The 72,089-nt window shown below is 34.9% G+C and overlaps 3 protein-coding genes and 1 long non-coding RNA gene across 9 annotated transcripts in view; 2 read left to right on the top strand and 2 right to left on the bottom strand.

Moving 5' to 3' along the window:
* Positions 1–5,612, top strand: part of LOC145086250 (DNA glycosylase/AP lyase ROS1-like) — an 11,224-nt gene extending 5,612 nt beyond the window's left edge. For 3 of the 4 annotated variants that reach the window (XM_079023997.1, XM_079023998.1, XM_079023999.1), the window contains exons 7-18: positions 310–394; positions 480–571; positions 770–838; positions 942–1,061; positions 1,792–2,217; positions 3,139–3,175; positions 3,258–3,315; positions 3,475–3,614; positions 4,018–4,083; positions 4,195–4,309; positions 4,475–4,513; positions 5,307–5,612. In XM_079023997.1, the coding sequence (XP_078880123.1) occupies positions 310–394; positions 480–571; positions 770–838; positions 942–1,061; positions 1,792–2,217; positions 3,139–3,175; positions 3,258–3,315; positions 3,475–3,614; positions 4,018–4,083; positions 4,195–4,309; positions 4,475–4,513; positions 5,307–5,425 (1,366 nt within the window). In that variant the 3' untranslated portion in view covers positions 5,426–5,612. The remainder of the gene's footprint in view (positions 1–309; positions 395–479; positions 572–769; positions 839–941; positions 1,062–1,791; positions 2,218–3,138; positions 3,176–3,257; positions 3,316–3,474; positions 3,615–4,017; positions 4,084–4,194; positions 4,310–4,474; positions 4,514–5,306) is intronic. The other variant, XM_079024000.1, reaches the window with a different exon arrangement.
* A 9,377-nt stretch (positions 5,613–14,989) lies between these two features.
* Positions 14,990–26,892, bottom strand: LOC145086249 (serine/threonine-protein kinase CTR1-like). 2 transcript variants are annotated; one of them, XM_079023995.1, is made up of 16 exons: positions 26,102–26,892; positions 22,969–23,270; positions 21,674–21,818; positions 20,723–20,826; positions 20,422–20,630; positions 19,247–19,627; positions 17,485–17,525; positions 17,277–17,345; positions 17,067–17,167; positions 16,901–16,985; positions 16,705–16,803; positions 16,555–16,623; positions 16,326–16,457; positions 16,137–16,231; positions 15,931–16,056; positions 14,990–15,257 (listed from the first exon to the last, which is right to left on the bottom strand). In XM_079023995.1, the coding sequence occupies exons 1-15, from the start codon at positions 26,756–26,758 to the stop codon at positions 15,948–15,950; spliced, it is 2,598 nt and encodes an 865-aa protein (XP_078880121.1). In that variant the 5' UTR covers positions 26,759–26,892; the 3' UTR covers positions 14,990–15,257; positions 15,931–15,947. The 2 variants fall into 2 exon arrangements, with proteins under 2 accessions (XP_078880121.1, XP_078880122.1); XM_079023996.1 differs by having other exon boundaries at positions 19,247–19,615; positions 26,102–26,890.
* A 23,566-nt stretch (positions 26,893–50,458) lies between these two features.
* LOC145086248 (polyadenylation and cleavage factor homolog 4-like) lies at positions 50,459–54,747 on the top strand. The gene is made up of 6 exons (XM_079023994.1): positions 50,459–51,249; positions 51,899–52,000; positions 52,319–52,597; positions 52,765–52,860; positions 52,939–54,171; positions 54,257–54,747. The coding sequence occupies exons 1-6, from the start codon at positions 50,824–50,826 to the stop codon at positions 54,266–54,268; spliced, it is 2,148 nt and encodes a 715-aa protein (XP_078880120.1). The 5' UTR covers positions 50,459–50,823; the 3' UTR covers positions 54,269–54,747.
* Positions 54,748–58,905: 4,158 nt separating this feature from the next.
* Positions 58,906–61,450, bottom strand: LOC145086247 (uncharacterized). Of its 2 annotated transcripts, none has more exons than XR_013700356.1 (3): positions 61,044–61,450; positions 60,837–60,972; positions 58,906–60,748 (listed from the first exon to the last, which is right to left on the bottom strand). It is a non-coding gene; the product is annotated as an uncharacterized LOC145086247 (long non-coding RNA). The 2 variants fall into 2 exon arrangements; XR_013700355.1 differs by having other exon boundaries at positions 58,906–60,734; positions 61,044–61,449.
* Between the last annotated feature and the right edge of the window lie 10,639 nt (positions 61,451–72,089).

Raw genomic sequence — 72,089 nt, 5'->3', positions numbered from 1 at the left:
TTGCCCTTGATTTTTTAAATAAACACACTTCCACCTCACCCTACCTACCTCATTCTATTTAAATAAATTAAAAAATCAATGGCAAAATAGTCTTTTAAGGTAAGACAGGACCAAACACGCAACAAAAACAAACTGTAGGGACCTTCCAAGTTAAAAAAATAAGTTAGGGACCAAATGTGCAAATTACCACAAACCATAGGGACCATTCATGTAATTTACTCTTTTTTTTTTTTTTCTAAATCTATTATGAATTACTGATATGTGACATAAGAAAATTAATGATATGAATTTATATTGTTTTGGTGTTAGGGAGTATCTACTGAGCTTTAGAGGTTTGGGGTTGAAAAGTGTGGAGTGTGTACGCCTACTTACACTTCATCATCTTGCTTTTCCGGTAAGAACTAAATAAATAAATAAAATCTATTTTTTTAAATTATTGTATTTTTCTAAAAATAAAAATTCTGCATGTGTTTAATTAGGTTGACACAAATGTGGGGCGTATAGCTGTAAGACTTGGATGGGTACCCTTACAACCACTTCCCGAGTCTCTTCAGTTGCATCTTTTAGAATTGTAAGCTTTTTAAAGCTATATTTGATGATGAGGATTAGGAGGGCATTTACGTCTTTTGCACAAACGAGTCCCGTTACTTTTTATTAGAGACAAAAAGTTGTAATTTTTGTCTTACTGCATGTCAAACACAGTACAAGTCTGTTTATAAAAACATTTGGGATTATGAACAAAAATTATAATGTTTATATTTTTTTACAGGTATCCGGTTTTGGAGTCTATACAAAAATATTTGTGGCCACGACTTTGTAAATTAGATCAAAGAACTTTGTAAGACAATTTACATATATTATAAAAAAACATATTTACATATATTATATAAAAAAAAAAAAATCATTACGTTTTTGGTAATCTTTTATGGCATGATTGATAGGTATGAATTACATTACCAGATGATTACTTTTGGGAAGGTTTTTTGTACAAAGAATAAACCGAATTGTAATGCATGTCCAATGAGAGGAGAATGCAGACATTTTGCAAGTGCATTTGCAAGGTTTAAGTTCATCCAACATCTCTCTTTTCTAATTCAAATATCCAACATTTTTCTTTTTTACAAAAAATTATTATGATGAGTCTTTTCACAACTTGCATAAACATAAAGGTCAAAACACCATTAAAAGACGTAAATGCCCTCCTCATCATCATTATTGAAAAATTGCAATTTTTGGTTTCACCCAAAAAGGTAGCACATGGATCTTGATATTTGTCTATGTAAAAGACATAAATGCCCTCCGCATCCTCATTATCGAAAAATTGCAATTTTTGGTTTCACCTAAAAAGGTAGGACATGGATCTCGATCTCTCGTCTATGTAAAAGACATAAATGCCCTCCTCATCCTCATCCGCATCATCAAAATTAGCCCTAGAAAGGTGGGACAGGATTAATTTCATTGGAACAAAAATTCAACTTTTTGTTTTTCCTAAAAAGGTGGGACATGGATCTTGATCTCTTATTTGTGTAAAAGACGCAAATGCCCTCCTCATCAAAAATAGCCCTAGAAAGGTGGAACAAGGTGGGATAGGGATATTAACGTTCATTGGACTTGGACTAATTTATCTTGTCTCTTTAAAAGACAAAAATGCCCTCCTCATCCTCCAAAAAGATGCCATAACCCATAACAGGATCTACTATAACATTATTAACCAAAAATCATATTTTTATGAGTTTCCCATGTTTTTTTTTGGTTCTCAAAATCTATCACTAATAAAAAAATTTACTACAGTGCAAGGCTTTCCCTACCAGCCCCAGATGAAAAAAGTATAGTAACAGCAACCGAAAACAAACCACCCACCGGAATCATCACCCACCACCACCTACTGCCACCACCAAACCACCACCTGCCGCCAGACTCTGACATCCAAAACCACCACCCTATAATTGAAGAACCAACAACACCAGAGACAGAAAAAATGGAAGAATTTGATATGGAGGATTTCTGTGAAGAAGAAGAAGAAGATTCTGAAGAAATCCCAACAATTAGACTTAATATGGAAGAGTTTACACAGAATTTGCAGACTTATATGGAAAATAATATGGAACTTGAAGAAGGTGACATGTCAAGGGCATTAGTGTCATTAACATCAGAGGCTGCTTCTATTCCCACACCTAAGCTTAAAAATGTCAGCCAGCTAAGAACAGAGCATCAAGTGTAAGTGTATACATGCTTTATCCTAATTGGAAAAAAAATATGTATTTACAAAAAAGGACAAACATACTTTCACCTTTTTTTTTATCGATTTAGTCATAACTATTTACTATAGTTATTAAACCATTAATGCCTTTTGACATTGGAAAGAAAGTTAAAATACAGAAAAACGCACTTTTATGATTTCACAGTTTATCATATTGTTTTTTGGGTTAATCTCATAAAAGACTTTATATTTTGTGTTTTTTCCCGATTAAGCCTCAAATTTAATTTTTTACTGAAAAAGACCTTGTGTTTTTTTTTTCATTTTTCCGAAAAAACCCTCAACTTTGTCTTTTTTTTTTTTTAAAAAAAACCCTCAACATTTTTTTTGAAAAAAAAATGACTAAAAGGGCCAGATCAGAAAAAAATAAAAGGTCTTTTTTCAGTCAAAAAATAAATTTGAGGCTTACTTTGGAAAAAACACAAAATATAAGGTCTTTTATGAGATTAACTGCTTCCAAATAAACCCTAGACTTTTTTAGATTTTCTCGAAAAAGCCCTCACATTTTAGAATTTTTTTTGGAAAAAAAAATGACTAAAAGAGCCAGATTAGAAAAAAATGAAAAAATACAAGGTCTTTTTCAGTCAAAAAATATATTTGAGATTTAATCAAGAAAAAACACACAATATAAGGTCTTTTATGAGATTACCCCTTATTTTTTTCCAATCAAACCATAAAAGTTTCAAACACATTTTCCAAATTAACCATTTTGACATGATATAACAGAGGTCAAAATTACTAACTTGGAAAATTTTCTGAAACTTTTATGGTTTGATTAGAAAAAATAAAGTATATAAGTGGTTACTTTTATTTATTTATTTATTTTTTAATTTACTGTTTATAATAACAACATATTTCTAACCTTTATATCAATGTTACAGATATGAGCTTCCAGATTCACATCCTCTCTTGGAAGGGGTAAGCATACATTTTGGAAAACACAATTTTTATTTTCATTAAATTATTTTTATTTTCAAACAAATGTTTTTCTAAATTCCAGCTGGACAAACGAGAGCCTGATGATCCTTGCTCATACCTCCTTGCAATTTGGACACCTGGTAAACTCCTACTATTTTACTTTCAATATTTTTCCTTATTTTGTATTTAAATGACAATGTTATAATTAAATAGATTTTTCAAAGTACAATGTTGTAATATGAAGAAATTAAAATTGCTATTTCTTCCATTTTAATTTTTTTTTTTTTTTTAAATAATAGGTGAAACTGCTGAATCGATTCAGCCACCAGGAGGACAATGTAGCTCTCAAGAATCTGGTAACTTATGTCATAAAGAAACATGTTTTTCATGCAACAGCATACGAGAAGCAAATTCCCAAACTGTTAGAGGAACACTCTTGGTAAATTACACTTTTACCCCTATGCTATAATTGTCATGTTTCCTAAAATTAACTGATCAAGGACTAAAAACATTAAGGAACAGTGAAATAGGGATGAAAATTGAAAAAAAAGAAAAAGCAAAAGGATTCCTTTTTGGACAATATTCGAATAATTCGATATGGCTCAGGGACCAAAAAAGTGAATTTATATCTGATTTATTTTTGTCCCTGTGCTATAATCGTTCGTATTTCCTAAAATTAACGGATCAAGGACTAAAAAAGTTAAGAAACAGTGAAATAAGGATGTAAATTGAAAAATGCAAAAGGATTCCTTTTTGGAGAATATTTGAATAATTCGATATAACTCAGGGACCAAATATGTAATTTATATCTGATTTGGATCTTATATGTATACAATGAATAGATTCCCTGTCGAACTGCAATGAGGGGGAGCTTCCCACTCAATGGGACATACTTTCAAGTTAATGAGGTAATTAATATCAATGTACTTTAAAAAAACACAATATGTCTTTGATAAATAAGATAAGTAAATAAAAATAAAATTTTGAATTTTTTTTTTTTTTTTTTTTGAAATGTGTAGGTGTTTGCAGATCATGACTCTAGCCTTAACCCAATTGATGTCCCAAGATCTTGGTTATGGAATTTACCAAGAAGAACAGTTTACTTTGGAACTTCCATACCAACAATATTTAAAGGTAAAAATGCATAATAGGATAAATAAATCATACAGAAAACGAATCAAAGTAAAAGTGTTTTTCTGTATTTTTTTTAATTCTTACAGAATATCAATGTAAAAAGTTGATATTAAAGAATTCTACCTATACTGACTGTGTATTTATATATCAATTTTTATTTACTAGGCTTGACAACAGAAGGTATTCAATACTGCTTCTGGAGAGGTATGTAGAGAGAGATAGTTTCTAATTTATATAGTTTAATAAAAATCTTTGACTAATAACAAAATGCCTAAATTACCCCTTAGTAAGATACATTCTTGATACGATAAAGTCCCAATATTTTGGGTTAGTTTACGGTTTAATCCCAACGTTTATATTTTGAACAGAAAAGTCCCGATTATCTAATTTTATAGAGTAAATTACACGAATGGTCCCTATGGTTTGGGGTAATTTGCACGTTTGGTCCCTAACTTATTTTTTAACTCGGAAGGTCCCTACAGTTTGTTTTTGTTGCACGTTTGGTCCCTTTCATACCTAAAAAGACTATTTTCCCTTGATTTTTTAATTTATTTAAATAAGGTGGGATAGGTAAGGTGAGGTGGAAGTGAGGTTGGGGTGTATTTATTTAAATAAATTAAAAAATCAATGGCAAAATAGTCTTTTTAGGTAAGATAGGGACCAAACGTGCAAATTACCCTAAACCATAGGGACCATTCGTGTAATTTACTCAATTTTATATAATAATCCATATTTTTTGCTGAAAAAAATAAGATTGTTTCGTTGATTTAGGCAAAATATAAAATAATCGGGTATTTTCTGTTTAAAAAAATAAAAGTTGGGATTAAACCGTAAAACTAACCCAAAATATTAAGATTTTATGGGAGATTCCTCCATTCGTGAACAACCAATCTCAAAAAAAAAAAAAAAAAAAAAGGTCCTTGATGCAGAAAAAAAATGCGTCATTATTAATTTATTTTAAAGAATAAATATTAAAACATATTGTGTCATCTTTTAGGGTTTGTTTGCGTGAGGGGATTTGATCAGAAGACACGGGCCCCACGTCCCCTAATGGCCAGACTACACTTCCCAGCTAGCAAATTAAAAAGATCAAGAGGAAGAAATGATGAAAATTAGATATAAATGGAAGGATGCACATACATTTGGTGATTAAAAAAAAATTTAAAAGGCTGACTAATGACATGGTTTATGGTTTAGAGATGATAGAGGCACATGACTAATTTGTAATAATAAAAAGATGGATAGTGTGTTTCTCCATTTGTAATTACTTTTAGTGATGTTAATGAGTTTTTTCTTCAAAGAACCTACTACAAAAACATAAAAGCATATTAGGGAAAATAGTAAAACATATTTTGCTTTGTTTTTTTTTTAACCCAAATAGGCGATTTACTTTAATTAAAGGCAATATACATAAAAACCATTATATTTCAGTTTGATTAATGAAAGTCATCCAATTTGGACAATTTTTTTTACTTCGGCCATAATGACATGCCAGCTATATAGTAAGTTATAGTGGTTATACTAGAAAAAAAATGGCAAAGTTTAGTCTAAGAGTTTTTTGTTGTGATCTGTTGTATAAATAATAGTCTACATGGAAAAAATTGTTAAACTTTGGCTTTCACTAACCAAATAAAGTCATGTTTGTTTACCTCTTATTATTGTCTTTTAATAAGGCACATGTCCGATTAAGAGCATTTGTGTACCTCTTCTTTGATCTCATTAGTTTCGTCGTCCATCAAAACTACATACTCTTCTTTCTCGCTATCTAATCGTTAGTATATCCTGAATCCAGAAGTTAGACTCCAACTTTCACTATCTCTGAGTTAATTAGTTGTTAGCGTTAAAATTGATAGGAGTTACATTGAATGTGTAACTAGATTAACTAATGGAAATTACATTTTTAGTACATGTTTATTGTCACTTTGATTTTTACTTTATTAGTCCGTATGAGGTCAAATTGTAGATCAGAATCATATCTGCATGCCTATGTTCTTGTTAAATGTTGCAAAAGATAAATGTTTGTAGTTTTGCTTGGATAACCTCGAAAATTCTGCTTCAAAGGACCTTGTTTCATGTTCAAAAATTTTGTTTATGTTCATTGCTCTTGTGATATTTTTGTTCTAGTTGTTGAGTATTTGTTTTGGTATGGTATTGATCTTATTTGTTTGACATTGAGGTAAGGTTTTTATGTTTAAGAAAAATCGATATTCTTGTTGTGCTCGAAATCTGCCATAAAACCTTCTTTTTGGCAGCAAAAATATCATTTTTTCTCAAACATAAAAACATTACATCAATGTCAAGCAGATAATATCAAAATCATACCAAAGCAAAAACTCAACAACTACAACAAAAATATCACAAGAGTATGAGCGTAAACAACATTTTTTAGCATGAAACATAGTCATTTAAAGCTGGATTTTCAAGGATATCCAAGCAAAACTTTAAACATTTACCGCTTGCAATATACAATAAGAACATAGACATATAGATGCATTCCAATCTACAATTTGACCCCATGTGGACTAACAAAGTAAAAATCAAAGTGACAATAAACATGTACTGAAAATGTAATTTCCATTAATCAATCTAGTTACACTTTCAAGGTAACTCCTATCAATATTAATGATAACAACTAATTAACTCAAATATAGTGAAAATTGAAGTATAAAGATGCAGGATAAACTAACTATCAAGAGCGAGAAAGAAAAGTATAAAGCTTATATTAGGGTCATTGGCACACCAGAAGGGTGAATCGGAACAGAAATCCAAAATTAAGCAACAATTCATAACACACACAGAGAGTACACAAAAGAAATGGTAAGAAAATCAACCATAGGTTGCATTTACTTGTACATTAAACTAGGATATAAAAAATACATTAAATATCAACCAAGGTTTGATCATCAACAATTACACAACCACTGAATTAAGATAAATAAACAAACAACTGGTATTCTAAGCATCAATTGACAATATTAGATCCTAAGCATCAATACACAATGATTAACAATATGTCAATATCAGTTTCTAAACATCAATAAACAATGATTTCAAACATTAATATCAACCATGAGTTTAATTTGACAACCACTTGACAATGGATCCACACACACAAAAGTATTTTAAGAAATTTCGATATTCATGTACATAGATGATAGAATGCTAGCGGAATTAAAGTTTAGCGAGAATTAATCGGATCTGAACATTGATCTATGATCATAAGATAAATTCATAAAAGGTTGAACTTACCTTTTTCAAATTAATAGGCCTGTAAGGCTGCAACGTACACGTAGATAGAAATATGTCGACGATTTCAGCTGAATACGGTGGCGGAGCCGGCGACGGTGGTGGCAAAAACAAAAGTGTGTGGTGGAGATTTGAGAGTTTTACCGCCAAATTGGTTTTCGACTTTTCGGTTGAATGTAAGCTTTATATAAAATTGGGAAGATAACACTTTCCCCCTAACAATTTTGAACAAACATAAGTTACCCCACTCCCTTCAACAAACTTTTGCATTTGTATTCTATAAATTATGAATTTGCTTTCAATTGGGTGCTGTTTTTTTTAGTAACGAAGTTAATAGCGATAACCCTTGAAAATAAATCCCTTAGAAAATAGAGAGAATTACGTATTAAACATAAAAACATTATACATCCAAAATAATTTTTAAATATCATATTATTCTTTATAAAATTTTAAAATATTATATTTGTCTAAATTTTTTTTTTAATATTTTAAAATCCTTATTTTTTTCTAATTGAATATTATACTTTCTTATAAACCTAAGTTTAAATATCTTATATATCCTTCATAACTTTCAAAATATCATATTTATCCAACTTATTAATTTAATAATTTTCAATAAGTTAAAATTTTTAAATAACTAAGTTAAAAACTATAAATAATAGAGCAATTTTGTTTTCTCGCCACTTCTATTTTTATTATGAAGTTTGAAAAATGTAAATATAAAAAAAATTATTTATTATCAATTTCGGACCACATGGTAATTAAGGCACCCTTTTGTTTATTTATGTGCACGCAATCTTTTTATTCCAGTAAACTAATAACTAAATAAATATGGTTGTGAATGTTGAACACAGACTTTTTATATGGGAAACAATAATACTTTTATTAAGATACTTAAGAAGAGCTTATACTTTGTGAGACTACTACACACTTTGCTTTCTTTGAGGCTTTATTGGATGGTTTGGAGCAAATAGGCTCTACACCTATATATAGGCCTCCTAGGAAGGTTCCTGATACTAGTATACACTTACTACATACTAGATAACTCTAGAACTATCTAACATACTCTATAAGCTTCCATATGTTTCTAGAACGTTCTACCATGTTCTGGAGAGGTCTAGGTTGCCCCAGTGTCTTTTAAAATGATCCATAACCTTCCAGAATCTTCTATGTCGTTCTAGAGTATTCTAGACTCTTCCGGTATATTCCGGAGTCTTCCATAGTCATCCATAATGTTCTAGAATCTTCTAGAGCATTCTAGAACAAGCTAAATTCTTCTAGATAATATTTGTTCTATTGGGCTAGTGATGATCTTTAACATGGTTATGAACTAGGGGTGAGCAAAAACCGAACCGACTAAAGAAAAACCGACAAAACCACAATAAACCGCAACCGGAAAACCGAAACCGATTCAAAAACCAATGGTGAGGATTTAATTTTTGCAAAAACCGAAGGTCAGCGGTGCGGTGCGGTTTCTATCCTAAAAACCGGTCCACCAAAACCGAACTGCACCGCAAGCGTGTATAATAATAAATCAATTTAATGTATATTATATACATGTTATTTAAAATAGTTATAAACGATAGTATATTTATTATATGTTTATTTTGTGTTTGTATAAGACTATATGATGTGCAAAAAAAATGTTCTATTGTTAGCCAAACGTACTAATCGATTACATGTAATAAGCTTGTAACAAATTAAGTCAAAATCAACCAACCTTCAATTATTAATTAGTTTGTGAGAGTGGTCACAAATTGTATTTTAAGCGACTTACAATTTTTGATTATGTAATTTTGTTTTGAGCTGAAAATGAATGTATTAAAAAAACAGCACAATATAAGCTTTATATGCACATGTTTTTCAGTTCTTACAGTTTTAAAAAACCGCACCAAAAAACATAAAAAAACTGCACCAAATTCTTAACACGGTTTAAAAACCGAAACCGCACCGATACAAACCAAAACCGCATTTAAAAACCGAAAAACCGAACCATTGCAAAACCGCACCCAACGGTTTTAAGAATGCAAAAACCGCACCATGCGGTTTGCGGTTCGGTTTGGTCTGAAAACCGCACCAAACCGCATCATGCTCACCCCTATTATGAACAGCTCAAATGACATATTTCTTGTCGACATTGTATTTTGAAGAAAAAAAAATGTTATAACCAACAAAAAAAAACATATAAAAATGACCGATTGTTTTCACGGGCTTCTTTCATAAACTCCCAAATACTTTACCATGAGACTTTGTATTTTTTCCATATATCCTAAAATAAATAAAAATATTATTATCATGGCATAAGTATTGATATCTTTTTATGAAATAAAACAAAGAAAATGAAGAGTTAAGTAACATTTTAAAGGTGGATGTTTCACTTGAATCCAAACTTTCACATGTGGAATTCTTATGTCTTTCATAAACTCTTAAATACATGAGACTGTATTTTTTTTCACATGTCCTAAAATAAATAAATTATTATTATCATGCATAAGTATTAATATCTTTTTATGAAATAAATAAAGGAAATTAAGAATTAAGTAACATTTTAAAGGTGGATGTTTCACTTGAATCCAAACCTTGACATGTGGAATTCTTGCATGTCGTATGATGTCCATATACTCACCACAATGTGGATACTTGTGCATCTTTTAAAGAATCACATGCTTTTGAAATTGCTTTGATGTGATGAGGGGATTAGGGGTGCAAACGAGCCGAGCCGAGTTCGAGCCTGGTCTGGCTCGGCTCGGGCTCGTTTAAGTTATGCGAGGCTCGAGCTCGAGCTCGGCTCGATTCGAGCTTCTTGTACTGAGCTCGGCTCGAGCTCGTAAATAATTATACAAGCTCGATTTAGGCTCGGGCTCGGCTCATTTTTTGTCTGACGTACCTAAATAAGCTTAAGCTCGGCTCGAGCTCTTTAAGAAGCTCGTTTACTAATACCCTAAATCTCTAATCCCGAAATATGTTTTTATTTTAATATAAAATAATAATAATAAATTATTTTATATAAAGGCTCGTTTAGGCTCGCGAGCCTAATCGAGCTTAGTGACATAGGCTCGAGCTCGAGCTTGTTTAATAAATGAGCTTAATATTAAGCTCGAGCTCGGCTTGGGCTCGTTTAAAATCGGTATCGAGTCAAGCTTTTATCGATCTGATCCCGTGTAGCTCACGAGTAGCTTGGCTCGTTTGCACCCTTAGAGGGGATCAATAAATGCCAAATGATTGGGAGAAAATATATCCGTTTATTAGAAAACGTTTGTTTGGACGACAAAAACTAGAATTAAACCATTAGATGTCTAAAAGAATACACAAGTAATTGTGATGTGGGTGAGCATGGACACCATGGAAATACATGCAAGAATATGAATCCAAATCAAACATCCACCTCTAAAATGTTACTCAATTTTTCATTTGATTTATTTTATTTCACAAAAGGATATTAATACTTATACAATTCTAATAATATATTTATTTATTTTAAAATACGTGTAAATAATACAAAATATCGTGGTAGCTTGGTTGTATTGGGTCTATGTAAAAAATCTCATGAAAATAGTTGGTTATTTTTATATGTTTTTTTTGTTGGTTAACTATTATTATTATTATTATTATTATTATTATTATTATTATTATTATTATTATTTGAAATACAATGCCCATTGAATGTGTTTTGTATGTTTTTCTTTATTAGCGAATACAAAAATTTTGGTTTATTTCTGTAACACCCAACAAAACTTATATTTATTTAAAATCAATATTAAAGAAACGATAATGTTATCCTTTATTAAAAAATTCCAAAGTAAAGTGTTAGAATGAAATAAAAGGTTCTTCAAAACAAATGAGAGTCTCAAACCTATGTTACATAGTCATAAAAGTCACAAATAAAAACAATTGAAAACTAAATGAATGTGAATGTCAACTGCAGTGATGTTGTTTTCTTTCCCTTATTCAATTGGATTAGGTGTTTAAGCCTATAACTATAATTAGTATGTACTTGATTTGATAGTAGCATGGTCATTTTGGATTGCATTCACCATAGCAACTTGACGGGATGACTTTTAAAGAGACAGATTATGTAATGCTTTATTAATATGTTATAAGAATAATATATTAATTAGAAATCATATTATTTAATTAGTATTTAATCATAAATTAATTTGGTATTAGTTTTGGGATTACAGGAACTGATTAAAAGTATGGAGACTGGTTTTGCAAATCATTGATAGTTGCAAACTGGGCTGTTGGACTCCTTTGGAATGGGGTGGACGAAATCTATAGGAGGCCTATAGAAATCGTCCAAGGCCTTCCAGAAGGGATGTCCATGGAATGCTTGGAGCCTAAGCAAGGATTAGGGTTTCCACCTGAAAACATGTGCACATAACTATCATATGCTGACATACATATATAACAATCAAACCTATCTAACATATCATATAGCATAGCAACATCCTATAATCAGGACGCCGACCTAACCAGGTCACTAAGCATAAATATAACATCATCCTAACTACCAGGATGCAAACCAATAAACATATCATGTCATAACCAGATACAATCCATAAAGGATCGGCCTTAGTGCCTTAGACCCTATTGATATAATGAGGATAACTCACCTCGCAAGTAGTGATGAAATACTGTAAATCTATGACTTTTGTCTCGCCAGGAATCCCAAACTATTATACAATAACACCAAGTTAATACCCAAAATAACCTTCTTGACTAAATGTCCACATCATTCATCAAGTACATTCTCTTTATTGGGCCAAGGCCCAAATACCTAGTCCTTGACTTAGAAGTCCACATATAAAGCCCATTCTCGGCCCAATTTACTAAATTGGGCCCAAATTCCTAATTGGGCCTCACCACATGATCTATTATCACTACTGGGCCCAAAATATCTCATTTACAAAGTCCAGCAAAGGCCCAATTCCATTTAGTCCATAAACAGCCTAAAATCCGAAGCCCATTTAACAAAGGCCCAACAAAGGATGTACGCGGGGTGTACTCCTCTGGTATGCGGGGCGTACTTGTCCAGATGTTGACCACCATCGGGGTGGTTGACCCAATACGTTGGGCGTACTGGATTTATGTTGGGCGTACTCAACAATTTGCCAAAACCTTATTAAGTGCTTAATGGCTTAAGCACTTAAGCCCAAACTTAAGATCCAGAGACCTAACATGCCTAGGATCCATAAAGTCATGAACTTTATCACTTTAGACGTCCATATAGTTCTTAATGCTTGGTCTTAATCCATTAAGACCTTATTTCTCCATGCATGATACACATACAGCTAATGGGACCTCATTTTTATCACTCAATGTCCCTTCAAGAGTCTAGAAGGACAGCCATTTTCGTCTGAATCACAACATGCACCACCTTATGGCTTTTGGGACAAGTAATGCTTCTAATAAAGTAAAATGATGAGATCTATGCATATATGCATAAAGTTTGGAACTTTATACCTTCTGGAGCTTTTTAAGCACAAGCTAACTTCAGATCTACAAGCTTGATCTTCTTCTCCAACACTTTGATGCAATACCTTCCTCTTAAAGCACTCATGAACCCACCAAATAAGCTTAAACACACAAAGGAAAGGCTAGGGTTTGGGGAGGACGAATGCAATTTGTAGAGGCTGAGGTAAGGGAGGTTTTGATGCTCATAATGTTGCTTATATAGGCCCCAAACCCTAAATATTAGGGTTTCACCCTGACATTAGTACGCCCAGCGTACTAAGGCGTACTCTTATGTACGCGCAGCGTACTCCCTCTTAGCCCAAGTTTGCAAACTTGTCCCTTAAACTTATCTTGACTCTTCACTTCCTACCCCAAAGACTATAAATGACAAGGAATGATAGAAAAGGGTTCGGGAATACCTGCCAAATCTTCTTCCTTTAACCAAATTGTTTTTTTTCAAGAATGAAGGTCCAAAATGCAAGTTCTATGAATGGGTGGATTCTGAAACCCAGGAAATGAATTTAGTTCCACAAAAACAAGTGAAATGGAACCGTGTAAACTTACCCTTTTCTACATTAGAAAACGAGATCAACATATGCAAGATGAAGATGAAACAAGAAAATTTTGTTGTTAGACAAAAGTTTGACAAACTGAAATGGAAGTTATGTACTTATAAAGTTGTGATGTATGTGTTGTTTGTATTGTTTGTGTTTAACAAGTAGTTAGATGTATTACAAAAACTGTATTCACAGCTGTATTTTGAGTAAATGTTGCATTTTGTTTGATGTATTAAGACTAAATCGTGTTGATTAGTGAAAGTTTGATGTTTTGACTAGTTTGAACAATTGTTAACGTGTTAAATAGGTTAGTGAATTGAAAATGATCCAGATTAACCACAACAACAAACATTTGTTAATATGTTAAAAGAGGGGTAAAATGGTCTAAATTAACGACCGCAGCAGCAAACATGTAAAATCCAAGATAAAGAACCAAAAACCAACATATGATCTAGATAAAAGACAAAGTTTTAAGATTCCATTAGCATGTGCAACGTTACAAAAGTTGTGCCTACATTTGTCCTAATATGTCAAAAGATGTGTCATTGACAATTACATAATTAAAAGACTAAAGGTTTGTCTTCCTCTTCAACCCTAACTTGGTAATTCTTTCTAAGTATTTCCTTATCCTCTTCACAGTTGCAACGGCAGGAACCTCATCTACTTAAATTACATCCTCCACTTGAATTGCTTCCTCATGAACCTCTTTCACCTGAACATCCGTCCACTGGATCTTCCAGTTAAACCTCCACTTAAACCTCCTTCACAAATACTTACTTGGTGACAAATCTGAGGCCATCTTCTTCACAAATAAAAGTCACATTCAACAATTGTCTTCAATTTCATAACCCTAATCTTCTATTGACATTACGTGGTGTAGAATCAAGGGTTGAGGTGTTTGTAATCATGATTGTGGAACCCTAGTTTAAGGAGAAAGAGGGTTGAAGTGTATATTAATTCCACGTAATACATGTTATCAATAATTAAACGATGTCATTGAAGGAAACTGGCAAAACAGGTGAGGTATAGGTTACCACGTACAAGCTAGAGGGTTTGTTGACTACCAAAAAAGAAGAATAAAAAAAGAGACCAAAAGTGAACAAAATCGATAGTTGATTACCCACTCCAAAGGATAATTTAGACCTAAAGACCAAAAAGCAAAAACAAAAACAGCCAATACGTGGCTCATTAACAATATTTTACAAACTTACAAAATTTCAATATATCCTTGAAAGAAAAACCAGTAAATAAGAATATATAGGGAAAGAATTATTGTTTTAAAAAATTTCCAAATGTGTATAAAAGTACCAAAGACAAATCATTAAAAAGAGAAGTAAAAAACTAGCAATTAAATACCTCACAGATTTCATACACTTTCGGCTTTGTTTTCTTTAAATCATGGTGCTATATATATAGATGTCGATTTTCGAAAAGGATGTAATTAAAAAAGAAAAAAAAAATCAATTCCTATAAGCTGTGATTATATTATTTCATTACAACAAACAATACAAAATTATGACCAGACAAGCAAAGACAAGACAAGACAAGACGCCTTCTACATATCATTAAACAAACAAACAGACCAACAAATTTCTTCTCCTGTAGAAAAACCCATTTATGTCTTTCTTGGATTCCAATTAAACGAAAATTAAAATTTAATTTTCCAAAAAAACATATGTACACCAATCAGCCTGCAACACATCACACATTAAATCACCCATCAGAATCTCACTTTACCAAACACAAGTACACAACATAACAAAACTGGTTGTTCTACGTTCGACTCGACTGGCATGCATTGGACTAGGACTGATGTAAGACGAAACATAATAATTTTAATTTTATATCCCATCCGAAATAGTGGGACATGCACTCGCTCTTGATCACTGATATATGTAAAAAGACGTAAATGCCCTCCTCGTCCCAACTGAAGGGCGATTTTTGATGATGAGTGCAAGAAGGGCATTTACGTCTTTTTACATATATCAGTGATCAAGAGCGAGTGCATGTCCCACCATTTCGGATGGGATATAAAATTGAAATTATTAATGTTTCGTCTTACATCGGTCTTGGTCCTAGCATGTCTCTCATCTGTGTAAAAAGACGTAAATGTCCTCCTCGACCTTGTATCAAAAACTTCCCTAGAAAGCTTGTTCAGTTGGTTGTGTCCGTGTCCGGTCCTAGTCGGATCTTGTCCACTACATACACAAGCCTTCTTCTAGGGCTATTTTTTTACGAGGATGAGGAGGGCATTTACGTCATTTTACACAGATGAGTGCATGTCAAACACAGTACAACCTGTTATATCTATCTGGTATATATAATAAGATAAGATAAGATAAGATATAGTAATAAAAGTTTCACCATATATTGTGAAAAGTTTATGCAAGTAGTGAAACGTCTGTTTGACTTGTTTGTGGAGTAGGAGGTTTTGTCAAGGGTCTCAATGTATCCATGATGGCTGAAAACGAAGGTCGTTTCCATGGCTCACTGCATCAAAAATTTTATTAATTAATTAATTAAGAAAATTTAAAACATAAAAGAATAGTTTATATAAGCTTTGAACTGACTTTGCCCAACAGGCTTCAATCAATGCTGCCACTTGAGGGTTCACATCACGAGGAATCTCAAGCCTCTTGCATTTAAACCCAACAGCTGCCACAACCTAAGAAAAAAAAAACAGATTATATAATTTTTTTATATAATAAACATGTATTTGTGTAATTTTGGAATCGTAGTAATAAATATGAAAATCGAACCTGTGCAGGATTTAGGTTACCCCAGGGTTGTTGCAAAGTAGCAAGCTCCCATAAAATCACACCAAAACTGTAAACATCTGATTTCTCATTTGAAGGTTCATCACGAAGAACTTCAGGTGCCATCCATTCAGGCTATATATATTTATATTTTAATATATCTTCAATTATTTATAATTATAAATAAAAAAATAGAATAAAGAGGAAGGAAGGAAGGAAGGAAGGAACTCACTGTTCCTGCTGCAGTCTTGGATGAAAGAAACGTGTTTGCTTTTAACCTCGAAAGCCCAAAATCACACACCTGATAAATTAAAATAAGTTATATAAATTTTTTTTTTTACAAAAAAAAAAAAAAAATGTTGTTAATAATTCTGTGGTTTACCTTTACTGTGTATTTCCTGTCTACTAAAAGATTTGGAGATTTCAAATCTCTGTGAACAATAGGAGGATTGCGTCTGTGGAGATAATTCATTCCTTTTGCCTATACCAAAAAAGAACCCATTCATATTCATATAATAATTGACAAAAGAAAAAAAAAAAAAAAAAAAAAAGAGTAGTAAAAGGTTAAAGGTGGATACCACATCATATGCCATACTCAGCCTTCTCCTCTCATCCAATGCCTCTTTTGCTCCAGGTTTATGCAACAGCCTATACAAACTACCCCTGCACTTGAAAAATATTACAAAATTAGCCCACCATACAAATATAATAACATCAAGCTCCAAAAATGTAGAGGGACTAAACCTGGACAAATATTCTGTCACTATTGACAGGTTTGGAGGCTGAGTAACTGCTCCCATAAAAAGAACAATATTTGGATGCCTTAATCGTCTCATTATTGCAACCTAAATCAAAAGTAACAATTAGAATAATGATCAAATTAATAATATAATATTTTAATATATATATATTAAAAATTAGATTAAATTTAATCTAAATTACACTAGGACTCACCTCCTGCAAGAATTCGTTCAACCTCTCTGGATGAAAATCTTGTTCTAAAAGAATTTTCACAGCAACATCCTGGAAAGCAGTGGAGTTTGTGAAGTTTTAAATGAAAAGACCAAAATACCCTCATTACATATATATATATATATATATATATATATATATATATATATATATATATAAAATAAAAACAAGAAAAAGGTGTATTACTTACAGAGCCATTCCAATCAGCACGATGAACAATACCAAAAGAACCTGAAAATAAAATGCAATTTTTATAAATCTTGTAAGTTCAATGCATTTTTTGTAATTTAAAAAATCTTGAACAGTTCGTTTGTTTATTTATTTATTTTCAATCAATAAATTTACAAAGACAAAACGCTGCATCCTACTTTCATTTATTTCTATTACAGCAACTCACTTTCAATTATTTTCTTATTAAAGCACTCAACTTTCAAAAGTTTTTATAAAAGCATCATACTTTGAAAAAATTATCCAAAAATTGGTTCAGATTTGAATCTAGGGTTAATCTCATAAAAGACCTTATATTTTTTGTTTTTTCCGGATTAAACCTCAACTTTATTCTTTTTCCTGAAAAAGCTCTTGCATTTTTCAAATTTTCCGATCTGGCCCTTTTAATCGTTTTTTCCGGAAAAACTTGGAAAATGCGAGGGTTTTTCGAGAAAAACAAAAGAAGTTGAGGGTTTATTTGGAAACAATTAGAAGGTTGAGGGTTTTCTTTGGATTAAAAAAAAAAAGACAATGTTAAGGGTTTTTTCATGAAAATTAAAAAAATACAAGGTCTTTTTCAGGAAAGAAAAAAATAAAGATGAGGTTTAATCTGGGAAAAAACACAAAATATAAGGTCTTTTATGAGATTAACCTATTGCAATAATTGGGTAGCATTTTTCAAAGTAGGATGCTATAAGTATAACAAAGGGTTAATCTCAAAAAATGACCTTATATTTTGTGTTTTTTGGGGGTTAATCTCATAAAAGACCTAATATTTTGTGTTTTTTCCGGATTAAAACTCTAACTTCATTTTTTGCCTGAAAAAGACCTTGTATTTTTACATTTTTTCCAAAAAAAACCCTCAACGTTGTCATTTTTTTCCGAAAAAACCCCTCAACCTTCTAACTACTTCCAAAGAAACCCTCAACTTTTTTAGTTTTAATCGAAAAAAAACCCTCACATTTTACTACTTTTGGGAAAAAAAAACGACTAAAAGGGCCAGATGAGAAAAAATGAAAAAATACAAGGTTTTTTTCAGGCAAAAAATAAATTTGAGATTTCATCTGGAAAAAAACAAAAAAAATATAAGGTCTTTTATGAGATTAATCCTTTTTCCAATTAAACCTCAATTTTATTTTTTGCCTGAAAAAAACCTTGTCTTTTTTCATTTTTTCCAAAAAAGCCCTTAACTTTGTATTTTTTTTTTCGAAAAAAACGCTCAACCTTCTAACTGCTTCCAAATAAACCCTCAATTTTTTTGTTTTTCTCGAAAAAAACCCTCACATTTTACAATTTTTTTGGAGGTTAATCTCATAAAAGACCTTATATTTTATGTTTTTCCATGATTAAACCTCAAATGTATTTTTCGCCTAAAAAAGACCTTGTAGTTTTTCATTTTTTCCAAAAAAAAAAAAAAAGTCAGATCAGATAAAATGAAAACATACAATGTCTTTCTCAAGCAAAAAATAATATTGAGGTTTAATCATGAAAAAACACAAAATATAAGGTCTTCTATGAGATTAACCCTATAAGTCTATAACAAACAAATCAACTATAAGTACATTGTTATAGGTAAGGTTTAATCCCAACTTTTATTTTTTGCACAGAAAAGTCTCGATTGTGACAGATTAACGTATAACATTAGATAATCGGGACTTTTATGTTCAAAAAACAAATGTTTGGGTTAAAACCGTAAACTGACCCAAAATACTGGGACCTTATTTCAGAGATTTGTGGATTTTTACCTGCTCCAATTCTTTCTTTCAAAACAAGATCACTCCAAGGAATGTCCAAATCTTCAACATCCATGGTGAAATTGCCTCTGTCTTTATGGGGTTGACTTTGACCACTATTTTCAAATCTCTGAATCTGATTACTAGGCACTTCCATTCGTGTATCAGAAGACACGACATATGATTGGGAGGTGCCCATGATGTTCTGGGCATATACTTTGGGCAGATGTGAGCTTCTGTCATGACCTTTCGGGCGGAGGGCAGCTTTTGAAGGAGGTAAACGGGACCCATCATTGCTGTTGCTTGGACTATTACGAATTATATCAACATGACTTTTTTCAGATTGTTTTGGGTAGATTGCATCAACAATATCTCCATCACCTGAAATCATTCCTATATTTTATTATTAATCACATATACATATCATAATTACTGTGTTTAGGAAAAGAAACCTTTTTGTAAAATAGATGAAATTACATTTTTAGTCCCTAAGTTTGGGGTTTGTTTTTTAAAGAAACCTTCTTGCAAATTTGCTCCTTATTTGAGGGTTGCATAACGATTTTGCTCCAAGTCTCAATTGAAAAAGACGATTTTTTATTTTTTTTTTTAAAAGAAAAAAAAAACTCCTGAAAAGCTAGTCCAAGTAGCTTTTAAGCTAGTGTTTCATTAATTTAACCAAACTCAGAAAATATAATGGTTTTAATAGAACAATAAAGTAATGAGTTTTTTAAGCATTGGGGGATAATATGTTGGGTTTTTTTTAACAAATACCTTTTTATTATTTAGCTTATATTTATATTATTATTACATTTGGGTGGGTCCCACCACAGCATAGAAAGACCTCGATTTTTATTCCTTTTCAAATATGACTCATCAATTGTTTGTTTATTATGAATTATTATTACTTATACTGATTTAGGGTCACATAAAATCTGATTTTAATAGTTAACGTTTGATTAGCTAACTAGGAGAATGTTAATTATTGTTATTGTTTGTTGAAAATCAATTTGTTTATTGTTAATTGTTACATGTTAGTATTTTGTTAAACTTTGTTGAAAACCATAGTTTTATTCTTTGGGTTTGTTGATTGGAAGAAGGTTTGCTTATTGCTATTTATTGTTTTATTAATATTAATATTACATATGATATGTATATATGTAGAAAGATTAAATTATTAAGAAACATACCAATAGATGGATCTTCAAATACAAGATTCAAAGATTCACAATCAGCAAAATACTGTTTAGCAAGTGATCTGAAATCAACCATGGGTTCAACTTGTCTAAAACGTGGGAACCTCAATGGGGAAGAAATTGAGATTGTTGAAGGACCATTTAATAAAGAATCTGGCTCACACAGGCATCCTGGATTCCCTACTAAATCAACAAGAAGTTCCCTGCATAACAAAAAAAATAAATAAATAAATTTATAAACTATCTGTGTATATGTATATATAATGATTTTGAAGGCATCATATATATAATTAACCTGTCAACACCAAAACGAACAAGGCAAGAAGAAGCATCATCTCTTTTACAATATTTGCAGCCCTTGGCGATTCGACATGGTAAATCAATTGTATCTGCTAAAATCTGTTGAAGTTTTTAATTAAAAAATATAAATACCCTTTAAAGGGTTTTTGTTGTTAAAAATATCAAACCACTAAAGAAACAAGCAATATAGTAAAAAAAGAGTGGATTACAAATCTGGTCATTGTGATTTTACCTGTTTTCTCTGGTTTAGGTGCAAAATAAAATCAAAAACCTTTTTGCAATTTTGGTCCTTATTTCACATGGTTTTGTGAACACTTTTGGTATCTGGGTCGTTTGAGTTAACAATCGAGGTATTATATTTTCTAAAATGACCATTCTGCCCTCACATTGATTTTTTTTTTATTAATTATTGTAGGGTCGAGCGGTGGAAAGATGGTTTTTGGATAATATTAATAATAAGAGTAAGTTACAAAAATGGTCCATGTGCTTTCTGACTTCTCCATGTTTAGACCAAAATTTAAAAAAAAAATCGATTTTGGTCCCTTATTTCAAGGCTTCACATCGATTTTGGTCCCTAGAACTTTGAAATAAGGACCAAAATCGATATGAAACCTTGAGAAATAAGCACCAAAACTGAACAATCTTTCAATTTTGGACTAAACACAAAAAGAAATCAAAAAACACAAGGTCCATTTATGTAATTTAATCTAAAAACAATGATAATAATAATAATAAATGGTCATTTTCACAGATCTAACAGATGAGGTGGGTTGTTAATTTAAACAACCTAATAAAAAACAGTGAAATGAGAACCAGAATTGCAAAAAAGATTTCTTTTTGGACATAAATTAAAGAACAGCTAAACATAGGGACCATATTTGTAACTTACTCTGCATATTAAGGTTATTATTCCAATAATAAAATAAAATATACATCTAAAACTTACTTTAAATAGTAAGGCCCGATGTCTGCAAAGGCCAACAGAGAGGCTACCCATTGGAAGCACAACAGATCCTAAACAATCTTTCAGATCCTCACTGCATTCCTTCCACATTGAAACTAACTCATCTTCACCACTTAAAGTTGTGCCCCTTGTAATACGATAATAAAAAAATAAATCATAAGATAAAATAAAAAGATGCAGAAATTTCTCAAAGTGTAGTGTTTGGTAGTGTTATGATGGAACTGGAGAAGGAATGGAATGGAATCATACATTACATTGGAATGGTCTATTCCATTGTTCATTCCTTAGCTAGACATGTATTTTTTTCATTGCATCATGGAATGGGATAGAAAATTGCAATATAATCCAGTTTTATTTATATGTTAATATTATTGCCATGACTTTGTTGATATTTTCACAATTTTTATTAGATTGCAATTTTATTTTCTAGAAAATAGTAATGAGTTTATATTTTGTTTAAAGTTTTGGGTTAATCTCATAAAAGACCTTATATTTTGTGTTTTTTCCGGATTAAACCTCAACTTTTTTCCTGAAAAACACCTTGTATTTTTTTCATTTTTTCCGGTCTTTTAGTCTTTTTTTTTTCGAAAAAACTTGTAAATTGTGAGTGTTTTTACGGAAAAAACTAAAAAAGTTTAGGTTTTTTTCGAAAAAAAAAAGACAAAAGTTGAGGGTTTTTTGGAAAAAAGTGAAAACATACAAGGTCTTTTTTGGGAAAAAAAATAAAGCTGAGGTGTAATCCGGAAAAACCCCAAAATATAAGGTCTTTTATGAGATTAACCCTAAAAAAATTTATAAATAAAAATTTGTTAATTGTAATTAAATAATGTATGATTACTTTTACCAACAACAGGTGCATAAAAACCTTGAATATTTTTTTTTTTTTGCAAAATGACATCGTCATTTTGCAAAATTCATTACATTTCCCAATATAATTTCAAAATATGATTCTTTTTTTTTTGTTTTTCATTTTGGGGAGCATTCATAAAGAAATTTTGCAATGCACAATTGACCCCATTGAACAATTGATGATCATTTTCTTTTAAGGGTAAAAAGGCGACCACTTTGGTCATTTTCATGTTTATCCCTCTAAAGCTATGCATTACACTTTCACATGATATTATGAAAACTCATTCTATTCCTATAGGCTATAGGCCAACCTAACATGACAATGGAATGTAATGACTCATTCCATTCCATTCTTTTGTGATTCTATTCCATTTCCATCCAACCAAACAAAACCTTACACAATAATAAACCAAAACACAAACACTCACCCCATTCGATTGCATACAAGCTTTGCAAGTTGATCAACAACTTCTAATGTAGTAATGCTATTACATGAAATGCTATGAATCCGATTTTGTAGTTCCCTGAGGCTGGGATCATTACGCCTATCAATCAAGATCACTTCAATGGAAGATTCATTTGCAATATCAATGGCCTTCAACAACTCAAGTGATGGAATTCTTCCACTCTCTTGTAGATCACAGCACATCATCCATACGTATGGATCCATTCCATATATCAAGTAAAACCCATCAGGGACTTTGTCAAAGTATGACAAACACCCGTTTGCCTAATACAATGTAACCCTTAGAAGTTGGAATAAGTCAAGATGGATAGTTCAAGCTTATAAAGGTCAAAATTGTCATTTTGAAAATTTTAACAAGTGAATGGTGAAGATTTAATTTAACAACTAGGGGCCAAAACCATAGAAAAATGAAACTTGGACAAAAAATATAAAAACCCTGGCAAAATCGTATGTATAAGAATATAAATACCTAGGCAACTCTATTTGGGATAGTAATTGATTCATAGAGAAACAGTCATTTGCCTAATACAACCTAACCCTTAGAGTTGGAATATACATAACAAAGTTACAAAGGTCAAAATGGTCATTTTCAAAAAAAAAAAAAATAACTGGAACAATTAGATTTAACGACCCATGGACCAAAACCTAAACAAAATGAAGCCAGTGTCAAATTTGCAACAAAAAATAGAACTTGGACCAAACCAGCAAAATGTGGTATAGCAGTAAAGCATAGGGACCAAAATTGTAATTTACTCTAGAAAGAAAGCATACACACAAATATAAACACCCAAGCAACTATATTTGGGAGAATAATTGATTCATATGGTGCTCAAGGATGAGCTAAAGTGAGAAAGTGTGTGTGTGTGTGTGTGTTTATTATAAGGACGAAGGAAAAAAGAAGCAGAAAAAAAAGTAACATTTTCAGGGTTTTATTGAAAGAAGAAAGAATTAGATTGTTCATTGGAGTCAACCATGAAAGTGATGATGAGAATGATGATTTGTTCCATTTGAGGTAAAATCTTTTTAAACCTTTATTAGTTTATTTATTTATGACTATGTGTTAAAGATTGTGAAAGATTTTATAGGATTAGCTTTTGATCCCAGATGCATGTAGTTAACAGCAAAAGATGAACATTTTGATAGAAAAAATTGCCAAATTTGGTGTTATACTATTCACTTACACCAAAATGATGTAACATTTTCATGTGTCATTTTCAGTCCCTCGTCTTTCATGTTTATTCTATTCTAGTTTATAATGTATGAATAGGTATATCCTAAATATAATAATTATTCATTATAATATTATGTTATATACTAAATTGACATTAATTAATCATAGATATATAAAAATGTAACTCGAATTAATAATATACAAATAATTAAATTGGTTAAAACTTTGTAATAATTCAATTTATAAAGTTTTTACACTAAAAAAGATATAAATAAATAAGTAAAAAGAAAATAAGCTGAAGAGTGTTTTTGTCAATCTATATAAATTTATAAAGAGAATATACTTTTTGGTGAATGGTGTAGGGTTGAAATGTAATAATTATTACTTGTAATATTATGTTATACTAGTATTATATATGAAACTGATTTTAATTAATCATATTTAATTAATTTAATATATATGTTTCGATATTATTTTCTTTTCATTTAATAAATGTTGCTTTAACAATATAACACCTAATTCAAATTAATTATATATGAATAACTTATTTGGTTATAATAGTGTAAAAATAATACACTTATTAAAATATTGTAACCAAAAAGGATGCAAGGAAAACTTATAAACAGCTAATAAAATATTTTGAAATCTATAAAAGTTACAAAATAAAGAATCATGGAATATACTTTTGGTGTAAGAAGTTAAAACATGAAGAGTTGAATCCACAATCTTATGAAACCTAAGCTTTTATACCATGTTAAGTTACAAACCCTCTAAATATTCAACTCCTTTTTAAGTTAATAGACACAGAAGGGATGAAGCAAAAGTATGATCCTAGTAGACATTTGTACATTGGCAAGAAAATCTTATGTTATCTCTCATGGATACCTACACATGTAAAAATTGACATAAGAAGTTTTTTGTAACTAATATGAGCCAAAAATATATGTATCATTAATGTCAGATTATCTATCAAACCAAAAGAAATCATCATAGGGACCTCTCTCACACTCTCCATCTATCTTAAGTATCTTATTTTTACTTGGATATGTGTGTATATGCAAGTAAAACTAAGATCTTCTCTAATTACTTTTATATATATACTTTAAAACAATTGTAAACATCTCAAATTTATAAATGTTGTGCTTCTTGTACTTAGCAAGCATTTGTTCTTCGCAATTAGGAAAACCCTTAGTTGTTTTGAGTTTGAGGCGAAAAAATACTTGATATGATTACAATGTCAAGGTGAACTACATTTTAGGAAAGAAAAAGGGTAGTGCATTGGGACATTTTTTTCATTAATTTTGTTCCTCACCCATCATTCATTTCAAACAAAAAAAGGAAGAAAAAAAGGCATGCTAGCATACGAGATCAACATTTCTCCAATGTGAAATTAGATTACCAATTAACAATATCTCAGGCAAGATAGGCCATATATTTCTCTTAGAGGCATCAAAATTGTAGGTACAGGTTCACTGTTTTGCAAATATTGGTCTATAAAGAAAGTCGTTCTCATGTCACATTAAAGCATTGTTAACCCCTTTATTCTACAGTAGCATATTTTTCAAAATATCTATCCATGCTTATTTAAGTTGAGTTCACAGTAATAATGTGTTGCACTTTCTTTTATAATATGCATTATAATACGCCATGAAACCAAGAATCTTCACAAGAAAACGTGATCTCAAAAAAAAACCTCCATGAATGACAAATATGCTATGCAAATTTCTGTCCTCAAACCTCCTAGGATCCAACCGACAAACATGAGGAGTTCGTTCCATAAAGTCTAGTTGTACTCATAGCGGTTCGTTCATGTATTTCAAGCAAGAATATATAACCAATTACCAAACCCAAACATAATGCTACGGGATTTGCAGTTAATATGTTTGCAAACTCAAACACACAGAGAGATAGCAGAACCACATACCCAGAATCGATGTGATAAACCTTCTGCAGATGTCGTAGAACCGGATGACCTCGACCCTGCGGTTTCTTCCGTCACAGGATCCAGTAAATTAGGATCATCAGCACACATAGCTTCAGACGAAAGCCGTAGCGCCAAAGCCAACTGCAATTGATAACTCTCCTCCGTTTGCTGTGCCCAACTTTTCGATGAATAAGACCCTCCCCCACCACCACCACCAGCAGTCTCCGAGGATTTCAACCTCAACACCTCACCACCACCTCCATCCGGCAAGTGAGCATAAGCATCGGGATCACCACCTCCACTGTTCACCGCCGCCGACAAAGACGGAAGAAAGTAATCACCCGAAATAGAACTCTCTCCGTAACTACTCCCGCTCGATTGTCTCTGCAATCCACCGATCGAGGCCGGAAAGGCCGTTTGGCGAGGTTGCTGCATCCTCTGATCAGTTGTCATGTTCATCAAATCCCAATCAAATCCAGCTCTTTCGTTCCTCTTTTTTTCTCCGGAGTGAGAGTGGTGAGATGAGTCGTATGCGCCGCCGCTTCCGGTGCCGCCGGAGAAGATCGACGGAGGAGGAGGTTGCGGTGGCTGGAGGTGATCGTCGTCGGGAATCTGAGTCAACAAGGTGTAATTGGTACGTCTACCAGGCATTGCCATCTAGAACTAACAAAGTTAAATCGAATTAAGTTGTGTGATTCTCTTCGGTAATTAACCCTACAAACCACCAATTCAGTGTGTGGGGTCACGCGGATAAAAGGGGATGTTTCGGGTTTTCGCGGTGGCGTAATCCCATGGGGAAATTATCATCCGCATCCCATGGTTTCCGTAATCCTAGGTACATTACTTTTAAGAGGAAATTAAACTATAATAAACTAATGATTTTTCATTTTCATAACATAATCAAATTAGACGTTTTCACAAAATAATCACAAATCATAAATAAAGGAGGCTCATCTGTGGTTTCCTCAAGTTCGTCTTAGGTTTTGTCATAACCGGCCATAACATGGCTTTGGTTTCGTACAATGTTTTAATCAGAGATGTTCGTTTGGACCGAATATCTAAATCGAAACCGAAACCTGGACCAGATCGACCTGAATTAGTTATTTGGGTCGGTTCTAAGGTATCTATTTTTGCTCAATTTAGGTTTCGGGTTATTCGGTCCAGATTACCCGAATAAATGTTGAATCGGACCAAAAAGACCGACCTGAAAAATGAATAGTCATTTGAACCATCGAAAACCCCAAATATAGAATTTTCTTATTTGGGTTATTCGGACCATTTCGGTTTATTTGGGTTCTTCGAGTCATTTCGATTTATTTGGGTTATTTGGTTCAAAAGCATAGTGTAAATGTTTATTTGGGTTATTTCGGTCCTTTCGGGTTAATAACCGAATCGAAATTTGTATTTACCCGAACCGAACGGATCATGTATTAGTATAGTCGGTTCGGGTTTCGGTTCCCACTTTTCATCCAATTTGGGTTTCCCGTTATTCAGGTTCAGGTCGGTTCCGGCCCGAAGCACATCCCTAGTGTTAAAAGTCGGTTTGAACTGGTCGGCCAAATCGTTTGGACCGGGAACCGGAAAACGGAGCGGTTCAACTATCACCGGTTATATGCCTATTTTTGAATTGCAACAAACTATCCGATTTTTACAATAACTCAATTGAACCAGTTAAATTGAATAAAAACACATGAAAAAGAACCATTTTGCATAATAATTTGTGTGGTCTTTTTTCAAATCTATTTAGATTTCTTTATATAAAAACATATGGTAAATGTTATGAAGTTTTTTGATGCGTTTGTATTCATCTAAAACTATATTTTTTTCGTTTTTATTATGAATTTTTTATGTATGTAGATGGATGTAAAACTTATGGTTATGTTTTATTTTAATGTATTTTGATTGATCTACAACTTGTTTTTATGTGTATTTTTAATGTTTGAACTTGTGGATGTCAAATTCTTGATTTATGTATGTATGTATATATGTGTAGGAAAACAGAAAAAATATGAAAATTATAGAAGTTGGTTGACTCGACAGTCGAAGCGGTCAAACCCGTTGAACTTGGAACCGGTCATCCCATAGCGGTTCAACTAAAAAAACGGTTTTTAAAACATTGGCTTTGTATGTTGGCTATGATTTCATGGTTACGTCTCCGATTTCCTTGGTTGTTGTAAAAAATAAATAAATAAATAAAAGACGACAAAATCGCGTATGACATTTGGCCATTTGTGGTTTCCTTTTGATATTCCTGGAATTTTTTCAAAAAAAAAAAATCAAAGTAAGTTTTAATCCAAATTTTTTTCAATTTTTGTGTGTTGGAAAATTCAAGACAATTAAGCAGTAAAAAAATCACATGAAGAACGAAACTGTATACTGACATCATCTGTGGTTTCCTTAGCCTAATATATGATTTTGTTCGTTGCTTTTTTTTAACTATAGCCTAAAATCATGCAAGCTAGTATTAAACATTAATTGATAACACATAACAACAAGAAAATTGAAAAAAAAAAAAAAAAAAAAAGGATAATATGGTAAACGAAACTGAAGATTACATTGCCATCTGCGATGGTACAAGTCTGTAATGCAAAATATGTGCATTATAAACATGTACTACTGTAAATAGCAATGTCATCTTTGGTTTTTGTTACACCTTGTTCCGAGTACATGTTTAATTTATGTATTGTTTTGATTTAAGTTAAAGAACTGGAATTTGGGCATTTTACGACATAATGGATTGATGATGTGGTACGTGCCACATCATTAAGTCGTGACATGACTTAAGTAATCGTCGCGATGCGATGCTGCTGTTTGCAAAAAAATAAACACGTAACACCCTGTGTTGAATCGTTTCATAATTCAGGGTCGTGGCCTGAAGATCGGTTATCATAAGGCTTAGGGCCTTTGGGAAAGAGAGATTTAGACGCATTTGGGTGTGGGTAATGTAGGTTAGATGATCCTGGGAGTTTGAATTGTGACTTGGAGCCCAATGGTATAACCGTAAAGTGGCATCTCGGGCTTTTTTTGAATTTTGGGTTTAAGTTCAAAAAGTTTTAAGACAAATGATAGTTGATAGAATTATAGGGCTTCTTATTACCTTTCTGTGAATATAAAGAACGTCGAAATTGGACTTAGAACGAAGGAGTTATAGCCGAATGAAATTAGGAGTGTTTTGGAACTTAGGCTAGTATGTGGGATGTACTCTTTAAGTACGCATCGCGTAGTGAGGATAATGATCACGGGTGGCCTTCGAGTATGTCGGGCATACTCAGGAGTACACAGGGCGTACTCCAAATAGCTAGAAACCCTAACTTTTAGTGCTTAAGCCCTATTTAAACATCATTATAGCCCTTGGACATCTACCTTCATCAGCCCCCATTGTTCATTTCGGCCCATTGAAACCCTAGTTCATCCTTGGAGTGTTCTTGAGCTTTGAAGTGGTTTTGTGGCGTTTTTGTGTATATTCAAGAAGCGGGAACTTGGAGACCAAGCATTTGTTGAAGTTGAGCCTTTAGTTCCAGAGTACTCATCAACTTTGGAAGCTTTAGAAGGTATAAAACTCTCATCTTGATGACTCCTTATGATAGTTTGAGTTTAGGGTTGTTTATGAGCTCTATTTGGTCCCATGGGTTCTCCTTGTGATTTTGAGCAACGCCAAGAGTTAGATATGTTAGATCTCAACCTCTTTGTTGCTCATGTTGTATAAAAGTGTCATCTTGATGATTGTTACGAGTTCATGCATGAATTTGAGTCATTATTATGAGCATTAGTGGACAAAAATGAATGTTGGGTTCCATTAAGACATGCTAAGGGTTAAAGATGCCAACTTTATGTCTTAGAACCCTAAAATGTACAAGATATGGAAGTTGGACCCTTTGGTTGAATAGATTAAACATAAAATGGCTTAAGTTGGCAAGCAACCCAGTACGATGATGTGATAACCCAAGTTGTTCCGTTACATTTCCCCGTTACCGTTAACGGAATATTCCAGTTTATAAAGTTTTGTTAATTAGAGGTCGTCAAATTTAATAAACATTCCATCTGTTTACATTTAATATGTCGTTAAGTCGTGATAAAAAGAAATAAAAACACACATCGCCCATTTCCATTTATTTGGAAATGTTAAGTTTTATTGTTACGACCACTAAATCGGGTGCGACCAAAAGCCCCGTTTAACGGCAGTATTGGGTAGAATTCCACTGAGCTCCAACTCCCACCCATATATAAAGGGGAGTAAACTCCATTTGGAGCTTTTCCACCCTCTCTCTCTATACTCTCTCTCTCTCTAGACCCGTTTTCGCCCCAAATCCGCAACCAAACGCTTCCAAATTGTAAGTCCGCTTACCCTAGCTTACTCTAAACATTATGATTTGTGTTTATAGCATAGAATTGGACTTGGAACATGTGTTTACGGCCAAGGAGCATGCTTGGGCCGTAAACACTTAATAAGTGAGTTTTTAAGCAATTTAACCCCTCCAAACCAACATTGGGACGTAGATAAGACCTTATAAATCCGGACTTAGAACACCCTAGTCATGAATTTTGAGGAGTAAATAGGAGTTTACGGCCAAGGAATGTGCTTGGGCCGTAAACCCCTCAAACATGGGGTGTAAACTCATTTTTACATGCTTAAAAGCCATAGAACTCCACCAATAACCTTGGAATAAATCCTAGAATCATCTAAAAATTAGTTTGGGGACCTTAAACATGTCAAACACCCTCCATTTAGGAGTTTACGGCCAAAGCTTACCAAGAAATAGTTCCAGGGCCGTAAACTCATAAAAACATGTTAAAGGGTGCCCTAAATTCATACCAAGGCTTAAGACATAAAATAGGGGCTTGTCCTTTGGGTTTGGATCAATTAAACACATCAAAATGAAGGGGAAAATGGAGTTTACGGCCCAGGTATGTACCAAGGCCGTAAACACCCCTAAATGTGCCAAAATGATAGTTTTAATCCCCCAAATTGGCATAACACTTCATTATAAATTACTAGCAAGGTATTAGGGGCTTTAAACTTCACAAAACTCTAAGGATGAGAGTTTACAGCCGTAAACTCCCTTAGGAGTTGTCCCTAGGCCGTAAACTCCAAGATAATGCCCTTAGAAGCCTCAAACCCACTCATGCCTTTTTGGAAAAGTACTTAGAAAAATCCCATGAACAAGCTAGAAGCCTTAAACACCCTAGAACCCACCACCATGAGCTTATAGCCGTAAACTCATGGTGAGTAGTCTCTGGGCCATAATCATGGTATTAAGGGTTTACTCTCGGAGGCTAAACTCCATTCCCTAGCCATACACACCCTTAGACGCTACCCGGGACACCCAAACACTTATCTAAAGTGTTTTCCGCTCCTTTGAGTGCGTATACTTGTTTAATTAGTATTAAATATACTAATTGTATGTGAACATATGATATCATATGTTAAATAGGTCATTGAGTGTGTTCGAGTCCTTGCGTGACACCGAACGCCCAAACGGCACCTTCGTCGGACCTACTTACACCAGGTGAGTTCATACCCCTGAATGAACCTTTTAAATGTTTTTACATGTTTTATAGGGGGGAATACAAGTTAAACATGTCAGTTATCATATCAATCACATGTGATTGATAACCCGCATGCATAAGCTTTTGCCACTGTACACTGTTTTACCGAGTAGGACACTATAATGGTTTTCAATTGTTTCAAAACTCTTACTTATATTGTTTTACCTAAATTCATTCTGAACTGATTTATGAAAGATTTCCAAAGGTTTTCAAACATGTTTTTACAAAAGGATACAAATTGTGATTTTCTCCGAATATAAAGGTTTTTCATCAAGTTTCCCTTTTTCGACGTATACTTTTACTTGTTAATACTGCTGCTTCGCTTATACTTATTTTATACTCCTACTTAGTAACGCTTTCACTTATACTTATAGTCGCTTATACCGATAGACGCTCTTACTTCACTTATTGTCGTCTCTACTTCGTGATACGCTTATACTTGTTTGACACTCATACTTCACTTGCGACCGCTTCTACTTCACTTGTTTGACACTCATACTTCACTTGCGACCGCTCCTACTTCACTTGTTCGACACTCCTACTTCACTTGCGACCGCTCCTACTTCACTTATTAGACACTCCTACTTCACAAGAATCACTTCTACTTGATACACACTCAGTCGTAGTTAGATGTATGTATGTGCTTGTATAGATGCATATAAATAATGATTGAAGGACTTAGGAAGGCTTGTCCGCCCTATTTCCTTTTCTTCGTTGAGATGTGGTCTGGTGGGATCGGATGTCCATCCGAAGGTCGTTTGATTCATTACTTATATATTATGTACACAAGCATAGACATACGAGTTTACTTCAGTCAATTCAGTTAAGAGTCTCTACCTCTAGTTCAACACTTACATTAGAAACCCACTAGTTGGAAGTCTTTACCCACTATTTGGGATGCATCTTCAGGACACGGCCTTCTCCGTCGTCTAGTTGGTAACCAGAGTCTCCTGTAGGGAGAGCGGACATTGTGTGTATAGATCTATACAGGATTGACAACCCCGCACCCAGACTGCTAGCTACAGTCTCGGCCTACCAAGCCAACGGGTGACAAATGTCACATTATAGACGCTTGTAGGGCGTCTGGTACTCTAGTTAGTATGGTTACGAGTATCCCGGGTTACCTTATAATTCATTGGCTTTAAGGTAACGGTATTTCGCCAGCAATTTACACTGTATGCTGGTAATTTATTTTCAGAGTCACACTGTTTTGACCTTACAAGACGTATCTTTCATTTGATACTGTCTGGGGTCTGTTTTCTCTGTTTTGACCTTACAAGACGTATCTTTCATTTGATACTGTCTGGGGTCTGTATTCACTGTTTTGACCTTACAAGACGTATCTTTCATTTGATACTGTCTAGGGTCTGTGTCTCTATTTGTTAGACTAAACCAGGCGTGTCGTTCATTCGATACTTTCCTGGAGTCTATGATTCCTTGCCTTAGACAGCAGTCCTCACTGCTGAGGCATATGTTATTTCCCTGACGTCTCTTGCTTTCTCTAATAATCAAATTCAGTATTTTGATAATGATAGCAATTTAGGGAAAACTACTTTTTATCACATAACACTGACCAGTCTTGGTAGAAGACTGCTTTGATAAAAGAAAATATAGGATTTTCTGGAAAGAACTCTAATACACAGTAAACACTTAAACTACTACTTTATAAAGTTATTTGAATAAATGTCACTAAATACTTATGAACTCACCAGCATTTGTAAAAATGCTGATACTCGCTTTTCAAATAACTTGTATTCTCAGGTTAGCATTAGACAGGTACATCTCGGAGCTGTTGATGAAGATAGCTTAGTATTATGTTGTATCTATTCTATTACTTATATTACTTTGAATTGATGTATTAATGTAACCATGTAAAATTATTACTATTAATGCAATGTCTTGTTGTACTTTGATTACTATAATGCATGTGTTGTGATACTTGACATGACGTCATCCACCCCAGAACGTTTCCGCCGTTCCGGTTTTGGGGTGTGACAGATGAGCATACTAAGGGGTACGCAACGCGTACTAAGCATACCAAGGGGTACACTGAGCATACCAGTGTACGCCTTGCTGTAACTCTTCTTGGGCTTTTGGACTTCGTTTGGACCTTAGATTTTTGGGCCTTAGCTAAGATTTAGGCCTTTGGGCTGTTGAACATTAGCGGGGCTCAAATTTGTATTATTGGACCTTAAGCTGCATAAGTGGGCCTTTATGGGCCTTAAAGGGTCATTATTTTGACGTTAAGAAAAGTACGAGGTGGTAAAGTCCCTCATTTCTAGCAATATGAAGGATGGAGAGTCTGTGAGAAACCACGTTTCGAGAATGCAACGATAAGTGGATAGGGTAATCAAGCTCAATGTAAATTTTGACAAAGAGTTGGCAATCGACATAGTGTCAAACTCTCTGCCAGGTTGTTATGATCAATTCATTTTGACCTATCATTTGAACAACAACAATGAAACTATTTTGTCACAATTTCACAACCTCATCTTCTACAAGTGCGCCTGTTCTGGCCATAGGGCAGGGGAATAGGAGGAAAGGAAAGGTCCTCCCAAATAAAATTGGAAAGGGAAGTCCCAAGTTGACCGTCAAGTACAGGACCTAAAGGAAAATTTAGATTTGATGCTCCCCTTATCTCTGACCCCAAAGAGGTCACTTGCTTCTATTGCAATGACATTGTCACACCCTTGAACCAGGTCGGCGGAAACGTCCGGGGGCGGATGACTTCATTTTGTAATATCATAACAATTGAATATGAATGAAACATAGCAACCAAACATCATACATTATAAGATACCAACATACATTGCTACAAATTGTATTTGTTCATGAAATTACACCAAAAATAACATAATGTATGATATTTCAAAAATACAGCAAATATCCCAGATCCATGGTCTGATACCTGCTCACTGAGTCCCTGAGAATACAAGTCGTTATGAAAAGCGTCAACATAGAATGTTGGTGAGTTCATAAGCATGTTTGTATGGAAAAAGTTTTGTAACATATTTGTTTGTAATAATTTGTAAAGCTCCAGAAAATCTGATATTTTCTGTGAAAAAATGGTTTGTGAGTCTCGTTTTAAAACTGTGAATAATTGCATGCATGTCTTTTGTTTTCTAGTTGTTTGTAATTGTGAAAAATATGTTCCCAGAAAATCCAATATTTTCTGTTATATGAAAATTTGCAGTCTTAAAACCTTAAGACTGGAGTGGTGATAAATAAGGTACTGAAAATTGAAGTGTAGTTTTATATTTAATAAAACTAGTGAAGTGTATATTTTTCCGTAAATCCAAGATAATGTTGTTAATGCCTATGTAAGTCGTTACAATCATGTTTGATGTGATTGATATGCCTGTGATGACGTTCTTCGGGCGTCAGTTTCGGTAAGATATTTGTCACCGTAGACTGGCCCCGTCTACCTATAGTGAACAGCTCAGGTGTGTGTGTGTGTGTCAACCTCGTATAGATCTATACACAACTATCTCGCTCTCCCTCCAGGAGACTCTAGTTATAACTACAGGTCTTACGGTATACGCTGTGTAGGTACAGTGAAAGAAAATCTCACAAGTGTCTTAACGGATTTATGCGAAATTTGACTCCCATTATTGAATAATGAAAATAACATTACTAGTGTAAATTCATGACTGCAGTTTTATGACACACATTTTACAGCTTTATGACATACAACTTGTAACTTGTTCTTTTAACAGCTTTATGATGGACAGATTATGACACACAAAATTTTATGTCGTAATAGTTCTGTTTTGTATACCGCTTTTGTTAAATTATTCATAACATTTTTTATAAATAATCATTAATGGACTTATCTACTTGTAATATATGTTGTGTAAATAGCATAATCTTTCAAGTTTTTAAAACATTAAGATGATGACAACATGTTACGACTATTTTACTAATAAAAATAGTTTTTAGTAAAATAATCAAGTTTGTACTTTGTTTAACATACCAAAGTTTAGTTTAGGGGTTTTTTAACACAACATATACTATTTTGTCATGACATTAGCATGTCACGATTTTTACAAGATACACATAAAACCTTGAAACCTGTTACATCAAATATATGTGTAAGTATATGTATTAAAAGATAGGGAAATCTCCAGAAAAGTCCTAAAATTTTAGTCTAATTTATGAAAAAGTTCCGAACTAATTTTTGTTTATATAAAAGAACAAAATACCGGCTAAAACTTCGAAAAAACCCTTTTTGGCCGGTTTCGTAGATTTAATCGGTATTCTGTCCTTTTTCGTTAGTTTGCTCAAAATATTAGGACTTTTCTGAAAATTACCCGATAACCAAAATATTGGGACTTCTATGAAAATTATTATGGAATTAATGGATATTATTATTAAAAAATCATTTATAAGCATGATTTTTTTTATTATAAACAAAGGAAATACATTTACTATGGCATTGGGCCCGACGAGTACACGGACACGGACTACGAGTTTAATGAGACCGATGACGACATGGAGGAGGAAATAGACACAGACGAAGCCTCCGTCGCACCACCTACCGATGAGACACATCAGAACCACACTGCCCCACCAAGAAATCCCGTGAGAGAGGATCTGTAACAACTCAAATTTTTCAAACAAATTTTTCATTTTTAAAACATAATTATTTCCATTAGAAACAAGACATAATCAGTTCAATTATTCGGTCAATACAATTATTCAAACTCCCAAGATCATAAAACAATCTTCAGTGTGTATCGATCATGCCGACGCCTTCCCACGGTCCTCACTAGTACCTGAAATACATGCACAACAACTGTAAGCATAAATGCTTAGTGAGTTCCCCAATATACAACTTACGCACATACGCCTTTCCAGGCCCGACCTTCCGGTCCATGTGTCTCAGGGGACTTCCGTCCCTGCTGGGTAAACCTTCCGGCCTTACCCACGCCGACCTTCCGGTCCATCACACATCATATCGCCTTCCGGCCCATAATATAATCGCCTTCCGGCCCATAACATACATAGCACATATAACATATAACATACCACATATAGCATACATATCACATATCATAACCGACCTTCCGGTCACACAGTCAAACCCTTCCGGGTACAGTATAGTGAGAAGACTCACCTCGTAAATGCTGAAAACTAGCAACTCCTGAAATCACTCGTGCACAAACCAACGAGCTACAACCCTCCTATAACATTACATAACTCATTAGCACTCATATCATCTAAGTGTGACTATCCCTAAGAAGTCAGACTTAGGTCAACTCTGGTCAACGGTCAACGGTCAACTCGACTGGACTCGGCGAGTACCATGGCGACTCGGCGAGTCTAGTCGTCCTCACCAATTCCTGAATATTCCCTTTCTACTCGTCGAGTATCCCTCTTGACTCGACGAGGTCCTCGTGGAAGAATCGCGGGGCCACCCCGACTCCACTCGCCGAGTCTGATGAACAACTCGGCGAGTCCCAGTAAATCTTCAAGCTACTCGCCGAGTCTGAAGAACAACTCGGCGAGTCCATGCCATGCAGACGAGTAACTGCTTCCTGAGATAAGTCTCGTCCCGAAGTACACATGCATGGGACCTTCTGGACCTCTAAAGGTCCTAATACAAGACTATAGTCGTGGGGTAACAAGGCATTACTTCATCAATTCACTAAATGGGTTCTATAAACCCTAATTTCATGAATACATCAATATAGCAGAGCATACACGAATTCTTACCTGGATGATGTATTCTCTGTATTCCCAATCCTCAGAATGTGAACCCCCCCCCTGCTGCTCTTTTAGCCAATCCTTCCTCCTTCTTGCACACCCACTCTTCTATAACCAACAATGGCCTAAGATCCTTGCTCCTGCTGCACTAATCGATTTAGGGTTCTTCTCAGAAGGTCAAAACGAACAATGACGGCCAATGGACCCCTTTTATACGTCCCAAACCTGAACGGTTAGGGTTTCCGCTAAACAGCGTCGACTCGCCGAGTCTATATCTGGACTCGTCGAGTCCAGTCGCGGACCCACGACCAAGTCTGCGATCCTACTCGGCGAGTCTAGGCTCCAACTCGCCGAGTCCCCTCTTAAATCACCCCAAAAACATAATTTTAATAATACCTGAGATTCCGGGCTGTTACAACTCTCCCCCACTTGGATTAGACTTCGCCCTCGAAGTCTCACTCTGCAAATAGTTCCGGATGCTGCTCCCGCATTTCGCGCTCCGGTTCCCAAGTCATTTCTGATCCCTTACGGTGTTGCCATTGAACCAACACCAGAGGTACCTCCTTGTTCCTCAGAACCTTGATCTTCCGATCCCTGATAGCCACTGGTCTCTCCGCGTAATTCAGACTCGCATCCACCTGAATATCCTCCAATGGAACCACTGCCGACTCATCGGCTATGCACTTCCTCAACTGCGACACATGAAAAGTGTCATGGATCTGACCCAACTCCGCTGGCAACTCCAACCGGTAGGCTACCCGACCTATCCTTGCGATCACACGAAATGGCCCAATATACCGGGGCCCCAACTTGCCTCTTTTCCTGAACCGAATCACTCCTTTCCAAGGAGAGACCTTCAGGAGAACGAAGTCGCCGACTTGAAATTCAAGCTCGGATCGGCGCCTGTCTGCATAACTCTTCTGTCGGCTCTGGGCAGTTAATAATCTTTGTCTCACTTGCTGAATCTGCTCTGTCGTCTGGAGTATGATCTTCGTGCTGCCCATCACTCTCTGTCCCACCTCTCCCCAGCAAATGGGGGTCCGACACCTCCTACCATACAACAGCTCGAAAGGCGGCATCCCAATGCTCGAATGATGGCTGTTGTTGTAGGAAAACTCTGCCAATGGTAAATACGCATCCCAACCACCCCCGAAGTCTAACACACACGCTCGGAGCATGTCCTCCAGTGTCTGAATTGTCCGCTCGCTCTGACCGTCTGTCTGGGGATGGTATGCGGTACTAAAATGCAATTTAGTACCCAGCTCCTCATGGAATTTCTTCCAGAATCTGGAAGTAAAGCGCACATCACGGTCTGACACAATCGAGATCGGCACCCCGTGCCGAGATACCACCTCTCTCACGTATATTTCCGCCAATTTCTCCGCCGAAGAACTCTCACTGATGGCAAGGAAGTGCGCACTCTTTGTCAACCTATCCACGATCACCCAAATTGCATCAACTCCCCTAGCAGTCCTCGGCAATTTGGTGATAAAATCCATAGTAATCTGTTCCCACTTCCACTCGGGGATCTCCAATGGCTGTAACTTGCCATGCGGTCTCTGATGCTCAGCCTTAACCCTACGGCAGGTCAAGCACCTCTCAACGAACCATGCCACGTCCCTCTTCATACAGGGCCACCAATATTCCTTCTTTAAATCCAAATACATCTTTGTAGCACCAGGATGGATCGAGAATTTCGATCTATGAGCCTCTTCCATCAAAGTAGTACGCGTACCGCCCACGAACGGTACCCAAATCCGACCCTGAAACGTCATAAGGCCTCGACTATCCTTGACAAACTCTGAGATTAACCCCACAACCCGCTCTTTCTTCTGCATTTCTGGGCGCACAGCCTCTGCCTGGGCCCCACGAATAGCGTTCAATACTGGAGTCATCACAGTCAGTCTCAAGCATACGTCTCGCAATGGAGTGCTCTCCGCCCTGCGACTCAATGCATCGGCTACCACATTAGCCTTGCCTGGGTGGTACAGGATCTCACAATCATAATCCTTGACCACATCCAACCACCTCCTCTGACGCATATTTAGGTTGGGTTGATCCATCAAATACTTCAAACTCTTATGGTCCGTGTATATCGTACATCGAACCCCATACAAGTAGTGACGCCAAATCTTGAGAGCGAACACTACTGCCCCCAACTCTAAATCATGCGTGGGATATCTCGCCTCATGAGGCTTCAGCTGCCTCGAAGCTATCACATGACCCCTCTGCATTAACACCGCGCCCAATCCCGAAATCGATGCGTCGCAATATACCACGAAATCTTCCATCCCTTCTGGAAGAGCTAATACCGGGGCTTCGCACAATCTTTGGCGAAGTGTCTCAAAGGAGGTCTGCTGTTCGGGCCCCCATGAGAACGTAACACCCTTCCGGGTCAATCTGGTGAGTGGCACTGCGATCTTGGAGAAATCCTTGATAAATCTCCGATAATACCCTGCCAACCCAAGGAAACTTCTGATCTCAGAGGGTGACTTCGGCACCTCCCAACTCATCACCGCCTCAACCTTGGCCGGATCGACCAATATCCCTCTCTGATTGACCACATGTCCTAGAAACTGGACTTCCCGCAACCAGAAGTCACATTTGGAGAACTTTGCATAAAGTTTCTCCGACCTCAATACCTCAAGGACCTCCCTCAAATGCTCCTCATGCTGCTCTCTCGATCTCGAATACACCAGAATGTCGTCGATAAATACGATCACCGACCGATCCAACATCGGCCTGCATACCCTGTTCATGAGATCCATGAACACCGCCGGGGCATTGGTGAGTCCAAAAGGCATCACCACAAACTCATAATGTCCATATCGCGTCCTAAACGCTGTCTTCTGGACGTCTTCATCCCGTACTCTCACCTGATGGTATCCTGACCTCAGATCGATCTTGGAAAACCAAGATGCTCCCTGCAACTGATCGAATAAATCATCGATCCTCGGCAACGGGTAACGGTTCTTGACCGTTAGCTTGTTCAACTCCCGGTAATCAATGCACATCCGGTGTGAACCATCCTTCTTTTTGACGAACAGAATAGGTGCTCCCCATGGCGAGCTGCTCGGCCGAATGAATCCCTTTCCCAGCAACTCCTGGAGTTGCGAGGACAACTCTTGCATCTCTGGAGGTGCAAGACGATAGGGCACTTTGGCAATAGGCGCTGCCCCCGGAACCAGATCGATACTAAACTCTACTTGCCTCACAGGCGGTACTCCCGGCAACTCCTCGGGAAAGACATCTGAAAACTCGCGCACCACCGGAACTTCCTCAACTGACTTCGGTTTCTCCGAAACCTCCCGCGTATCCATCACATACGCCACGAAACCCTTACAGCCCTGCCGTAGACACTGCCTCGCCCTAGCGGCCGAACAAAAAGCTGACCCCGAACGGGTACCCTCGCCGTATACCGAAAGAACTCCCCCTCTAGGGTCTCGTATAGTCACCAACTGACGCTCACAGTCGATGACAGCGCCGAACCGGCTCAGCCAGTCCATGCCCACGATGACACAGACATCCCCCATCGCGATAGGAACCAGATCAATCGGGAATCCAACCCCGAAAATCTCTAATACACATCCCCGAAGAACCTCCGTAGCACAAATCACCTTCTCGTCAGCTATAGAGACTCTCAAAGGTCGACTCAACGACTCACGACTAACGCCAATATGCTGACTAAAGGGCAAGGACACAAAGGACCTACTCGCACCCGAGTCAAATAACACTAAGGCAGGCACAGAGTTCACCAGGAAAGTACCTACGCGCATAATAACATAAGCATAACATATCGACATTAAAATAATTACATGAGTTACAACATACCTGCCACAACATCGGGCGCAGCGCGGACCTCTTCCGCTGTCAGCTGAAAGGCTCTTCCCCGAGCCCTCGGGGCCTCGGCCTTCACCGGTCGAGTCGTAGGAACTCCGGCAGCAGGTGCAGATCCCTGAAGAAGCTGAGGGCACTCGGCCTTCCTATGGCCAGTCTGGTTGCAATGAAAGCAAACCGAAAATCCCTTGGGGCACTCCCTAGCAATGTGCCCCTCCTTGCCACACTTGTAGCAAGCACCAGATCGACATACTCCATCATGACTCTTGCCGCACTTCCCGCAAGTGCGACCCTTCGAACCTCCTGTCCTCGAATCAGCGGACTTGGTCCGCTTGGCTGCCGGCTGAAACTGAGCCGGTCGCCGATCCACCCGCTGAGACTCGGCCTCCTCCCTAGCCTGGGTCTCCAACTCGATCTCGCGCTTCCTGGCATTCGCCTGAAGCTCAGCAAAAGTATGGTAAGTGGAGTTTGACACAAACTCCCGGATATCCCTCCGCAAGACACCCAAGTATCGGCTCATCCGAGCCTGCTCTGAGGACACCAGCTCAGGGCAAAACATCGCCCTCTCATGAAACTTCCGTGTAATCACCGCAACAGAATCGGTACCCTGCTTGAGGGTTAAGAACTCCTGCACCAATCGTTCCCTCTCCACTGGGGGAACGTACTCATCCCTGAACATGGCAGTAAACCCCTCCCATGTCACCGCTGTAGTCTCTGCCAAAGTGAAATTCGCTGTCACGAACTTCCACCAGTCCTTCGCTCCCAGACGGAGCTGGTTCAAAGCGAACCGTACCCTCAGGTGCTCCGGGCATGAACAAGTATAGAAGCACCCCTCTATATCTGCGATCCACCTCATCGCAGCAATCGGATCCTGCGTCCCATCGAACTCTGGTGGCTTCGTGTTGCTGAACTCTCGGAACAGCAATGAATCACCCCCCCTGTGGCCTAGCAGCGGCCACAGCTGCGGTAGCTGCAGCGGTTGCAGCCTCAGTCAATGCGGCGTACCGCTCGTCGAACGTCTCCATCAGGGTGGTCTTGATAGACCCAAACATCTCCGGGATCTCAGCCCGGATCGCCGCCGCCACCTCCTCGTGGATCATCTGACGAATATCCTCGTCACTCACACCGCTCGTACTTGCCCCGTGCCGCGGTCTAACCATGATATCTCTGAAATACAACATAAAACTATCAGAGATTCTACCGAGTATAATCGTACTCGACACGCAACCCTACTCAGTCCCAGATATCCAGGGATTCTTACTTGGGCCTCCCACTGACCCGGTGTCCTCGGTAGTACGGGCCCAATACTACCGACCACACCGCATCAATGTTCCTCCCAAGTCCTCCTCCCCAAACTCCAGATAGTGAGTACTCTACTTCTGATACGCTCTATCTACCCGCACACTAGCAAAGCATCTCATATAAGCAACTTCCCTAGACTAAGGCATCACAAATCAGGCCACTCTAGTCCTATCATGAATACCTAGTCTTCTAGCATGCATAACAATTCATATCATATAATATTATAGGGTATTTTGGGGATCTTTACCGTTCGGGCGCTGGCTGATCGTACACACTGCTTCTTTCTTGCTTACCACAAAACCATTTACAAAAGTTTATGCCTTTATTTGAAAAGTTTCTTTAAATCCTCGGTTTGAGTTCAGTTACCCCCGAAGGTGCACCCGAATCCCTCAAACCAAGGCTCTGATACCAATTGTAACAACTCAAATTTTTCAAACAAATTTTTCATTTTTAAAACATAATTATTTCCATTAGAAACAAGACATAATCAGTTCAATTATTCGGTCAATACAATTATTCAAACTCCCAAGATCATAAAACAATCTTCAGTGTGTATCGATCATGCCGACGCCTTCCCACGGTCCTCACTAGTACCTGAAATACATGCACAACAACTGTAAGCATAAATGCTTAGTGATTTCCCCAATATACAACTTACGCACATACGCCTTTCCAGGCCCGACCTTCCGGTCCATGTGTCTCAGGGGACTTCCGTCCCTGCTGGGTAAACCTTCCGGCCTTACCCACGCCGACCTTCCGGTCCATCACACATCATATCGCCTTCCGGCCCATAATATAATCGCCTTCCGGCCCATAACATACATAGCACATATAACATATAACATACCACATATAGCATACATATCACATATCATAACCGACCTTCCGGTCACACAGTCAAACCCTTCCGGGTACAGTATAGTGAGAAGACTCACCTCGTAAATGCTGAAAACTAGCAACTCCTGAAATCACTCGTGCACAAACCAACGAGCTACAACCCTCCTATAACATTACATAACTCATTAGCACTCATATCATCTAAGTGTGACTATCCCTAAGAAGTCATACTTAGGTCAACTCTGGTCAACGGTCAACGGTCAACTCGACTGGACTCAGCGAGTACCATGGCGACTCGGCGAGTCTAGTCGTCCTCACCAATTCCTGAATATTCCCTTTCTACTCGTCGAGTATCCCTCTTGACTCGACGAGGTCCTCGTGGAAGAATCGCGGGGCCACCCCGACTCCACTCGCCGAGTCTGATGAACAACTCGGCGAGTCCCAGTAAATCTTCAAGCTACTCGCCGAGTCTGAAGAACAACTCGGCGAGTCCATGCCATGCAGACGAGTAACTGCTTCCTGAGATAAGTCTCGTCCCGAAGTACACATGCATGGTACCTTCTGGACCTCTAAAGGTCCTAATACAAGACTATAGTCGTGGGGTAACAAGGCATTACTTCATCAATTCACTAAATGGGTTCTATAAACCCTAATTTCATGAATACATCAATATAGCAGAGCATACACGAATTCTTACCTGGATGATGTATTCTCTGTATTCCCAATCCTCAGAATGTGACCCCCCCCTGCTGCTCTTTTAGCCAATCCTTCCTCCTCCTTGCACACCCACTCTTCTATAACCAACAATGGCCTAAGATCCTTGCTCCTGCTGCACTAATCGATTTAGGGTTCTTCTCAGAAGGTCAAAACGAACAATGACGGCCAATGGACCCCTTTTATACGTCCCAAACCTGAACGGTTAGGGTTTCCGCTAAACAGCGTCGACTCGCCGAGTCTATATCTGGACTCGTCGAGTCCAGTCGCGGACCCACGACCAAGTCTGCGATCCTACTCGGCGAGTCTAGGCTCCAACTCGCCGAGTCCCCTCTTAAATCACCCCAAAAACATAATTTTAATAATACCTGAGATTCCGGGTTGTTACAGGATCGTTCTCCAGAGGCTGAGGTTGTCGCACTACGGCAACAACTATTTGCCATGGAAGCACGAACGGTGTAGGCTGAACTGGAAAGAGATGAAGTCATTGGGGAGATGACCGAGATGGCCTAGTTGTTGGCACAACATTTCGGAATATGATGTCGCTACCACCGATGGGCGCCTCCTAGTAAGACTGTTCACTATTTGGATAAAACCGAATTGTCCATTTGGACAATTTGGATCGGACTATTTGGTTCGGATATTCGGATTGGTTTTCAATAAAACTGAATTATTATTTTGGATTTTGGATTGGTTTTGGTTTATAAACTAAGGACCGAATAGTCCAAAAAAAAACGAATAACAACTTATTATCTATTTTTCATATGTATCTTTAACAATTTATAAATTTACTAAATTATTATTTTTAGTTATTATAAATTTTCATCGAATATACTACTTTAAAATTACTTCTTCTCAAAAGTTTTTGTTAATGAAATATTAACTATAATATATTTTCTTAGTATTTGTTCATAAATTATAATTTATAAAAAAAAAATTGTTTCTTTATAGATTTTGCTAATATTCAAGTTATACCAAGAACTCCTCCTTACATAGTTTTATTCCATGATCACACCTTAGAAGCTCCATAAGCTCGAGATCCACATCAAGGTGTTGCTAGGACCAAAATTCTTCTTCACATCTTCTTCAAAACCGAAACAACTAAGCAAGGTGAGTTCATACCCCCTTGTTTTCGGTTTTTACTTGTTTTTGAGGGAGAATACAAGTATTATGTGATGATCTATGTGTGTTTGCATGTTATGTGTGATTTCTTTAGTTTTTGATTGTGATAATATGAAATATTTGAGATATTTCAAGTCGAGATCTATAGCAAAAAGGGTGAAAGAATCATAAACAAAAACATAATAAACAACATACATTATAGATCTAAGGGTCCTTAAGTTTAAAAAGTGAAAAACAAAGCCAAAGAACCTTACAAGTGTCATTTTTGCAAAAATAACAAAGATTGGGTGTAAATTTAAATTATCGGTTTTATAAGGGTTATAAGGTGTTTATTTGTATAAAAGCTGATTTTTATGAAAACAATACTTTTCAAAGGGTCAAAAACATAAATTTTAGCTTAGTGGCCCTCACGAGTTTTTGGGCCCAAGGTTGCGAAAAAAATGAAGTTTTGAGGGGCTGAAATGTAAAACATAACAAACCATGAGTCTAAAACGTAAATAAACTATTTCAGGGGTTGAAAATGATTTTATTACCAAATTGGACTAAAAATGCAAAGTTTTTGATTTTGGGGTCAAAATTGTAAAACTTACGGAAATTAGGCCAAAAATGTAAACTTTTTACAAATATAGGCTGGAAATGAAAATGCAATAGTTTTGGGCTGAAATTACTATTCAAATAAAGTTTGGTTGGAAAATGTCAAGAAAAATGGTTTAATGACCAAAAATGTCAATTTTCATAAAAAGGGACTAAAAGTACCATTTTTAAAGAAAAAGGGGCCAGAATGGTCAATCTAAATGTTTTTGGGCCAAACAAACAATTATGAATGTTTGGGTTAAAAATATCAAGCTTATAACGCACGATTTTAAATATATATATATATATATATATATATATATATATATATATATATATATATTTATATATAGCTAAAGCTTCGTTATAATTCAAACGTTAAGATATATTTTTTATAAACATTGTGAATAGACATTTAGCATACAATAAATACCAACAATACGAACGTAAACTCGATAAAACGTAAGCGATTTAATGGTTGGGCTCAAATACCTTCTATTCGTGTTATTGGGCCTTTGTGGCCCAATATCATGATTTTTGGGCCCAATATAATTGCACATGTTTATTGGGCCTCAGGTGACCCAATTAAATGCCTAATTGACCCTCAATGACTTTTACATGCTATTGGGCCGTAGTGGCCCATTTACATTGCTAGTAAGGTCCCAATCAATCATATGCGTGAAATTTGACATATAGATGTCCAAACTACTTTCCTTAATGGGAAGTTGGCTGATGATGTTTACATGAGTCAGCTAGAGGGTTTGTAGATGCAAAGTATCCGAATAAAGTGTGGATTGAAACAAGGTTCTCGCAAATGGAATTTTTGTTTTGACGAGAAAGTCAAAGAGTTTTTGTTTCTCCAGAAGTGTAAACGAATCTTGTGTATATGTAAAATCTATTAGGAGTATAGTAATCTTTCTGGTTTTGTATGTTGATGACATACTTCTTATAGGAAACGGTATTCTAATATTGCAAGAGGTTAAGTCTTGGCTTGGAAAGTGTTTCGCTATGAAGGATCTGAGAGAGGTTGCCTATATTATAGGGATAAGGATTTTAAGACATGAGTAAAAGACTAATTGGACTTAGTCAAAATACATACTTGGAAAAGGTATTAAAGCGCTTTAGTATGGAGAATTCCAATAAAAGAGAACTACCCATACAGAGTAATACCAAACTCAGTAAGATTCATAGCCTGAGTACTGATGTAGAGATAGCAGAAATGAGTAGAGTTCCATATGCTTCTGACGTTGGATCTATCATGTATGATATGACATGTACACGCCCTGGTGTGGCTTTTGCTTTGAGCATGGTCAGTCGTTATCAAGGAAATCTAGATATAGCTCATTGGATAGCAGTTACGGATATTCTTAAGTATATGCGAAGAACTAAGGATTGGGTCCTTGTGCTTGATGGCAGTGATAACCTAAGAGTAACTGGGTATAGTGATGCCAACTTTCATACAAACAGAGACATATTTCGTTCTCAATCTGACCGGGTGTTTACCCTTAATGAAGGAGTAGTAACCTGGAAAAGTTCCAAACAGGATACGGTGGCTGATTTTACTTGTGAATCAGAGTACATAGCGTGAAGCGAAGCATCGAAGGAGGCTATTTGGTTGAAAAACTTAATCAGAGACCTTGGAGTTGTTCCAGCCATCAAGGAGTCAATAAAGATTTTATGTAATAATGAAGGGGCGGTTACCTTAACAAAGGAACCAAGAGATCATGACAGATAAGGCATATCGACAGAAAATACCATTTCATTAGACATAGAGTAGAAGAAGGTCACCTCGTTGTGAAAAAGGTATTGTCAGAAGAGAATCCTGCAGATCCCCTCACAAACGGTCTAAGTAGGGTCAAACACGTTCAACATGCTAGAAGCATTAGTCTGAAGGATTATGTTAGTTTTAGTAGTTAGATACTTAGTTTCGAAACTTGTAATGAAATAAATACAATTGACTTTTGGTGATTGAGTAATGGAGATTTATTTATGAGTTGGATTATTACGTTCTATCTATTATTTATTTTGTGTTTCATTTTGCATATTTTACTTCCCGAATAATTAGATTGTTCAAACATCTAAAGTCGATCATACTTTTGGAAGTAAGTAATGAATCAAGACTGTAATGAATTGAATTGTAGATTGTCTAAAGGGTTTTAGACATAACAATGATATTGCTGTAATATTCACGAGTACTTTGAAATAGATAATTTGAGTATGAGATTAACCCACACTGTCATACCCCTAAACCAGGATGACGGAAACGTCTGGGGGTGGATGACTTCATGAATAATATCACAACATAATGTACAATAGTGATCAAAACAAACACAACCACCATAAATATAATTGAGAATGTTATACTCTTTCCAAGTATTGTATGTTTCAAAACCAATTACATTATGATCACAAAAATGAATTGTACGAGATCGTAACGTCCCATCCTCAAAAGCCTTGTGACTACCGTTTAACGGTTTCCTGAGAATACAAATAGTTTTGAAAAGTGTCAACAATTAAGTTGATGAGTTCCTAAAAGTTTTGTATGGATAAAAATTTGAAAAATTTTCCTTGCAAAAATGATAGTATTTGTTCCCAGAAAATCCAATATTTTCTTAAAATGAGTTGTAGTCTTAAAACGCAAAGACAAAAAATATGCAAGTATTTATATACTTAAAATAGTATTACATAGTTTTATTCTTATATAAAACCATTTGAAAGCATGTTACCTCCTAAACTAAATGTATCATTGATATTCCATGTGAATTATCACAACCATGCTAAAACCGAAGTTGGCCTGCCGTGATGTTTTTCAAGCGTCGGAACGTTAGACATTTGTCACCCCACATCTGCCGGTCTAGCTGTAGCTAACAACTTAAGTGCGAGATTGTCAGTCTTGTATAAATCTATACGCAAGTATCACTCTATCTTATCGAGATTCTGGTTATAATTCAAAACTTTAGTGTGTACTTTGGTAGGTACGGTGAAGACTGTCTCACATAATTGCTTCAACAAGTTTACATTTTGTGTAATGAAAAACCCTTTGTAAGTGTAAATAACAATTTTTCGTAGTATTAATATAGCGTATAATAATTATATACTTTTATATAATTATTCGTCTTGTCTATAGTATTGACATATCAAGAACAAGTCCGGATCTCATCTTGTTCCGCCTTTTTGAGTGTGGCAAAATTTTCAGTTGTCTTATTAAGATTGCTTTCAATCTAGTTCATGCTAACCACAATAAAAAGTTTGTAATGACCTTGTTTTTTCCTCTCGTATGTAACAAACGAGCCTCATGTACATAATACACTTATTTTCCATCTTTTTGACATGTGTATTAGTTGGAATGCTATAAATTTAGATGTGTGAAACACATTGTCTTATTGAATTAGAAACAAAAATGGCATGTATGATAAGAAAGTTTAGGTTTAAGATGACTCAAAATACATGCTGACTCATGTTACGTGGTTTGAATTCGATATTTATGGTGGAAGGTTTTGAAAGCAATGGATATCGATGGTGAAAGACATTTGATCTTATTGTTGGTACACATTAGGCATGTTTGCCATCATGTGTCATTATGATGTGAAATATAGTCACTTTCACTTTATATGTCTATTAATCACGTTTATACCCATTTTTAGGTTTCTGTTATGTGTTAGTTACTTTTTTGACTTGTGTTAGGAAAGTGTCTTATACACATGGTATTTACATTCCAGAGAGCATTCATTGTTAGCACATGCAATAAAATATTAAAGTGTTTTTTTTTTATCTAACAAAATTTGATATTAATAAATACAATAAGTTAAATTAAGATATTAATAAATTTGAATATTTAATGTACATTTCTAAACATATAAATAGATAAAGTATTAAAAAACATATCAACAATACCTGTTGTTAGGGGTGTCAAAAAAACTCGAACCCGATTAACCCGACCGACCCAAACCCGAATAAGGTAATTAGGGTCCGGTTTAATAGAATCAGAACTCTTAATCGGGTTATTTGGGTCAACCCGACTAACCCGAATTATTATTAGGATCGGGTTTAGGGTTGATTTTTTCAAAACATTTCGGGTTTCGGGTCAACCCGAATAACCCGATTAAGAATATATTACCAAAACTTTTTACTGGGTTGAATGACATGAATTCAAGATCCCATGAAATTTTCCAACTAATACAAATTTCTAATTTAAACAAACCAGATAGTAGATTTACTATGTATAGAGATGTATAAAATGACATAACTTTCCTCTCTTCTTAAATCTTAATGCAGTACGGTTGTGTTGTAATAGTTTTATGAATTTTATTCACTGTTTACATATTCATATGGTAAAAGAAACTCCAAAATTCATATGGTATACCAACTTTACATTTTAAGTCCCTATACATGTGGATTATGTATTAAAATGGTACAATATAAATTCATCTTACATTTCAACCTCAACCCGACTAACCCGAAACCCGAACCCGACTAACCCGTACCTTATTAGGGTCGGGTTCGGGTGAATATTTTTTCTAGTAAAACCCGACTAACCCGACCCGTTTAACCCGAAATCCGATCGGATTAACCCGATTAACAACCCTACCTATTGTCTATTTTATTTTTTAGCAATAAAATTTTAATATTGGGCTTTGGGTAAAACCCATTGAGATTGGGCTTAGCATAGAACTAGAACCCATTTGTTCATCTTCTATTTATGAAACCCCAAACCTTTTTATCCACATATTGTCCCGACAAGAACAAGCGCACACGCGAAAACTAGATTCAAAACAGGAACATGATGATGGTGTTGATGAGCTAAGGATCTCTGTTCATCTAAATTCTTCATCAATCGATCTTTCCCGAATCATTTGAATTTCAAGATTCTTCATAGTTCTTAATTTTTTTTTTCATGTATGTATTTGTAATCGCCGATAGCTAGGGTTAGGGTTTTCCGACTTGTTTTTTCTTTTTGTGAAGACTTGTATAGAGTTGATATCTGTAGCTAAGCCGTGTAATAATCTAATTGTAAACATGGAACCTGTTCTGTATTGTTTTATTTTATTTGTTTTGATTTAATTTTGATTTGGCGGGTTATAACTATGGAGATGGACAACACTTCTCGAGGTAGACCATTCGATAGATCATCGAGAGATCTTTCTACCCTGAAAAAACCTCGGTTGCTAACCGAAGAGACGACGTTTCTTCGCAGTAGTAATACTCCTAACGGTGGTAGCAGGCCAGTTGTTCAACGGCAACCGGCGTTAGGGTTCCGGCAGACAGCAGAAAGAGATAGAGACTCCGAAAGCAGCGATTTGACAAGAGGCGGAGGAGGTTATCAGCCCCAATCGCTAACGCAATCGCAGCTGCAACAACAGCATCTTGAGCTCGTGAGTCAGTATAGAACAGCACTGGCTGAGCTGACTTTCAATTCAAAACCTATCATTACTAACCTGACTATCATTGCCGGAGAGAACTTGCACGCTGCAAAAGCCATAGCCGCCACTATCTGCACTAATATTATTGAGGTGATGATTTCGGTTTCTATAATAGAATGAGTAAAGAAATAGTCGATAGAATCATTGTTAGTGCTATCAGTTGATTAAATTTCGTCCCTTAATTCCAAAAGTGTTAAATTGTATTTGGAAATCGTGATTAATGGATTCATACGCATTTCAAATCACTTTGTCTCATCAATTCCAGAGTGTGAATGAACATGTTTTCTTCTTGGTGTTGATGTGATGTGATTCTTTACTTACTGCTGCAAAACAACACTCCACTATTACAAGCTTTATGGGATGTGCTAATCTTTTGTTGAATCTTTAACCATTCTTCGACTTCTAAATGAACATTCAACATCATGCTTGATCTTCATTTCCTTATGTAGTGTCTTTTGTACATTTAGAGTCTTTCATTTGAGATGCTCAGTACTCATAATATACTATATAAAACACCTCTAAAGCTGAAAGGGGTTTACATATAGAGAAAAAGAGATGTGGTGAGTTATAGTTTGTGGAAATGGAAGTTCTGAATGGTTTCACTATCTCAAGTTTTTCTTATTATCCATTGATTATATTTATCATCAAGAAAATGCATATATAATATATCAGGTTCATGAAGAGCCTTCTGTAAGTTAAAAACTGTTGCTGATATAGTGATATGGGAACTTGTTTTTAGGTTCCAAGTGATCAAAAATTGCCATCATTATACCTTCTTGATAGTATTGTGAAGAATATTGGAAGAGACTACATCAAATACTTTGCTTCCAGACTACCTGAGGTTAGATCTTTAGACTTTAGTCACCCCATGTGCCTTTTAACTATACAATTCCATTTACTTATGTCTTCTACATGAAAAATAATACATAAAGATTAGGAACTTTTTCTTTTAACTTTGTAACTCTGATGTATCCTTATGCCTTGTGGTTATAATCTATATAAATATAAATTAAACTTATGATTAAATGGTAGCATTTCTCTTCCATTTCTGAATTACCCATTTCAAGTTTTCAACAATGTATAGTGTCTTCACTCTTCATTCTTCAATATGGATATTAATTATCACAAATTAGTTGCTCCATTTGGGTGCATATTTTAGGTCTTCTGCAAGGCATATAGACAGGTTGATTCTGCAGTTCATTCGGGTATGAGACATCTTTTTGGAACATGGAAAGGCGTATTCCCTCTTCAATGTCTTCAAATTATAGAAAGAGAACTCGGTTTTCAACAACCTTCAAATGCAAATGGAACTTCTTCTTCTTCTTCTCCTTTAGGGTTGACTTCTTCTAGACCTGAGCCTCAAAGTCAACGCCCTGCGCGTAGTATTCATGTAAATCCAAAGTATTTGGAGAGACAAAGACTCCAACAATCGAATTCGGTAAGAAATAGCAACCTACTTTTGTATAAATTCATAAGGTTTATAATAGTTTCCTAATTTATATGGTACCCTTTATAGCAAGATATCAAAATATGAAGTGATCTTCTAATTATAATTTCCTAATTGAGTTCACTTTTATAATTTTTTTTTTAAAACATGTGATGAAGGTAAAAAGTCCAGCTAATGACACAAACCGAGTTGACTCACCTGAGAGACAAGAGAAAACAGCAGCCATGAGGCCACGTGCTGATCCTAGGCTTAAGGTAAAAACGAAATCTAACAAATAGTTACTTTTTTGATCTTTATGGTGCAAAATGACTAAAATGCCCTTCTGTTTTCAGAACATTCAACAAGCACAAAGAGATGTGGATACAGTCTCTATTCGTGAGAATGACAATGATTTTGATTATGAGTCAGAGCCAGGATTCGACAGCTCTTGGTATCCACCTGGCGGCAGTAGTGGCGGCAATGGCGGCGACAACATTCTTTCCGGCCAAAGAAACGGTCATGGATTCCCCAAAGTTTCACCCCCAAATTTACAGCCTTCAAACAACATTGGAAGTAAAAAGGGCGTTTTGGTAAATAAAAGCTGGAAAAACTCAGAGGAAGAGGAATACATGTGGGATGGCATAAACTCACAACTGGCGGTTCCCGGCAAATCTGGCGGCGGCGGCGGTGGTGGCGGCTCGAAAAGAGACCCTCGCTCACAAGCAGCGGTTTCCGGCAAATCACCGCCAGTACAACCGCCAGCACACCACCGTCCTCCACCACCTTCACTCCCATCACCCGTGCAAAGTCGGGCAGCAACTCAACCGCAAAAAAACACCGCTTCCCGCCACCCGATCCTCCCTCCGCCAGTCACCACCACGTCAAAATCTCCGGTTACAGATACCACCACCGCCGCCGCTGCTGCCACCGGAAAACAGCCGCCGCCACTCGTCTCAAGTCTTTTAAGTACACTTATCGCCAAGGGGATAATTTCAGCTTCAAATCCCGATCCTCCTCCGGCGGTGTCTCCACCTTCACCGCCAGCTCCGGCGGTTGTCCGGTCACCCGTATTATTATCCACAAACAACGAGCCGCCATCTGTCTCAGATATAAAAAGTATAATCGGTTTTGATTTCAAACCGGAAATTATCCGAAGATCAAATCCAGCTGTGATTAGTGACCTAATTGATGATCTTCATCTTCCATATCAATGTCATATATGTGGGATAAGATTTAAACTTGAAGAACGTTTTGAAAAACATATTGAGTGGCATAATCGTAAATATCCTCCATCCAGGAGGTGGTTTATAAACTCTGATGAGTGGGTTAAGGAGAAGGGTGGTGAGAGGATGGTGGTGGCGGAGATTGGTGGTGAGAGGATGGTGGTGGCTGATGAAAGTCAATGTGTGTGTGTTTTGTGTGGTGAAGTGTTTGAAGATTTTTATAGTGAAGAAATGGAGAAATGGATGTTTAGAAGAGCTATTTACCTTGGTGTTAAAGGTGGAGATATTGGTCCGATTGTGCATGAAGATTGTATTTCGGAAAATTCCCATTTTGACCTTGGACTATCTAATGATGTCAAAAGTGTAAGTAAGGGTAAAATGGTCATTTAAATAATACCGAAAAGTTTTTGAAATTTTGTCTTACTTTTTTGGGTTGTTATATTTTCAGGAAGAGGTTTGAGTAAACGCTTACAATTATGAAGCCTAAAAAGAGGAAAACCAGGTTTGATGTGTTTAATTACAAATATGCCCTTATGGGGAGCTTGTTTTGTGAATTATATTTTACCTTCAAATTGGTGTTTTCTAAATTTTCTTTCTTATTGGTTAAATCTTGATAGAAAGAAAATTCATAGAATCCCGGATTTTTTTTTTACTCTTTTCCAATATCTCATCGGCTTATTGCTTGTTTCTCTTTATCTTGTCTTTTTTTTTTGTTAATTTTTAAAATATAATTCGACTTTTATAAAGTAAAATCCGAGTGAAAATAGCAAGCATCTTGTAGGATAAGATGGCAGAGTTGTAATTTAGTGGTTTGTGTTTCTTCTTATGGATTTCTTCTTGTGTTGCTTTAAAATAAAAAAGAACAATGGGACAAATGTTGTTATTACTTTTTAGTGAACTTTTTGGTTAATTATGGAGATTGTTTCATCTTTCTATTTACATCATTGTATTTTCAGCTCTTTTTCTTGTTAAGTCATTGTACTTTGTAAATGTATCCAATTATAGCATTCTACGCTTAATTTTTTTTATTTAGACATTGTACTTTGAAAAATCTATACGTAATTATAGCAATGTAAATTGTTATGTGTTTGAATGACATTGCGATAATTTGATAGATGTTTAAAGTACAATGTTATAAAAACACGAAATGAAAGTAGCGTGCTATAATAAAATATACACAAAGAGTTGGATGCTAGAAATAGTAACTTACTTTCACTTATATGCCATGAAGTCATAGCAATGGAATAATAACTGTTATTTTGTATTTAGTGAAATGCATAAAAAATTAAAAGATATTCATTAAGTTCAAGAGTAAATTACTGAAATTGTCCCTATGGATTGGTAACAATTGCATGTTTGGTCCCTAATATTTTTTTGCACTCGGATCGTCCCTGTAGTTTGATTTTGTTGCGTTTTTCGTCCCTATGGTTTGGTCAAAATTGCACGTTTGGTCCCTAACATTATATATGTAAGGGATGAAAAACGCAACAAAATCAAACCACAGGGACGATCTGAGTGCAAAAAAAAAGTTAGAGACCAAACGTGTAACTTTGACCAAACCATAGGGATGATTTCCGTAATTTACTCTAAGTTTAATTATTATTATACAAACTAGGTTATACACTGTGTAATGCACGGGTTGACAACTTAGAAAATCAAACTATATTGGTAAAATATATAAAAAAAATATAATAATACAATGCTAAAATATGATGAAAAATAGAAAGATAAAAGATTATGATAGTACACAGATGAAAATATATGACATTGCTTTTATAATTTTCATTTGCTTGTATTGAAAAATTGCACTTTCAAACTATTGTATTTTATTAAATGTACGCTCAAAAAGCCACATAAACATGAAGAAATAGTAAGACTATAAATATAAAATGTTGAAGTAAAAAGTTCGGAAGTAGAATGTTGATATAGACTTTTTTTTTTTTTTTGAAGTAATATTATAATTTTTTTTGAACCGGTAAATATAATCTACTTCTAAACTAACATTTAATTCTATTTATGTCCACGACCTGAACATTTGACCTAAAAAAAAAGGACACCACTTGATACTGTTGGACTATAAATGCTTATATATGTATTATAAATATTTAATAAGGAAAATATTCAATAGTTAATAGTAACTAAACAAATAACATGATGTCCTCGTATGATCAATATTTTATAATATGATATTTAGAAAAATCCAAATGAGTCGAAGTAAACAAATATTTTATAATATAATCTAAAAAAATCCAAATGAGTTAAAGTAAACACATCAAAAGTAGATATATTAATCAATACTTATCAATATATATAGTATTTAGTTTCATGAATATAAGTTTAATTTAATAAAATATAAACAAAATAATATATATGGAGTGAAAATTTGTCTAAATATAAACTAATATAATATTAAATTTTGTTTTATATATTGAAATCAATAATAATAAATAATATAAGAATATTCATTAAATATTTGTTTCTTACACCAAGTGATACATAACTTCGAACATATAAATTAAAGATGCGTTTTTCACAAAAAAACAATTCACGAAATATTACTGAATGAATAAAAAGTTAATAAAAATACAACGATAATCATTCAGGTAAAATTCTAACCAAGTAAAATCTATGAAAGTAAGGATTTGGTCACCATACCTACTAAGTTCCTTAACAGTTTATCCATAGTAGATCTGTAGTATAATTAGAAAGTTATATTTTTTCCCCAAATAACAATTAGTAGTGTTCTTATTGTCTAGTTGATTATTTGCAACAAAAAACTCAAAATGATTTGTTAGTGTAAATAACTATATCTACATTTGGCCACATAAAGTATGTTCGATAGTAATTATGTAGCTTACCTATATCCAATCAAACTATTATACCTTTAAAAAAAATCAATTCTCATAGTTACCAAAAAATGTAAGTATGATGTTATTATACACAAATACACGAAAATAAGTTCAGGGTATTGATTATCCAAATGACTTAAAAAATAAACCCACAAAGAATAAGAAATAAATTGCTAAGTTACCAAACTTCTTGGACGATTATAACATATATATATATATATATATATATATATATATATATATATATATATATATATATATATATATATATATATATATATATATATAAGACGTAGGAATCGTTTCAAACATGGTTGTCAAAATCGCGATCCTAATCGTAGGATCGTACGATCCTAGGCATGAAAAACGATCCGGATCGTATTTGGGGTAGGATCGCAGGTAGGATCGAGATCCGATCTGATCCTACCTTCCCTTGATTTTTTTATTATCCTTACCAATCTATCATTTATCATTTTTTATTGTGATTTATGACTAATATTTTGAAGTTTTTAAAACTTTTCAACGAAAAATTAAATGTTTGAAATTTTTTTCATGATTAAATATTATTAATTAAAATTATATTTTATTTAGTGGGATTTTAAGATCTCGATCCCGATCTTGCAAACCCAAAAACGATCCTAGTAGGATCCCGATTTTGATAACCTTGGTTTCAAATTTCGATGGATATTTTTCGTCTTTGATTTTATGGGATAACTATATGTATATATAATAGAATGTTCAAATCGGTTATTATAATTTGTTGGTTATTTTTCTTAATGAATGAGATTTAATCTTAAGAAATCAATTTAAATTTAAATTCCTAACATATTTAAATCGTTTATAAATCTAAGAATTTTAGTTCCCTTATTTAATGACATTTAAATCGAAAGAAAGTTCATATTAGAAAAAATTTGAGTTTCATACTACTCATTTCAAATTTCAAACTTAATACATATCTTGATGTATTTAAATTTTAAAACCGAATTAATAGAGAAAAATATCTTATTTTTTCAAATCGGTTACCATGATTTGTCGGCTATTTTATTTAATGAATGCGATTTAATCAATAATAAATCAATTTAACTTTAAATTCCTAACAAATTTAAATCGGTTACAAATTCCATAATTTTAATTCCCTTATTTAATGACGTTTAAACAAAAGAAAATTGTATAGCAGGAAAATTTTGTGTTTCAAATAGCTTATTTTAAATTCCAAATTTAATAAATATCTTGATTTATTTAAATTTTAAAACGAATTAATAGAGAAAAATATATTTCAAATCTATTAACATGATATGTAGTTAATTTTTGTAATGAATGAGATTTAATCCTAAAAACTCATTTTAAACTTAAACTCATAACAAATTTAAATCGGTTACAAAACCCAAATCTTTTGTTTCCTTATTTAATGGAGATTACACAAAATGAAAATGTTCATTAGGGAAATTTTAACTTTCAAATAACTTATTTCAAATTTCAAATTTAATACATATTTTATTTTAGTTCATTTAGATTAAAAAAACCCAGAATTAATAGAGAAATATAACTTATTTCAAATCAAGTATCATAATTTGTAGGTATTTTTCTTTAATGAAGAGATTTAATCCTAACATATCAATTTAAATTAAAATTTCTAACATAATTAAATCAGTTTAGTTTCCTTATTGTTGACGTTTAAACACAATGAAAGTGCATATTAGAAAATTCAAATAACTTATTTCAAATTTACATTTCAAATATAATACATAACTAGGTGGGGAACTCCTGCGTTGCGGGGATTGGATGCGACAATTTTTCCGTTGTTTGTTCTTTGTAAATGTTATTTGATCAACAGATGTGAAATTTTTTTTCGATTTATTCTCTGCAAATATTCTTTTATGAACAATTTGTTTATACTCTGAACACGACATTAGGTTAAAGAGGGTGTGTAAAAAATTCCTCAAGATTTGATGGACATCAGTTGTGTGTGGAAAATTGACGAGATCCGCAAGTGGAAAATGAAATTATAAGAAGATTATAAACATAACTAAATGAATCTGTTCTATTATAAATCATCAAGTGTAACAAATTGATTCCAATGGAATGCAACATTCCATTCTTCTAATAACTTTAAAAAAGTACATTGCCTACATTTGTATAGGTTACACCATGTTCATTTAGATTAAGTAAAGACTTTAATGCGTATGTTGTCTATATACAGTATATTATCTATCGAATTTGTCCGGTATTTTTCAGATTTGACCAACAATTTAAAGACACAAAATCATCCAATTGATTTCATTTGTTGGTTTTTAATACATTTTTTGGGGTGAAAACCGGCCCTTATGGATCTGTGATTACAATGAGAAATGGGTAGCATTTAAGATGTATGAGAACATAGTAAAATTTCTTGACCACAAAAATCCTAAAAACTTATAAAAAGAAATAAAAAACTTCAAAACCACAAAAACACAAGAAACAGAAGACATAAAAAATCAAATATGAAAATAGAAAGTAATACAATTTGTTCTCATGTTCAGCCCAAGACACTTGACATTGAATCTGCTTAGCAATTTTGCAACCATCAACCAATAAATAAAAAATAAAATTATATGAAAACTTAATTGTTCAAACCTTCATCAAAACATGATCTTTTTTTTACATAAACTCAATAATTTGGTCCTATCCTTTGTCAAATATTCAAGTAAACCAAAACTCATTAAATGAAAGCACATCTTATTCTTACAAAAAGACAAAGATCCTTACCTCAAATCCAGATTTTGTTTCTTTCTTCTGCAAACCTGAAAAAACTTATATAAAAAGCTGTCTCTTCAGATCCCAACCATTCTTCTTCCCTGTTTTAGGTTAATATGATTATTCACAAAAACTCGAACGAAATATTTTTAATTGTTGGAAAATGAGTTACATTTCCAAGATTAAGAACCTTTTCCCAAGCTCCTATATGTTATATATCTCAACTCTCAGATAAACGAAATCAAACGCTTAAAGCACTTTGTGAAATCTGTTCAAGAATAGTTGCTAGTATGCAGGGGAAAGATGACTTTGTGAACAAAACGAAGTCCCAAATAACAAATGAGCTAACAAAGTAAACAAATTTTGATGATATGAAATTATAAACAAATTATAAACCTAAAATACATAATTCTTCGTACATCAGTACATGTATCCTAAATGATGAAGTTATAACCCTAGATTCTTCAGAATCAATATATTTTGATGATATGAAATCATAAATAATGAAGTTATAAACCTTGATTATTCAGTATAAACCCAATTTCAGTATCATAGAGTAACCATCACACATGGAGAAGAAAGAAGAAAACACAAATTACTTCTTAATAAACAGAAATCGATAGAGATTTAGAGTTCCATGTCATCACACATAGAGAAGAACGAATATAATTAAACTACAAAACAAATAATAGTCTAAGATATGAAAGTAGTAATTTACTTAATAAAGTTCAAAAGATAAAGTGTTTCTTATTCAAAAGTATTTTTTTTTTGTAGTTTTCATCAAAAAAAATTTATATCTAATCGTGTATGTCGACAAATAACATTTTACTTGAACGATATGAGAATAATTAACAATTGAGACCCACAAAACAATAATGTTAATAGATAAGTTCCATACAACTCATGTAAATTCAAAAAAATCTAAACACATGTTTCATATTTTATTCAAAACATGTTGGTGGTATGTATGTATACTTAATTCAAGTCAACTCTTTTGTGTACAATTCAGTGATTCACATACAACTCATGCAAATTTCAACTCATCACATTGTTCAGGTTATATGACCTTTTTTCAACATTGAATTTCATCAAATCATCAATAAACAACTACAAAACTACTTACACAAGAAGAAAATCTATGATTACTTACTGAAAAAAAAGAGCATAAGATATCAGAATGACCTGAAACTGAGACATTTGTTAACTTTTGTAAGAAGATTAAGCCATAATCCAGCAAAAGAAAAAAGCCCTAACCTTCAACTTTGATTTGGCGTCGACAATCAGTTTCAGAATCTGATAGGAAGCGAAAATCGAAGAGAAAGCACTGAATCACGTTTGCAGCAACTGATAAAATTAAGCTAACAATTGAAATCACATCATAAACCCAAAACTAAACCCTAACTTCTGAAATTGAGGAAACAAGGAGGAAAGAAGGAGCACCGATACCTGGCTGGTAAATGTTTGATGAACCCAAAATCGGGCCATAATAGGGATTGTGACAGAAGGCCTTCACAATGGGCAATTGAGAGAGGAGAAGAAAACGAAGGGCTGTGAGCACGTCGAAGAGGGTGGTCGGCGTTACCTGATTAAATGCTTATTGAGCCCAAAATTATAAAATGTGAACAGCAATGACGAAAGAAGAGGTTGCGATACCTGATTAAATGGTTGTTGAACCCAAAATCATCTGTCTCACATTTCAGACAACAATCGAACAACCAACATGAACATTGATTTTTTTTGTGTTGCCCGATGATGAAATCGAAGCCGAAGAAACAGCCGTCGGCAAGAGCAAAGGTAGAGAACATGGAAGAAAATCTGATGCTCATCTGAAATTTCGAATAAATCAAACAGAGCAATCGAACAACCAACATGAACGCTGCTTTTTTTGTGTTGCCCGATGATGAAATTGAAGCCGAAGAAACAGCCGTCGGCAAGAGCAAAGGTAGAGAACATGAAAGAAAACATGATGCTCATCTGAAATTTCGAACAAATCAAATGGGATAGGGGATGAGGACGCGGTGGGAAGGATCCGGAAGCGGATAAACCAAACGATCATCAACACGTGTACCCAGGTAAAAAAAACGGAAACAACACGTCCACGGCCATTTTTGTCAAAAAAATCCACCAGTTCACTATTCCTAAAAAGTGGCATTCTTTTATATATATATATATATATATATATATATATATATATATATATATATATAAAAGAATTCATTTAAATTTTAAAAACTAAATTGTGACAACCGTCAATTTCCGGTCAAGTCAAAGTCAACTGAAGTCAACAAGTCAAACCAGTCAACTCAACTAACCCTTATGTACTAGGGCTTACGTTATGTAATTACTAAACAACTCGCTATTCTAATGAGAGATCATAAATCGAAAAGTGCGTACATTTAGATCTCCTTAACCTAAAACTGTGGTAAGTGGCGAGCCAAATCAATAAAACAATGTTGCATACTCATCGGGAGTGTGTAAGATCCTTAAACAAGGCTTAACAGGGTTTACGGACCTTGCATTGCGAAGCCGTACACTCAAAAAGGTCACAAATGAAACCTCTCTCAATCGTTTTCACTTTATCTCTCTCTGTTTTGAAATCTCTCCAAGAATGTGAAATCTCTCCCAAATCTCTCCAAGAATGTGAAATCTCTCCCAAATATCTCTTTGTATGAGAAATCTCTCCAAGAATGTCAAATCTCTCCCAAATCTCTCCAAGAATTGAAATCTCTCCCAAATCTCTCCAAGAATGTGAAATCTCTTCCAAATATCTCTTTGTATCTCCCAAATCTCTCCAAGAATGTGAAATCTCTCCCAAATATCTCTTTGTATGTGAAATCTCTCCAAGAATGTCAAATCTCTCCCAAATCTCTCTCAAAAGTTTCCGTAACTTTTTGAAGTCATTCGGGTCATTCCGACCCTTAACCGGGTCAAAAACGGCTTAAAACGAGGCAAAAACGGACAAAAAAGGCTTAAGGACCCGAAACCCCTCTTAAGAACCCGAAACCCCTCTTAGGACCGAAAGTCCTCTTAGAGGACCGAACATCTGCTGAACCGAAAGCCATCTCAGAACCGAACCCGAAGGGTCCTCTCAGGACCGAACCTTGCACACACACCCGAACCCGAAGGCTCCTGGAACCGAACCCGAAGGTACTGTTCACTTCGGTCCATTTCGCTTCTGACGCTTTCCAGACCGAACTTGACCTTCGCTTCCTTGTTGCCTCGCCTTGCTTCGGACCCAGCCTCAGGAGGACCGAACCTTCGGCCCCTTCCGAGAAGCCTCGCTGTAATGCCTTTTCTTTCCGGTTTTCGACTACGACTTCATTTTAGCTTCGTTTTTAATTATTTTAACGCGAGATTTTCACCCAAAACTTTATTTTAATATATAAGGACCCATAATTAATGATTTATCACATTTTTAAGGATAAAACCTTATCCAAAAAGAGTGGGTGCAGTACAAGAAGTGGAGTGTTGACTTTCCTTTATTTTATGACACAAGCAACCACCATACCCACTCCATGCCTAACCCACACTCCTCCCCACCATACCTTGTCACTTCCTTGTCCTTTTTACCTCACTCACAAGTCATTTCCACGTTTTTGAGAGCTGGACACTCAGCCTCTCTCCTCATTTCTTTCACTTGCTCTCATTTCACCAAAAATCAAACACAACCTTTCTCTCAAGCTTTTTCTCTCTATTTCAAGACTCCAAGGCTGATCTTCAAGCTTTAATCTTCTCTAGGTAAGTATAATTCATCCTCCTTGTGATTATTTCACTTCAATCTACTCAAAATCATAGATTGCTTACACAAACATCATCACATTCTTGTTAGATCTTCGAATCTTCAAGTGATTCTTCAAGTGTTCTTGAGTTGGACACTTCTCTTCTTCAACACTCATCTACTGAAATCACCTAAGGTGAGTTCATACCCCTACATTTTTATGTTTTCTTAAGTTTTTAGGGGGGGAATACAAGTTAAAACACCAAGAACATAACTAAACTTTTCTAACAGCTTCCATCAGAAAAGTTGGACTCCACTCACGGACTGTTTTGGACGACTTAAACATTTTAGTTTTCAAAACTGTTTTAGGTGCAATTAGTTCCAGTTTTTAGCTTTAAAATGACTACTTTCACATCTCCATACGATTTTTCTAAAATTTATGGTGATTTTTACAAAACTGCCTATCATTTCAAACACCAATCCGGACCAGTCTGTGATTATGTACTTTTTCACCCAAGTTGGAGGTCATTAAAAATCATGATAAAAATTATGAGTAAACTAGACACATTTTGGGAACTCTCAGAATTTACGGATTTAGTTTTTGACTTCGTATGATTTTTCTATGACTTTTCTAAAACAGCGCAGAAAGGTTAAATTTAGTTAACAGCATATAACTTTCATGACACTTTGTATTATGTTGAGCAAAGTGTATAACAATAAGTTCTAAATATTGAATGTGTTTCCTTGTTAGTTTATCATTATAAACTGAAACTTAGTCATTCATGATAAGATTATTCATTCATTTAGAACACGTATATTAAGCTATAATAAGCATAATTTATGGATTTATAACACTAATGTGTTTTCATAAAACAGTTCTTATACATTACAAACATTTCGGATAAACTATAATAGGTATAGTTTATGTATCATTTATTTCTCAAACTTATTTATCAAAGGTTTTTCAGTTTAGTTCACGTAAATCTGTTAATGAATAAATTTGTGAGTCATTCGTTTCGGGTTACTTCCAAAGTAACAAAGTCAAAAAGTCCTGTAAATTGTAACCAGAGTCTCTTGTAGGGAGAACGTGATAGTTGTGTATAGATCTATATTGAGTTTGACAAACCCACACCAAAGCTGCTTGCAATAGCTAGACCGGCAGGTCTGTGGTGACAAGTGTCATTTAACGGCGACGCCTGAAGAACGTCGTATTACGAGGCCGTCTATGTCAAGTATGGTTATGATAGCTCACATGTGGTATTAACAATCATAAGATTTACGGGTTCTAACCTTAAATTAGCTAGTTATGTCGATTTAACTCATATAAATTACCTTAAGTATGGAAAAAATACTTGTACGCTTTCAAACCAGAAAGGGGTTTTATGCCGATTTAAAACCACTTTTATATCTTTAAGTATGACAAATACTTGTTCGTTTTCGGTCCTGGTATTTAGGACCACATAACTTTTGTAAGGAAAATATTGGATTTTTCTTGGTAACATACATCTCTTTACAAAGATCGATTTTCAAACTCTTACTGTCAAAAGCTTATGAACTCACCAACCTTTGTGTTGACACTTTTCAAAACTACTTGTATTCTCAGGAATTCAGTGAAACAGGAAATCAACCACGTTTTGAGGATGGGACGATAAATCGTCAAACAGTTCATTTTGTATCATAATGTAATTGATTTGAATCATGTAAACATATACTTTGGTGTAACTTTTTTTTTTTCAATTATATTTATGATGGTAGTATTTACTTTGAGCACTATTATACTTGTTGTTGTGATACTCTACAAGTCCTCCACCCATGGACGTTTCCGTCATCCTTGGTTTGGGGGTGTGATATAAATTAATAGAAAAAAATATTTGAGGTTTCCATATGTCAACATGAGAACGAAGGATAAATTTTTTAACATTCTAGAAAAATGACACGTGACATAACTTATTTTTATTAGATAATATACTAGTTGTGAGACCCATGTATTATATAGGTTAATTTTTAAAAAAAGGTAAATATAAAAGTCAAAATATTTGAGAACTTTGAATTTTTAAGAAAAGAATGAATTATTATGATGGAGATGTTTTTTTGTCTTTTAAATTTAAACAAATAATTTAAATAAATGAAAAAAAAACTAATGAGCTTTATATTTGGGAATTTTGAAATTTAAAAGTAAGTTTATTAATAGAATTAATACTCATTTATTAGTACATTGATTGTAATTATTATATTAAAATATTATGTGAAATTTAATAAAATAGAAAAACTCATAAAATGACACGTGAAAAAAAAATTAATTCAAAATAATCAGAAAATGGCATTTGGCAAATTGAATAAGAGTTTAACAAGTGACAAAAAACATTCATTTATTAGAGTGTATATATATATATATATATATATATATATATATATATATATATAGAGAGAGAGAGAGAGAGAGAGAGTTAGGTTCAAATGTTTGTACTATCTATTGTGTGCATGTAGGATTGATTCTGAACCGATTATTTTTGTTATTTTAAGAAAGTAATTAATGAATATTAAATGCTAAAGATTTAATTAATATTTATTATATCTTCAACATGTAATATGCATTAATTACTTTCTTAAAATAACTAAAATGATTGGTCCAGAATCAATCCTACACGCACACAATAAATAGTTAGAACAAAATAACCTAACCCTATATATATATATATATATATATATATATAGAGAGAGAGAGAGAGAGAGAGAAAGAGAGAGAAGTTCAATAAAAATGATTATTAATCATGGAACCAATGAACTGTTGGGTTATTTATTGTGTTGTGTCAAATTTACTATGTATGTATTTAGCCTTTATTAAACGGGTTCGGCCTGTCCATCCGTATTTATGGTGCTAGGGTTAGGCTATAAATATTTCATGCATGTATTGTATTAGGGTTAATCATTCTTGTAATGCTTTACATTGTCTTTACAGAAAAGTTCAAGTCGAACTCTTCTAAGGCATTGATTATTAATCATTCAGCACAACTTCTATCATTGTTCTTATTGTTTTGATTCACTTTATTGTTCTGAATCTATCGATCTATTTTTTTATTGTTTCAACAATTGGTATCAGAGCAGGAGATTGTGTAATAGATACACATATCTTCTGTCAAGCTTATTAGGGTTTTTTTTAGTTTCTGTAAGTTCCATTCTTGTCGTCTTCATTTTTCTTATCGATTGCAGATGATAGATCTGGTTTCTTTTTGAGCCCTAAACTCGATTATTATTTTACACATCGGATTCTTAATAGGTTTTTGTGAATCGACATCATGCAACCAGAAGATCCTCACGCTCTTTCCTTCAATCTATCCAACATCATTGGATCTACTACCACAATCCCGATCCTTTTTCCACAGGATTATGTGGTCTGGGCACTGCACTTCGAAGATTACGTTCTTGGCCTTGAAGATCTTGGCACATTAGTATGGGAAACCATGACTAAGCAGACGTTCACTTACACAACTACAAGGAGGGTTATTAAGACTCAAGCCGAATACAATGCTCTTCTTGTAGACGTCAAAGATGTTCCTCAAGACGAAAAAGACAAACTGATAAGTAATGTCAAGACGATGAGGATAATCAAATTCACTCTTCCTCCAGACACTTTTCGTGTGGTAAGTTCTTGTGATACAACGAAGGAGATATGGGATAGGTTGAAAGAGTTTTACTTAAGCGACATAGATTTAGAACACTCAGTTCAAACACTACTTCTTTATGAGTTTGGTGCTTTTGTTCAGAAGTCTGATGAAAATCTTGATCAGACTTTCAATCGTTTTAACCATCTTTTGAGCAAAATTCTTAAGCATAATCTTAAGCGTGAAAGGATTGATAAAAAGGTTACTTTCATGAATGGATTAAGTCCTGAATGGAACGCAGTTGTGTCCGTAGTTAAAGCTCATGAACAGTTTAAGAGCTACACTTTGGTGAAGCTGGTGGGAATTCTTAGATCCCTCGAAGAAGAAGTAACAAAGGAAGGGAAGACTGTGCCTGGAATGGGACCATTGGCCCTGGTTGCGAAGGGCAAAAAGGTAGAAAAAGAAGATTCAGAGTCAGATCTCTCATATTGTGAGCTTACGAATGAAGAATACGCTCTAATGGTGTCAAATCCCAGAAAGTTCGTGTGACATCCCCATTTTCACGGCTAGAAAAGACCGATTTTGTTTATGCTTTATAAAAATCAGAGTATCTCTTTTAATAAAAACGTTGCGGAATTTGTTCCCAGTAAAACATGATAAATACGTTATCAAATCATTTCCGAAGAAAAGTATTTTTATTCATTTTAAAACATTTGGGATGTCATCGTTAATACAGAAACATAAGCATAAACAGAACTTACATTCATTATCACTAGTAATTTATATCTCCTTAATCTCTCACTGAAATGTGACTTCATATCAACACCTGTGATATAAATATAATGAGTGGGTCAGGTTGGGAAACCTGGTGAGTACATAGGGTTTTTCAACCCACATTAATGTAATTATTATGTTTAAACAATCAAGAAATCAACCCAATTACCCATCCCCATTATCTTCTTTACTCTTAAGGATCTATCCTAAGAGTCATCTATCCTGCATTCGTTTATTCCGAGGTCCCTTGCTTCCAGGGTTATAGGACTGGCAGTAAATCCATAGCTGCCAATGCTCGTTCGTAAAGCACTAATTCCATAGTTGTTATAGTTTATTCATTGGGTACTAAATCCATAGCTACCAGTGCTTATCTACTAGGTACTAAGTCCATAGCTACCAATTCCTAACAGGTACTAAATCCATAGCTACCAGTGTTTATCTAGTAGGTACTAAGTCCATAGCTACCAATTCCTAATAGGTACTAAGTCCATAGCTACCAGTATTTATCTAGGAGGTACTAAGTCCATAGCTACCAATTCCTAACAGTTACTAAGTCCATAGCTACCAGTTCCTAACAGGTACTAAGTCCATAGCTGCCGATGTTATTTATTAGGCACTAAGTCTATAGCTGTCTATGTTTACTCACATCATCTTTTATGTCTCATCATTCATCTACCCGTGTCATACCCAACATATTTGTATATATAAAATACATATACAATTTAAATCATTTAAAATATGTATAAAAATATTTCACCCAGCATAGACAGCAAACATTCAGACAATATTCACACATAGCATGTAATTTATATTAAATACTTCATATCTATGTGCAAGATGAAAGTGACTATGCACTCACTTGATTAGGTGGTGATTCTGAACTCAGACAACGCTTCGTTATCTCAAAACAATTTTTCTCGACAAAACCTAGTATCAATACCACTAGGGTTTAGTTTTTAACGTTAACCGCGACTAATTAATATTCTAGCTATTATTACTATTATATAAGCGTTAAATAACACTCAATATAACTCATACTAATAGCCCAAATAATTATTTTAAGGTCCTAATAATGTTACTATAATTAAATAAAAGCTATATTAAATATAGTATAGGCGTAGCTCACTTACAACGGGTTTTTATTAGAAACCGGGCTTCGCTGGAGCAGCGTTTCCGAGCCGAAAGCTTTTCTTCTCGGAGCCGTCGGGCGCTCTGGGGATTTCTTCTCGTGCTAGGGAGGTTCCCTAGACTTCGGAGGGGTTTAGGGAGGCTAGAGAGAAGTTAGAGAGAGAGAAAGAAAGGCTTATGGTGTGAAGAAATTATGAAGAGTTCATCTCTTATTTATAGGAATTTTATAGTAAAGTAGTCTCCAAGCTTCGTCCGTATATTCCGCGTACGAGCTCCGTTTTCTACGTTTGTTATATACACACATTGGTATTTACGAGTACTACAACTTTCATTTAGACCCCGTCGGCTAATTCTCCTTCTATCTCATATTTACAAAAACTGTATCGAATTCGCCACGCTCGAAAAGTAGAGACTAAGCTTCGTCCATAACTTTCGCATACGATCTCCGTTTTTGTCGATATTTATATCCACGCGTTGGTATTTACGATCAATACAACTTTCATTTAGACCTCGTTGGCTAATTCTCATTCTATCTCGGATTTACAAAACTGTATCGAATTTGCCGCGCTCGAAAAGTAGAGACTAAGCTTCGTCCATAAATTTCGCATACGAGCTTCGTTTTTGACGTTATTTATATCCACGCGTAGGTAAAAATAAAATCTAAAACTTTCCTTTTTATTCCGTCGGCTAATTCTCGACCGATCTTAAATTTAACAGTAGGAGGTGATTACACTGTTAAATGTCCGCGTAAAATTCATAACTTTTACATACGGACACCGTTTTCGTCCGTCTTTTTGTCGTTGAGTTCCTATTAATGAGATACTATCATTTAGGTCGCGTAATCCAAAAACCGCTCGAACTAAAATTCGAGTTTCGCGCCATGCACCGCTATGCCAAATCTTAGAAAAATCATAACTTCCTCATACGAAGTCAGATTTGAGCGTTATTTTTATGGAAACTCTCGGTTTAACATTTTATACGACTTTTATTTAGATCGCTAAGGCTAAAAGTCGCTCTATCATAAATTAACTATTTACGCTTCCCGGTGTCGTGTCGGTTCCGTCGCGAAACTTCGACGGATCATAACTTCTTCGTTATAACTCGGATTTCGGCGTTCTTTATTTCTACGGAACCCTTGAGACACATTCTACAACTTGGTTAAGATTATTTATTCTAAATAATCTTTTGTCGAAAATTCATTTTCGACCCCTATTATCTCCAAATTGACTAGCCCGGATCTACGGGCGTTACAGTTCGCTAAAAAGAATTTTGGATGCCTCAAAAAGGAATTGGAAAGGGAACTAAAGTTCATACAAAGCAAAGGATGAGAGACTCAACAACTCTCAAAAGGATGAGGTGAAGAAAGATAAGAAGTTGATGGGAGATTTCGGCTATGACTGCAACTATTGTCATGGCAAGAATCATTTGGCTAAGGAGTATATGTTGAGAAGAATGAGTGAGAAGAGGATGAAGAAGATGATGAATCTTACTATTTTCGAAAGATAGAAGAGATTAGAAAGAAAAAGAGTGTTGATAGTGCTAACCCTGCTTTGATTGTGCAAGATGATGTTGATGAGTTTGGATGTGTTGAAGTCTGGTCAACAGATTCAGAAGATGAGTACGTTCGGAAGCCTACACATGGTGGATGCTTCATAGTGAAGTCTGGAGTCCTTGAGTATGAGGGAAGATGCTTGATGGTTCACGGTGATGTTTCGAAGTAGAGAGGCACGCAACTAATAGTGCGCAGGCCTCTGACAACTGTTTTGCAGCAAGACCTGTTTTGGAACAGGTCAGTAAATGTGAAAGAGTCATCAGTAAGGTACAATCTATTCTCCAGTCTCTTAATATTCCAGTTGCTCGTTATAAATCTGAACTAGATGATTTAAAATTTATTGTCTCTAGCTTGAGTGATAGCTTAAAAAGAACACATTTAAGCAATTCTAACCTAACTGATCAAATCAACAGGACAACAAACAAGAGTGAAGAGAGACGGATGTGGATAAAGAAGTTGGAGTTAGAGCTGAATAGGTCTAGGGATGATGTTATTTATTTGAAAAGAGACAGTTTAGCGCTTTTAAAACAAAGAAATATTTTCTGTTTGATTGCTAAGAGGTTATATTTTAATATTACCTAACTGCATCTTGACTGTGAAATAGGGAAAAAGACACAAAATGGTTTTACCCTTTCTCGAATTGAAAGAGGATGAAATCGATGTAGAGTGCTACAAGTGCGAATCTATTGTGTCTTCGGATGATGTATCCGACTCTTACAAAATCGGACTTGACAAAATTGAAGCGTATATTCAGTCCAAAGAACACAAAAGCATGTTAAAACAAATGTTGAATGAATATGATAAAGAACATATTAAATATGATACTATGCAAAATTTGACTCTTTATGTACAAAATTGAGTTCGAACAACACTTTCGACGCCGAAAATGTTTATGAATTTGACGAAAGCGACACGAGTGAGATTTATGTTGAGGATGAGATTGATCGTTCTGAGTTTGTAAAAAGTGAAATTGAACCAAAGGAAAACTTGATTTCTGAAAATTCTGTTTAATTTGTTCGCATTGTTGAAAATAAAGGTTCAAATGTTTTTAAGAAAAAGCAACGGTTTTTCCAAAAGTAAAAACTGTTCCGAATCAGGTGTTCGTAAAAACAGGACCGAACAAAAATCAGACATCCAGACTAATGTCCTTAGTCGATGGTGATAACGCATATGGATGCGATGAATTATTTTGGTCAGGACAAACTGATAACTCCGAAGAAACCAAAGGTCTTTCCAAAACGACTTCGTGGAAAACCATAGGGAGATATGTCGCGAAACCATTAAATTGCGTTAATCCTTATAATGATAAAGTTGGTCCGAGTGGCACCAAAAATGTCCCAAATGAAACATCTTCCGAACGAACAGACATTCCTGTTAGAAAAGAGAGACCTAGGGCTAACATTCATAAGTCAGCTGAGGAATTCATTGCTAAGAAGCGTCAACTAAATGCTAGATATCAGAAAAATTTAAAAGAAAGAAAGCGATTCTAGAAATCTAAAAATTCCAATTCGGTTAAACCAGAGAGATCTGCGAATCAAAATGCAAATTCTTCTTCAAATAAGAAACCTAACTTGTTTTCAAAGCCGCAGTCTTCAACTCCACAAGTTTCAAAACCGAAAACTTTTTCGAAACCATCATTTCCAAAACAATCAAAATCATCGGAAAAGACAAAACCAAATTTTCCTCCAAAACTAAATGTTTCAAAATCTATCTACACATCGAAAGATGTTAAGGGCAAGGGAAAAGTTGTTTCGGAACCTAAAATTTACTTCAAGGAATCCAAAACAAATTTGAAAAAGGAGGAAAAGAAGTTTATGAAAAAGGTTGCCAGGAAACACATAGAATCTAAGCGAAGACAAAATCCTTTTTAAAAAGAACCCCAAAGATAAGAGGATTGTTGTTTTCAATATCACGAAAGGAGAAAA

The sequence above is a fragment of the Lactuca serriola genome, chromosome 2, assembly GCF_051521515.1.
Source record: "Lactuca serriola cultivar US96UC23 chromosome 2, Lser_US96UC23_V15, whole genome shotgun sequence".
Lineage (NCBI taxonomy): Eukaryota > Viridiplantae > Streptophyta > Magnoliopsida > Asterales > Asteraceae > Lactuca > Lactuca serriola.
This window is presented reverse-complemented; position numbering and strand designations above follow the sequence as displayed.

Excerpts from the sequence above, each read along its gene's own strand:
- LOC145086249 (XM_079023995.1), bottom strand. The coding sequence starts at position 26,758 with ATGGCAATGCCTGGTAGACGTACCAATTACACCTTGTTGACTCAGATT. Across the intron at positions 16,986-17,066 it reads GTGACAGAATATTTGTCCAG|GGGTAGTTTGTATAGGCTGT; the intron begins GTTTAGTCCCTC and ends TTTCAAGTGCAG. Across the intron at positions 16,804-16,900 it reads TGAGTATGGCATATGATGTG|GCAAAAGGAATGAATTATCT; the intron begins GTATCCACCTTT and ends TTTTTGGTATAG.
- LOC145086248 (XM_079023994.1), top strand. The coding sequence starts at position 50,824 with ATGGAGATGGACAACACTTCTCGAGGTAGACCATTCGATAGATCATCG. Across the intron at positions 52,598-52,764 it reads GACTCCAACAATCGAATTCG|GTAAAAAGTCCAGCTAATGA; the intron begins GTAAGAAATAGC and ends CATGTGATGAAG. Across the intron at positions 52,861-52,938 it reads GTGCTGATCCTAGGCTTAAG|AACATTCAACAAGCACAAAG; the intron begins GTAAAAACGAAA and ends TTCTGTTTTCAG.